The sequence below is a fragment of the Sceloporus undulatus genome, chromosome 1 (assembly GCF_019175285.1).
Source record: "Sceloporus undulatus isolate JIND9_A2432 ecotype Alabama chromosome 1, SceUnd_v1.1, whole genome shotgun sequence".
NCBI classification, from domain to species: Eukaryota; Metazoa; Chordata; class Lepidosauria; order Squamata; family Phrynosomatidae; genus Sceloporus; species Sceloporus undulatus.
The window spans coordinates 257,378,760-257,450,550 of record NC_056522.1 but is presented as its reverse complement, the minus strand read 5'-3'; the positions used below and the strand labels follow the sequence as shown (position 1 = coordinate 257,450,550).

At 43.2% G+C, this 71,791-nt stretch overlaps 3 protein-coding genes across 5 annotated transcripts in view; 1 reads left to right on the top strand and 2 right to left on the bottom strand.

The window, feature by feature from the left end:
• TMEM132A (transmembrane protein 132A) overlaps positions 1-5,128 on the bottom strand; it is a 20,003-nt gene extending 14,875 nt beyond the window's left edge. Inside the window, exon 1 of the mRNA XM_042459158.1 lies at positions 4,992-5,128. Coding sequence (XP_042315092.1) covers positions 4,992-5,082 — 91 coding nt within the window. The 5' untranslated portion in view covers positions 5,083-5,128. The remainder of the gene's footprint in view (positions 1-4,991) is intronic.
• A 28,561-nt stretch (positions 5,129-33,689) lies between these two features.
• TMEM109 (transmembrane protein 109) lies at positions 33,690-43,830 on the bottom strand. Of its 3 annotated transcripts, none has more exons than XM_042445997.1 (4): positions 43,700-43,830; positions 42,500-42,738; positions 38,226-38,328; positions 33,690-35,071 (listed from the first exon to the last, which is right to left on the bottom strand). In XM_042445997.1, the coding sequence occupies exons 2-4, from the start codon at positions 42,704-42,706 to the stop codon at positions 34,689-34,691; spliced, it is 693 nt and encodes a 230-aa protein (XP_042301931.1). In that variant the 5' UTR covers positions 42,707-42,738; positions 43,700-43,830; the 3' UTR covers positions 33,690-34,688. The 3 variants fall into 3 exon arrangements, with proteins under 3 accessions (XP_042301931.1, XP_042301930.1, XP_042301932.1); XM_042445996.1 differs by having other exon boundaries at positions 43,676-43,808; XM_042445998.1 differs by having other exon boundaries at positions 43,718-43,775.
• A 2,081-nt stretch (positions 43,831-45,911) lies between these two features.
• On the top strand, positions 45,912-60,668 carry PRPF19 (pre-mRNA processing factor 19). The gene is made up of 16 exons (XM_042446245.1): positions 45,912-46,055; positions 51,497-51,646; positions 52,482-52,558; positions 53,253-53,394; positions 53,494-53,567; positions 53,650-53,712; positions 53,932-53,973; positions 54,384-54,458; positions 55,913-55,988; positions 57,149-57,258; positions 57,715-57,870; positions 58,238-58,307; positions 58,466-58,551; positions 59,226-59,396; positions 59,939-60,044; positions 60,192-60,668. Exons 1-16 carry the CDS (start codon positions 46,037-46,039, stop codon positions 60,287-60,289), a joined length of 1,515 nt encoding a protein of 504 aa, XP_042302179.1. The 5' UTR covers positions 45,912-46,036; the 3' UTR covers positions 60,290-60,668.
• Positions 60,669-71,791: the final 11,123 nt, after the last annotated feature.

The following is a 71,791-nucleotide window of genomic DNA, read 5'->3' as shown; positions in this document are numbered from 1 at the left end:
TATCATGGGGTTTTCTTGGCAGGTTTCTTCAGAGGGGGTTTGCCATTGCCATCTGTTGAAGCTAAGAGGGTGTGATTTGCCCAAGATCATCCAGTGGCTTTAAATGGTCAAGTCAGGATTTGAACCCTGGTCTTCAGAGTCATAGTCTAACACAGAGATGCTCAAACCACTATACCATGCTGTTTAAAATGCCAAGTCTATAGGTGAGAGATGGTCAGTGATTTTTGGACTAACCTCTATGATTATGCATGTGACATTCCAGTGCTGGGAACTAGGAAGTGCCTTACCAAGATATTATTACTCACAAAAGGATAAGTAAACACAGGCAAACATGTGCATGCACACACAGAAATATCATCCTATATACACACACACACACACACACACACACAGAGGTCCAGAAAACAAAATGATGAAAACCAGGTTCAGGTAAAAAAAAATCTGGAGAGAAGGAAGATTTGCAAAACAAAGTAATTTATTCAATTTCCTTGGATGTTCTGAAAAATGCTTATTATTTTAGTATATTTTGTATTCCTCCTCCTCCTCAACCCGAGTTTTGACAAAACCCAGAGATCTGGTGTCAAAGTGGAGGGCTTAAGGGATCAGGAGAGGAACTAAAAATTGACAAATTGTATTTTTAGTGTGGTTCATGCAGAGTGAGGGGAGGTTGTTAGACAACTCCCTGAAATCTCAACTCAGAGAGAGAGAGAGAGTGAGTGAGACAGACAGACAGACAGACAAACAGACAGACTTTACTATAGCTCCCAGGATCCTCCAGCCACTGACCAGATCCTCCAAATGGTAGTCTAAAAAAACAAATAAAGTTTTCTAATCTATAGGATAATACACCAATTTTAGAGAGTACAAACATGGCTGGGGCGGGGGGGGGGGTTGCTCTCTCCAACAGTGTACATGGGGAGAGACAGAGAGAGAAGAGGGAGGGTGCAGTGAATCTAAGGCTGTAATGCAGCCTCCATAAAGAGGAGTTTCCTTGCATCCTAACCTGCACCTCTGTATGATATACAGACAAAGCATCAAATACCCAACCACCTCTACCCCTCTGAACAATGGGTCTCTGAAATGATGCTGAACCCTGTGGAGATCTCTTATCATTCCTCCCCAGGCTCTGGGTAGCAGGAGCTCCCCCTGAAGAAGGAGCAGATGGCTGAGAGATACCATGACATCACACCCTTCCATGTCAGGAGAGGGGGGAGAAACAAGTGGTCTCTTTACAAATTTGGCTCCTTCCTCCCCTTGGGTCTGACCTCTGTCACCCCTGCTCCCTTCTCCGCTAATTACAATTTCTGCCATCAATTCTTCTCTCCTCAGCTTGACAACCTGATTCAGATACAACCTCCCTTCTTCATTCTATGTGGATCTAGCTCCTGCCAAAGTGGCCTAGCTGGAGGATGGTGTGGGGTGGCACCACCCCCACCACAAGTCCTACTAGATCCCCCTGTATTTCTCTCTCACACACACTCTCTTGTCCACAAAAACCCCTTCCTATCTTGTATAGCCCAGTTTAACCGTTCGTTGCAACATCCAACAGGTCTGCAATCACATCCAAAGTGGGCACGACAAATTATAAATACAAGACACGCAAATGCACACCCAATCCATGCAAAATCTGGGACAGGAACAGAATGCCCTGGCCACTGCACAACTCCCTCCTCTTTATGAAGGGGCAAGATTTGTTCAATATGAGCCAGCTCGATGGCAAACAGCAGCAAATTCCCTGTAAAAAGAACCCAGCAACATTGAGCTCAGAAGCATCCTTAAACTCAAACCAGCCCAGGGCTTAATCTACTTTATTTTAATGGAATAAGGATCCATTCTCAGAGAGGGGGAACACCGAAATTCTTTTCTGGCCAAACCCCAAACCAAGAGATACACTGGTAAGGACACTTGTGAATGTACTACCAAATACCACTAGTAGCATTTCTTCTTCAAGAGGTAGCTCTTAAACACTCAAGCACACAGTGTGGGATTCCAGCTAGTGGGAACTGAGGGACATGTTGTGTATCCACTGCCTTACATGGCTTTATACCACAAGAGGGATTACTGGGGGGCAACTGTTTGCACCAGCCTCTCCCAGTGCAGTGCCCTCCAGATGTGTTGGGCAACAACTCCTATGATCCCCAGCTAGAGATGATGGGGGGTTTTGCCCAATACACCTGGAGGGTAGTGTTTGGGGATGGGTGCTGTCACACATATGTTTAGTTATTGTCTTAATAGTGATGGTCTCTTAGGCACATTCGATTGAGGACCCACGCCCAAGGAAGGTCCTTCAAAGTGCCACCAATAAGCTCTATATGATCCTCTATAATATGATCTCTCTATATCATATATAAGTATATACAGAGAAAGATATAATATACAGGGATATATATATATATATATATATAGAGAGAGAGAGAGAGAGAGAGAGAGAGAGAGAGATTATATAGAGCTCATATATAGATATGATCATAAATTATCATATAGAGAGATGATCTCTCTATATGACTCTATATGATCTCTCTATATGAAAGATTCTCTCTCTCTCTCTCTCTCTCTCTCACACACACACACACACACACACACACCCAAAATGTTTAATAAAACCCCAACACCCCACAATCCTAGCAACACCTTCTGCTTGCAAACCTTTCTGTGCAATGATTCCTCCTCCCCACAAAACACCCTAACCTTGCCTCCATGAAAAGAGACAAAAACATCCCTGGGGCAGAGAGTGAATGGAAATAAATTCCCACAGGTGCCTAGAAGAGAAGAGCCTTTTTCAAAAGGTGGGGTGACAAGGAGAAGGGACAGAATTGAGCAGGATATTTTAGGGGTGAAATGCTGGTGGGGGTGGGAGTGGAGAAATTAGGGATGGAGCTGGCGTACTTTCTCTTCCAGATTCAGTTGTATTGGCTTGGGCTTACCAAGGGAAGGGGTGTCAGTGATAGGGCTGGAACTCTTTGGTTTGCCCATCTTCATGTTGGAGGGAAAGATGCCCTGCGGAGATTTATCTTGCCCTGCTGGAAGATGGAAGGGTCTGCCACCAAAAGCTTAATTGAATTACAGCAGGAGTGGCCCCAGGGGGAGGCATTTGCATGACAAGGGAAAGCCCTGGGGGGGGGGAATGACCTTCTTCCCTCCCCCAGCCCCACTCCAAGGCTCCTCCAGCAGCAGGTTGCCTTCACACTAAAGCAGTAGTTCCCAGCCCTTTTCTATGCCTCACACGCCTAGGAAAGGTTGGAGCAATATATAAATATACAATCATATGTGTAATACACACACACACACACACACACACACACACAGAGTGTGTGTGTGTGTGTGTATAAGATATAAATACATATATTTAATATATAATTTAATAAATAATTATATACATATAAGACATATCTATATATCTATATCTAATATTTAATAAATAATTATATATAAAATACATATAAACATGCGTTAATTATTTAATTCAATAAATAATTATATACAATGCATATATCTATCTATATATTTAATATATAATTTAATAACTAATTATATATATATGACATATCAAAATATATATTTAATATATAACTTAATGACTAATTATATATAAAATACACACACACATATATATATTTAATATATAACTTAATTAATAATTATATATAAAATACATAGAAATATAATTTAATAAATAATTATATATGACACACATATCAAAGCTGCTCTGAGAGCCTTTGGGCTGAAGGGTGGGGTATAAATACAGTAAATAATAAATAATAATAATAAATAAGATAAATAAGATAGATTTAATATATGATTTAATAATTATATTTAAATTCATACAAATACATACATTTACTATCTCATCACACCAAGGTGGGTTTTTTTTAATGGAGTGTGTGTGTTTTAGTGCTGCCTTCCAACTTTTGTAGATGTTGATCTAATTTTACACTGTCTAGAGATGGTTTTGGACTGTTTTAAATGTCATTGCCATTTTTGTTGTTGTTTTTAATGTTTTTATCTGCAGGCTGACTACTTGGGTGGCTTCTGAATCTGGGAGAAAGAAAGTCAAGCTACAAATGAAATGAAATAAATATATCAAACCAAGGCTGGCAGCTCCCATCCCTACGTTTGGAGAGAGAGAGAGAGAGAGAGGAGTCCCATTTCCAAGCGTTGCTCCACTGGGGAGGCACCGCTGAGGGCGAGCAGGCGGGGCCGAAGGAGAACCCCACCGGCTTTGACTCTCAGAGCATCCGAGGCAAAGCTCAGGCGAGCCATCCAGCCTCCGTTCATTCAGGGAAGAAAGAGGACTGGGCGGAGGAGGACTGGAGGGGGGTACGCCAAGCCTCCTCCAGGCCCTCTTTCTCCTGCCCCCTCAAAATGTTCACCTTTCCTGAGGGCGGGGGTTCCTCCTGTCTTCCCCTTTTCTTGCTGGAGTCCCCTGCCCCCCTTTTCTTTGGGGGGGGTTCCCCCCTATTTCCCCCTTTCTTGAGTACATCCCCCGCCCCCTTTCGTGGAAACAGCCCCCTGTACCCCTTTCTTATAGGGAAGGGGGTCCACCTGCTATTTCTTTCTTGGGGGGGGGGTCCCCCTTTCTTGTTTATATCCCTTACTCTCCCTTTCTTGGGGTGGTCCCTTGCCTCCTTTTTCTTGTAGGAGTTACCTGCTCCCCTGTTCTTGGGGGTGGGTTCCCCTTTTCGAGGGGTTCCCCCTTTCTTGGGGGTGGTCCCCTGTCTCCCCCTTCCTTGGTTAAATCCCCTGCTCCCCCTGTTGTGGAGACCTTTTCTTGGGTAAGTCCTCGGTCTTCTCCTTTCTGGGGGGGTCTCTTGCTCCCCCTTTCCTGAGGGGGGAGTCCCCTCTCTGCCTCTTCCTTGGAGAGGTCCCTTTTCTTTGGGGGTGTCCCCCGCCAACAAGTGCCTGGGGGGAGGGAGGGGGAGGGCATAGGTGACCCTGCCCCAAGGTGGGGCTCGACCCCCGCCCCAAGAGCCCCAGAAGCCCCCGAGACTGACCTGGGGGGCCGGCGGAGGAGGAGGAGGCCAGGGCCGCCAGGGCCAGCAGGAGCCAGCGGGAGCCCATGCTGCCTCCGAGAGCCACCGGCATCCCTGCCGCCCAGCCCTCCGCCAGAGGAAGAAGAGCAGCAGCAGCCACGGCCAGCGCCGCTCAGACAAAAGGAGCAGGAGGGGAGGGAGGGAAGAGGGAGGGCGAGGGACCGGCGCCCACCGCTGGGTCCTAGAGGCCCTCCGCTCCTGCCCCCTCCAGCCCCATGGGCCCCGCCCCTCCTCCTCCTCCTTCTCCAAGGAGGACCTTCCATCCAGAGGAGGAAAGGGAGGGCACGACCAAGACCCAGCTCAAGACCCTCCTAGAAATGGAAAGGCATCCTTCGAATGGGCTCCTCAATTCAAAAAGGACATTGAGAAACTGGAGCAGGTCCAAAGGAAGGCGACTAAAGTGGTGAAGGGTCTGGAAACCATGAAGCCCTATGAGGAACGCCCCTCTAGGGAGCTGGGGATGTTTAGCCTGGAGAAGAGAAGGTTAAGAGGTGATATGATAGTCCTGTTTAAATTATTTGAAAGGATGTCATATTGAGGAGGGAGCAAGCTTGTTTTTGCTGCCAGAGAATAGGACCGGACAATGGATGCAAGCTACAGGAAAAGAGATTCCACCTCAACATTAGGAAGAACTTCTGAGAGTAAGGGTGTTCAACAGTGGAACACACTCCCTCGGAGTGTAGTGGAGTCTCCCTCTTTGGAGGTCTTTAAGCAGATGCTGGATGGCCATCTGTCAATGGGGATGCTTTGATTGAGAGTTCCTGCATGGCAGAATGGGGTTGGACTGGATGGCCCTTGCAGTCTCTTCCAACTCTATGATTCTATGATTCTATGTCCTGCACCCAACGGAGGGCTTGGTAGAACTCCTCCTGGAAATGGAGGGCATTCATGAAAAAAAAAAGGAATCAAAGCTCGAGACCCTTCTGGAAATGGAAAGGGAGGCTTCTGAATCAGGCTCCCGATGGAAGACACTGGGGAATTTCTTCATGGAGAGAAGGGTGAAATGGAGGACATGCCCTGGGCAAGGAGGACGCCTGCTCACCCTGGGCTGGATGTCCTAACCACAAAGGAGGACAAGGCCCCACAAAATGGAGGACCTCCCCAAGAAATGGAAGGCACAACCAAATCAAAGCTGAGAACACTCATGGAAATGTCTTGCTTCTTAGTCATGCTCCAAATGGAGGGCATTGTGAAATTCGTCATGGAAAATGGAGGGCATTCATGACAAATGTGGGACATGACCAAATCAAAGCCCCACACACTCATAATAAGTTTATCACATGAGGGACAGCGGGAGTTTATGCCATGAATATCCCAGAAAAATTGCATAAACCTGCCATTAAAGTGGTCACAAAGAAGCATTAACTCACATCTTTTTGCTTTCGGGATTTCAGCAACAATGCATTTCTGATATTACTATATTTGCACAATTGCATGTGATAATCATTCGCTCAATTACCATTTTTGCTTTAATTGCAGGATGATTTAAATGCACTTTAATCTCTCTTTAATGCTGAAATTAGCCCCAGTGTGATAAACTGGAGAGAAATATTGCATGCTCCTTAGTCATGCACCAAATGGAGGGCAATGTGGAATTCCTCCTGGATAGAAGGATGAAATGGAGGGACATGGCCTGGAATAGGAAGAAAAGTCTGGTCGCCTTGATCTTGGAGCACCCTTGGGGCTACTCTGGGAGAGGGAAGGTGGCGGCAGAGGAGAGGGGCCAGGGATGGGAAGAAAGAAAAGTGAAGGGAGAAGGAATGGAGAAGCAAGGAAGCATCCCAGGGAGAAATACTTCCCTCTGTGCTTTGATTATCTCAGAACTCCTCCTCTTTGTTAGTTCTTTTAAAATCACTTCTTTTAAAATGGTTATCATTCTAATAATCAGTAATGCCAACATGTCCAGTTCAAGTTCCCAGTAAAATGTCCCAGTAGCTAAGGTTTGTTGTTGTGTGCCTTCGAGTTGGTTCCGAATTAAGATGACTCGAAGGCAAATCTATCATGGGGTTTTCTTGGCAAAATTTGTTCAGAGGAGGTTTGCTGAGGTTGAGGCAATGTGATCTGCCCAAGGTCACACAGTGGTTTTCATGGACAAGTGAGGAATCAAACCCTGCTCTCCAGAGTTGTAGTCCAATGTTCAAACCACTATGCCATGCTGGCTGTCTAGTCGATAAGGCAAATTTGTTTAGATATGCAGATGACACAATACTACTAGCAGAAAACAACCAAGACCTGGAACAATTACAAGTCAAAGGAGAAAGTGCAAGGGTAAGCTTAATGCTCAGCACTAAGAAAACAAACAAACAAAAATGTCCATGGAAGATCTACAAGAATTCATCCTAGATAACATGAAAATTGATATAGTCAAAGAGTTCTCATACCTTGGATCAAATATTGATGAGAAGGGAGATTGCAGTCAAGAAATCAGAAGAAGACTAGGATTGGGAAAGGCAGCTATGAAAGAACTGCACAAGATCCTAAAGTGCAAACAGTAAATTTAGGATTATCTAAGACATCATATTCCCCATCACCATGTATAGATGAGAGAGCTAGACAGTGAAAAAACTCAATAGGAAGAAAATAAATTCCTTCAAGATGTGATGCTGGAAAACAGTGCTGAGGATACTATGGACAGCCAAAAAGACAAACAAATGGGTCTTGAACTGATCAAGCCAGAAATCTTGGAAGTCAAACTGAGGCTAGATGATCAAACTGAGGCTGTCAGTTTTTGGCCACATCATGAGAAGGCATGATACGATGGAAAATACAATAATGCTAAGAAAGATAGAGGGCAGTAGAAGGAGAGGAAGACTGAACACCAGATGGATAGGCTCAGTCAGAGAGGTCATGAGTCTCAGCCTTCAGGACCTCAGCAGAACAGTAGAGGGTAATGGGTCTTGGAGATATCTCATCCACAAGGTTGCCATGAGTTGATATCAGCCAAAGGCAGTTAACAACAACATATAAAAATAATGATGATAAGATTTATTTATATTTCCCACCACTCCCTGCGGATCGAGGCAGGATTACAACAGAGATAAAAAATATAAGAAAGCATAAAAACATAATAAAACATATATTAACCCCTAACCCTCCCACCATTACAATTAGTAAAATTCAATAACAGTTAAAAATACATCAATAATATAGCTTCAAATAAACAGGATGAAGTGGGCAGATTGAAGGCAGATGGGGCTATGTTTCTTTCTTCCTTCCTTTCTTTGGGAGGTCCGTCTGGGAAGGCCCACCAGAAGAGATCCATCTTGACAGCCTTTTTAATGACAGCCTTCTAAGGTGGTGATAAGATGGATATCTTAATTTGTTGCTGTTAACTGCTGTTAATTCAACTTCAACTTAGATGGCAACCCTATGATTAAAAACCTCCAAGATCCCCCCCCCCCCCCGGTCATCAATTGGTCTGCTCAGGTCTTACAAAGTGTCCTGGCTTCCTGGATGGATCATCTGTCCTAAAAGAATGCCCAACAATAATTCAATATAATCTTAAAAGAGGGCAGATTCTGCTCATAAGAATTTATAGGGGACACGGACATTATCTGGACTGATTGCAGTCCCATATGCAGTCTGCCCAAATGTTTAGTTGGTGCAGGAGTGGATTACAAGCTTTCTTCTTTTGAGCAATGCATGTATGTGGTTCCCTGCCTCTTTTCTTTTGCCAGTAATGTAACTGGGGATTTAGAGAAATGGTTTGGCCGGCCAGGTTCATTTCACCTCTTATGGTGCCTGTACATCCTGAAGATGTTTCAGTGAAGCCTTCATTACTTGTTTTGATCAAGCATACATTTACAGCTTTAGACATTGCACCAAACAGCAAACAACTTGATTTGATTTGATTTATAGCATGCCTTTCTTCCCAGATGGGACCCAAGGCGGCTGCCCATTGTAGTTCATTTGAGTTCATTTGTATATTTGTGGATTATCTGATCTTCAACAGATGGCTGAGCACACTGAAGTCGGGTATAGTTTTTCCCAATCAATCAACTTCCTCCCTGCTGCCAGCCAGCATAGCATGAGTGTTAGATTGGCACACCAGGGTTTGAATCCCTGCTCAGCTGTGGAAACTCACCAGGTGACTCTGAGCAAGTCATGTTCTCTAAGCCTTAGAGGAAGCCACCGGCAAACCTTCTCTAAAGAAACCTTGCCAAGAAAACCCTAAGAGGATTCTACTCAAAAATACATAACAAGGACTGGCTAAAAACCAGAATGGGTCAGAATGAGTCATTGTTGAGTGAGATTGATACCAAAAGTATGGACATATTTGGGGGATGCTTGCAAACAACACTTTAGAACTGAAGCATGTCAAAAATCATGCTTTTATTGACCATTTAAGTCCCCAAAGCCATTTAGAACAGATTGGAATGGGCTAGTACTGCAGCCACAACATTGTGAGCTCAATCCCAGAAGTTGACTCAGCCTTCCATCCTTTTGTTCGCGGGTAAAATGAGTACCCAGCTTGTTGGGGACAATTGGCTTACAGATTGTAAACTACTTAGAGAGTGCTTAGTTCACTATAAAGCAGTATAGAAATGTAAATGCTATTGCTAAAACACCAGCTTCCAACTAGGCCATTCCCACCAAATTCACCAGCCATGCAAGAAAAATGATTGTCTAGGACCCATTCTAGGTGCAGCATCTGTATCCTGCAAAACAGACTGGAAAGAACATCAGTTCACAAATATCAACCCTCACCAAATTTCAGTCACTTACCCAGGCCCTACATAACAACTCTAACTGAAACAGAAGTTCCCTTTTTTTCTACCTCCCTGCTCTCATAAGTCCCTTGTTTCTCTCCCTCCCTGCTCCCAGAAGTCCCCCATTTCTCCCTTCTTCCCAGGCCTTTCCCCCCCTCCTCCACCCCCAACTTGGGGGCTTCCCCCCTCTCCCTCCCTCCAGTCCTGCCATCAAAAGACTGACACCCGGAGCACAAATGGGAACAAGAATCATGCCAAAAAACCTCATGCTTACTCTGGAGTAAGGTAAATTTTGTTTGAAATGGGGACGAGGGACCTTTTGGGATCGATTTCTAACATGCAGCCAAGTCAGATCAGAAATCCAGTCATTCCTCCAATGGGAATGAGCCCTTTTACTTGCAGTTTTCATCTTTCACCCCACCACATACTGGTTAGCATTTTATAGGTGCAGGGTTCACCAATCAGGTGAGCCTAATAAGTACCAAACCTACAAAAAACAATTAACAAAAGGAACTAGATAACAAAATTAGGGTGCCATGCTGAAAAAGCACAAGTGAACTTTTCTCTGTGCTAAATAAAAAGCCCATATTTAATACTTGATTACATTCACCGCAGTGTGATTTTTTTAAAAAAAACTTTTTTTCCTAGGAAAAGTGTTATTCACGAGATAAGAAAGCAACGTTTCTTGGTCTTAGCCTAAAAATATGTACAGGTAAGTCAGCAGAACTGTGATCCTGTGCATATTTATTAGGATGTGTGCCTTGTTAGTTTTGCTTACCAAACTTGAGGCTATCATACATATCATTAGATTACATGACACATTGGAAAAATGCTGGAAAAAGTAGAAAGGGTTAGGAAAAGAGGAAAACCGCATTACAGTTGGATAGACTCAATCAAGGAAGCCAAGGCCCTAAGTTTCCAAGACCTCCGCAGAGCTGGTAATAACAAGGTGTCTCGGAGGTCTCTCATTCATAGGAACATCATAAGTCAAAACCATCTTGACAGCATGTAAAACATTAACAAATAGTCAATTGAAATAAGTTACACTTGCTTCTTAGTAAATATACTTAGGACTGTGCATCCACCCCTTTTGTTTTTGCAGAAGAGGAAGTGAGACTGACAATCGCTGCTGAATTTGTGTTCAGTACCATGGCAGACATAACAGTAACGAAGAAGATACCTCTAAGCATGATTCTTCTCATTAACAAATAAAATAAATAAAATATATTTTTTATTTCTATCCTGCTTTTTGCCAGGCAATCAAAGCGGCATACAACAAGCTAAAATATATACATATATACATAGTACCCCCCTTAAAACAAGATTAAACAATATAAGATTAAAACTAACATGCTAAAATCCAATTAATCCAAATAATAACCATGGGCAGAGTTCGCTAGATAGGAAGTCTTATTTGTGGCTGAGTATTTTATTCCAGGAAGGCCTGCCAGAAGAGATCTGTCTTAATGGCTTTTTTGAAGCTCTCTAGATTGCTAACTTGATGGATTTCGTCCAGCAGGTCATTCCATAAATTGGGAGCTGCTGCAGAAAATGTCCTCTGTGAGGTTGCCGTTAATCTGGTCTTTAAGGGCTGTAGTAAATTCCTCCCAGAAGACCTGAGTGTACGGAGCGGATTGTATGGAAGCAGGCGATCCCTTAGATAGGTTGAGCCCAAGCCATGTAGGGCTTTAAAGGTGATAACCAACATCTTGTACTGTGCCTGGAAACTAATAGGCAGCCTGTGGAGTGACTTCAATATTGGTGTTATATGGTCACTCCTTGCTATTCCTGTGACCAACCTGGCTGCCATATTCTGTACCAACTGGAGTTTCCGGACTAGGCACAAGGGTAGCCCCATGTAGAGTGCATTGCAAAAATCAAGTCTTGTGGTTACCAGCACATGTACTACGGTTTCGAGGTCACCCTGTTCCAGGAAAGGGCGCAGTTGGCATATCAGCTGAAGCTGATAACAGGCGCTCTTGACCGTCGCATTCACCTGATTCCTCATCTGAAGTGATGGGTCAAGTAGCACCCCCAGACTGCGAACACAGTCCTTCGAGGAGAGCGTGAGCCCCTCTAGGATTCGAGGTTGCAGCCCAATACCTTGTTTGGGGGCCCCTGTCATAAGTACCTCTGTTTGGATTCAACTTGAGTTTGTTTTCCCTCATCCATTCCATTACTGCCTGAAGACACTGGTTGAGGGGAAAGATGCCATCTGTCGTCGTTGCTGATGACCGGGACGTGGAGAAATATATTTGGGTGTCATCAGCATACTGATAACACCCAGCCCCATATCCATGGATGATTTCTCCCAGCAGCTTCATATAAATGTTAAATAGCATTGGGGAAAGGATGGCACCTTGAGAGACACCACAATTAAGCTCTGTTCTTGAAGAGCAACTGTCCCCGAGCATCACCCTCTGGAACCTGCCTGAGAGGAAGGAACAGAACCACTGCAAAGCAGTGCCTCCAATTCCTAACTCTCTCAGGTCTTCCAGGAGGATGTCAGATCTGTTGTATCAAATGCTGCTGAGAGGTCTAGCAGCACCAACAGGGTCACGCTCCCTCTGTCAATGTCTAGACGAAGGTCATCAGTTAGAGCGACCATGGCAGTCTCCACCCCATATCCAGTCCTGAAGCCCATTTGAAATGGATCAAGAAAATCGGCTTCATCCAAGGCCATTTGCAGCTGAAGAGCAACTGCCCTCTCGATCAACTTGCTCAAAAATGGTAGATGAGAAACAGGCCTATAATTTCTCATGTCAAGGGAGGGTTTTTTTCAAGAGCGGTCTAACAAAGAGGATGGTATATGACCCTCCCCTAGGGAAGCACTGATGATACGTCTAAGAAGTGCCATCATAGAATCATAGAATCATAGAGTTGGAAGAGACCACAAGGGCCATCCTGTCCAACCCCCTGCCATGCAGGAAATCTCAATCAAAGCATACCTGACAGATGGCCATCCAGCCTCTGCTTAAAGACCTCCAAAGAAGGAGACTCCACTACACTCCGAGGAAGGAGTGTGTTCCACTGTCGAACAGCCCTTACTGTCAGGAAATTCCTCCTAATGTTGAGACATCATGGGCAGGGATCAAGAGGGCATGTTGTCTTTTTTATCTTTCCAAGGATCTTGTCATCAGTACTTACTAGCTCAAACTGATCCAGTTTAATCTCATAAATTGATTTACTGGATACCTCATTAGTCGGTTTTGCTTCCACATTGGCATCCAAATGGGCTCTTATTTGAGAGATTTTGGTGCTTTCTGCACCGCCATTTGGGACGTCCTCCGGACGTCCCATTTTAAAAAAGGGGCATCTCTTACAGACGCCCCTGGGCCTAGTACGGACTCCGTCCGTACAAGATGGCGCCGGCCCTTCTACATGGCCGGCGCCATCTTTGCGTATCGGACGCTGAGCGTCTGTACGCGTCGCGCCGCTTGTGACGTAGCGAGCGCGCCCCTGGCGCCTCGCTACGTCGCAAACGCGATGGAAAAAGAAGCTCCATTTTGGAGCTTCTTTTTCGGTCCGCGCGGGAGTCGGGCCGTCTGAAGGCTCCGGCTCCCCCGCGGACCTACTGGCGGTGGCGGCAGACCGCCGCAAAGCGGCGGTATGTACCCCGCCTTTGTCTGCAAAATAGTTGTTGAAAGCATCGCAGTAGGCCGTTGTTGGGTTAAGTAGAGGGTTCTGGGTAGATGGCCTCACCATCAGTTCCCTCATCACCATTACTGAGTGACCTCTGACATTTAAGATTAAGGAGTTTAGGATTTAGGATTAAAGAGTAGGATTCCTAGCTGAGATGGCTCCCAGCCATGAAGAACTGACCACCGTGGAATTTATCACACTCCTTACCTTCCGCTCTGCTCCTGTCGCGTAAATGTCACCAATCTGCGATGGGAGCCTCCTGGTGGGATCACGGATAGCGCAACGCTTCCGTTTTCGTCATGGAAGTGTTATCGTGTTTTTAAAAGGGCGCTTTTTAAAATAACGATTTAATTCACCAGGAGGCTCCCATTGCAGATCAGTGACGTTTACGCAATGGGAACAGAGCGGAAGGTAAGGAATGTGATAAACTCCCATGTCATTTATTATTATAATAAAACAAAACATTGAAGGTCAAGGCTACCCAGTGGATCTGTGTCACATAACCTAAGATCTGAACCTAGGTTTTTCTCAAATTGGGATGTGAAATAAAATGTTGGACAGTGGAGTACTTCACTTAAGAGTGCATGCCAGCCATTCAACTAACCCTCTTTCAGGCTTCTCCATTTCATTTCCTCTCAGCACCTATTTTCCATTTATCCTCAAAACTGTCAGTCAGCATCCTAGAGCTTTTGAACCTACCCATTTGTCTTTGGCTTGATTTGTTTTTCTTCCCACTCCTAAACCCATTTCTTTCAGTTATTTTGTGTCTTCTCCCCCTGCCCCCCCCCCACTGCTGATAAACCTTGAAGTTTCCCTAAACCTGCTACTAACTAATTTGCACAAATGGTGCTGTAAATTAGTTTGCAACTCTCCTGGACTCAACTCTGAGCCTGGATGTCCTGGTTTCAGCAATAGTCAGGAATGCATTTGCACAGCTAAAAGTTGTGCCAGCTGCACCCGTTCCTTGAGACATATCTGGCTACAGTGACACATGCCTTGATTGCATCCTGTGTAGACTACTGTAACACTCTATGTGGGTCTGCCCTTGAACACTATTTGGAAACTCTAGTAGATTCAAAATGCAGTGGCAAAATGCTGACTGGAGCCAGTTATAGGGAGCATATAACTCTCTTTATGAAACAGCTTCACTGGCTACCAGTTTGTTTCCAAGCACAGTTAAGAAGTGCTGGTCATGACTTATAAAGCCCTATACAGCTTAGGTCCAGACTATCTGAAAGACCCTATCTCCCCATATCGATATGCAAAGGTCTTAAGATCTTTCACCAGCAGACACATACAATTTTATTCAAACAGCTTTTAATATGTATCCATGTCAGGGAGGCTTGTATATGCGGTGTGTGCTGTAGTTATGTTTTTAAACTTTTGTATGTTTTATGTCATTTTATACTGCTTTTAGCTAGATTATTTTAATTGTTTTAAATTTTTTATTGTAAATTTCTTTAAACAATTTCATCTGTGAGCCACCTGGGAGATTAAAAGTTGCATAGAAATGAAATAAATAAATATTATATAGGAGATTTGAATTACCCAGGGTGATATTGTTTCTTGTTCCTCTATTAGTAATAATAATAAAAAATTAAATCTCTTTGTTTAGAGGCAGTGGTCTCTATGAGATTTCTGAATGGTAGTTGCTGGAGACAAACCAGGGGCCAAATGGATCTCTCTGCAAGGATGCTTTGCTTGTAAGTTTCCAAATATTTAGTCAAGACTGACCTCTGCTTTGCTTGGGCGAGGCAGTGCTCTTATGTTACAACCTCAAGTGTCATCTGCTCTCTAAAATTCAGCTGGTATTGCTGGTGGGGATGTGCTAACACAAACACACAGTAGGGAGAAGAATTGGTTAGCTGACTAACTTAAACCCAGTGTTAGAACGAAGCCCTATATGTTTTTTTTTTAAAAAAGCAAAGAAACACAATTAAGATTATGCTAGAAAAAGCATAGAAAGCAAAGGCAAAGTAAAACAGAGGTTTGCAGTGCGTAGCTGAGAAGGGAACAAAGCTTTCTCTGATGTGAGATGCTGTCCAGAAAAATGTGTTGGTTATTCATTTGTTAACTGAAGTGTACCTGGCACTGCAGGGATCTGTGTTTGATACTCTAAATAGTCCATAGGGCCCCCCATTTCCCCACTCTCTCATGTTGTTTATTCTAGGAATCCTATCTGAGCAGTACTTCACATTCCTCTTTCTGATCTCCTATCATTTTTAAAACCTCAGCAGTAGTGCCTTAAAGAGCCCTCTTTTATTTTCTAGCCCTTTAAAGATATTTCCTGATGAGTGATAGCAGGCCAACTGTTTTGCTTCTAGGAAGCCCCCCCCCCCTTGCTGAATTTCAGCTTCAGACTCGGCACTGCTGCAATTTGGATTACAACCAAAAACACTATCAAATTTTGAGCCATCTAGTTATGGCAGTCACAGAGAGATGTTCCAGCATCTCTTTTGTTACTATGTAGAGATATCTTGTAGCACCTTTGAGACTAAGTGAAAGAAAGAAATTGGCAGCATGCACTTTCATAGACTTCAGTCTACTTCCTCAGATGCATCTTCCTCCAAATGCATCTGAAAAAATAGACTGAAGTCTACAAAAGCTCATGCTGCCAATTTCTTTCTCTAAGTTAGTCTCAAAGGTACTACAAGATCTCTCTATGTGCTGATTCTACAGACTAACACAGCTATATCTTTGAATTCCATCTCTTTTGTTGTTGGGATTAGGTTTGATGCATTCAATTTATACATTGCTTTTCTTGAACGAAGGAACCTGGCTTGGAAAATTTTACACTAAAGTCTAGAATTTACTTTGAAAGGGTTAAACAGTTAGACAGCAATACTATTAAATAGTTAAACAATTTAAAATAATTTAAAAACATAATTGAAAACAAACAGGATAAAAACACATCACAGCACTATCAACACTATTCTGCCACATAATTTGAGAATCAGTCAAACACCTACCTAAACAAGGTCTTATCTTGCTAGCAGAAAGAGAACAGGGAAAGAGTTAATCCTGTGGAAGGGAATTCAAGAGTCTGGGAGCAGCCACTAAGCAGCCTGACCAAATGAGTGTGTGATGGTGGTGGGAATGAGAGAAAGCCCTCCCTCAAAGATTTTATAGCCTGGGCCAACTCAATACATTTATATGTTTATATTTTGCTTATTGAGGGCCAACTTGGTGTAGTCGTTGAGTGTTGGACTACAACTCTGGAGACTAGGGTTCAAATCCCTTTCAAGCATAAAAACCCACTGGGTGTCCTCGGGAAAGTCACACTCTCTCAGCCTCAGAGAATGATAATGGCAACCCCCCTTTAAAAAACTTGCCAAGAAAACCCTATGATATGTTCACCTTAGGGTCACTGTGAGTCCGAAATTATTTGGAGGCACACAAAAACAAAAAAATTCTTGTTTCTTTCCCCTGAGCAAAAAATGGTATGCATATATGGCTCTTCCTCTCCACTTTATCCTCACAACAACCCTCTGAGAGAGATGGAGTTGAAAGTGATTGGCCCTCCCAAACCTACTTGAGTGCTCCAAACAGCATTGGCTTTCATGTAAATATTATCTGTGCTTTTCTCTTAACTTTAAAGGGTCAATCCAAGATGCTGAACCTATTGTGGGAAGAGTGTTCATCCCCTTGGATGGCTCCTTTAAAATGTAGATTAAATCCTAGTATGGATTCACTGCCCCACTGCCATCAGAGCCAACACTCTCTCCATCCATTATACTATCCTAGAAAGTATTCATTTCATGTCTATCTACCAGAACAGGGAGGCTAAAATCAGGGGAGGCATGAAGATATCAGATTTGCATGAAAAGATGAACTTCTGCCAGATGCAACTGCTATTAATCACAATGCACATTCTTAGCAATAAAAACCGCTCCTGATTTCCCCCTCAACGTTATGAGACAACGTGTGTAACAAAAGAGAATTTCTGCACCTTTAAGTGTTCATTTAGAAAAAACATTGGATCACGCTTTATACATTTTCCTATCACGCATTCCCTTTCACAGGATGATGGTGACAAAGACCGTGTTTTCTTTCTTTTCTTCTTTTCTTTTTTTTTTTTTTAAAAAGATACTCTGTACACACTTAGCAATATTGGCCCCATACAGACAGGCCAAAATAAAGCTGCTTCGGGTCACTTTGGAGGTACGCTGTTTAAATGATGCATGCGTCCTAACAGTCCAGAAGCCGCACCAAAGCCATGATCCAGTCCTAAGGATCGGAGCACAGCTTTGGTGCAACTTCCGGACTCTTAGGACCCATGCATCATTTAAACAGCATACCTCCAAAGTGACCCGAAGCAGCTTTATTTTGGCCTGTCTGTATGGGACCATTGTGTCTTTTTTGGTGAGAACCAAGTTTCTGTCCCAAGGCAAAGAGAAGCAGAAGAGGTCCTCAGACATATGCTCTCTAAATTTCCATATAGATAGATAGATAGACAGATGGCAGTTCCAATGAGATAAATAAGATTGGCGACTGTCAACAAAAAGCTACCGAGAAGCTTTTTATGACTTCTAACACTTGGAGACATGAGGAAGGTGATTTTTGTTGTTGTTGTTAAAATGCGAAAAGGAGCTCTGTTGCAGCCTGCCAGGCACCCTATGGCATCCTCTCACCTGCTTCTGGAATCCCCATCCCTTCAGGCCTTTTCACGCCCAAAGGGCAGGTTTCAGCTTGCTTTCTTCCTGGGAAGTGAGCCAATGTCTATCAGGACCTGAAAGAAGAACTCCCAGCATAACTGCACTGCCTCAGGGAAGATAGATGGGAGAAGGGCCTCCTGTGTCATCTTTTAGAAGTGGGTGGTCTCCTGGCCCTTTTTCAAAAATCTGTAGTGAAAACAGGAGTCAAATTGCTATCACAATGCTGCTGCTTTTGAGGGGCGGAGGAGGGGATGACAAATGTGTTGGGCATTGGCCACTGGGGAGGTCTCAGGCGAGTGGTGTTCACTTTGTTTGTGGAATTAGTATAGGGGGACCCACCCAGTACACACTGAGCCTGTGATGCTTGGGCTGAGATGTGCATTATGCTAAAATGCATAATTGCAGCTGTGCTCCAGAGTGTATGGATGTACGATAACGGTTCCATCTGCAATGCATAAATAATCTGGTTTGAGCCCACTTTAACTGCCATGGCTCAATGCCATGCAGTTCTGGGAGCTGTAGTTTGTTCTGCCATGGCAGTTGAGGTAGGGTCAAACTGAGTTATTTCTGCAGTTTGGATGCAGCCTAGGATAAGATCAAAGCAGCTTTCCTCCTATGGTAACTAGCAGATGGGCAGGAGCATGGCATCTTCTCCCCCTCTTTGCCCTCTCTCCTGCTCTTTGCATAAAATACAATTGGCTTTCCATATCTACGGATTTTTTATCCATGGATTCAACCATCAACAGATTTAAAAGATTTAAAACTTTGATTTTGCCATTTTATATAAGGAATACCATTTCAAAAACATACATACACATAAATAGGTACCACTTTGGTGGGAAGATAACAGCATTCAGTGCAGTCATGCTGGCCACATGACTACTGGAGTTGACTTTGGACAATGCTGGCTCTTCTGCTTAGTAACAGAGATGCGAACCATCCCCTACAGTCGGTTACGACTAGACATTCATGTCAAGGGGAATGCTTTAAGCTAAATTTGTTGTTAGCTGTCTTGAGTCCCTCTATTGGGGTAAAGGCAGACTATACATAAATAACAATGGGGCAGTACAGATGGGCAGTTGGAAGCCCTGGGTTGGTGCTGCAACAGCCGCACGCTGCAACACCAACCCGCTTCCTAAAAGAAGCTGCTCTGTGCAGCTTCATGGAAGGGGCGTCATAGGGGCTCTCACACACTATGATGACATCCCTCTTGGCAATGCCATTTAGGTGCTGCACACCACGGATGTCATCATGACGTGCGCTGTGTGGATGGGCATGCGCCATGATGGCAGTGGCACAGCACAGTAAAGGTTTCCAGCGTGTGAACGCTGAATCCTAGTCCGCATCCAGGCCAGCATAAAGTGCTGGTCTGTACGGCCACATTAGCAGCAATAACAACAACAACAAAGCTACAAATGGACCCTGGTCCATCAGAGGAGCACAGGTACTTCCAAAGCAAGTTAAATTGTACTCATCTGGGATAATGAACCATCCCTAATTGCAATGCTGTTTTACTTGGACTAATCTTCAGCTTGTTATCCTTGATCCAGTCCATTACCACGGTCAACTGGACACATCCATAGGTATACCAGGTTCCAAAGAGATGGAGAAACAAAATTATTGGCCATCCGTGCACTGATTACAACATACAGTACTTTAAATCCCTAAATGAACTTGGACATCCCCCCCCCCCCCCAGTTAGTTTCAAAAATGCTAAAGGATTCATAGTTTTGGTTACCAGTCCTGAAAAACACCAAAATTAACACCCAGCAAAATGCAAATGAAAACCACCTAGGGTCTGGGTTTTCCCAGCAGGCAATGGACCGCTAATTAAGCAGACACAAATCCTCCTTGCATATCCTCCCACCCTGAGGCCTTGCCATTCAACAACAGAACAATACACAGATTAACTGGAAATCACTCCTCCCAACCTAGAGTCACACACTGTGTGCGTGTGTGTGTGTGTGTGTGTGTATGCCATTCACTTCCATGCCAGCATTCTCTGAAGATGCCAGCCACAGATGCTGGTGAAACATCAGGAATAAACTCTTCTAGTACATGGTCACATAGCCTGAAAACCCCACAAAAAACTATGGATGCTGGCTATGAAAGCCTTCAACTTCACGCTAAAGGATTCCTTTACATTTTTTTATGTGAATGGTAATGTTATCAAAAGGATTGCTGATACAAGTTGAACCTTTGACAATTTGCTACATGGATAGTGCTTAGCAGTATTATTTTTGAGCACAGAATTTCTAGAAAGGTTTCCACTGAAAATTCTTATCTAGAATATGTGTTAGAGTCTCCAAGTGATGAAAATATTAAAATGGTTTGCAAGAAACAGCTTTTTCAGTCACTTGTATATAAAACCATAGGAGTGAAGACGGGAATGTTATGAGGCTGTTGCTCAGTGGGACCTGTTCTCTTATTCTCTCATGGCTATTGCACTGGAAGGTTATTCCATCTTATTTAATTAACAGCGCTGGCATATCACAGCCTCAAACACCCAGGCAGCCTCATTTACATAGAATGTGATTTATTTATGAATTTCAAAATTATGGATGTGAACAGCATACTCTCTAAATTAGCATACTTCATTTACAATGTTTCCAACAGATGGTTTCTCTCTGTTACAGCTGTAGATAAGAATGAGTAAAGAAACACACTGCAGAAAATCTTATCTGTCCATTTTTCAGTGTCAGAGGAGATGAAAGTTGCAGACTAGCCCTTCCTTCCACCCTTCTTTTAGAGCACAGCAATGCCAATCTGCTGAAAGATTGTCTCTTTTGCTCTGCTAGTGTTGTTGTTATTTGCCCTCAAGATGTCTTCACCTTATTGTGACCCTAAAGGCACCAGATCCCATCCTATCTTGAAAGACTGAGCAGGGTCAGCTCTGATTACTACTTGGATGGGAGACCATTAACAAATACAGTACCAGGTGCAACTTGGTCACCCTTCTCTGTACACATTCCAGCTTATCAATATCCCTCTTGAACTGTGATGCCCAGGATCAGACTCAATATTCCAGATAACATCTGACCAAAGCAGAATAAAGTAGCACTAATACTTCCCTTGAACACTGTACTCCTGTTAATGCAGCCCAAATTGCATTGTTGTTGGTTTTTGTTTTGTTTTGCTGTTTCATCACACTTTTGTCTCATGTTTGCTTTGTCATCTGCTCGAGGGCCAGTGTGGTGTAGTGCTTTGAGTGTTGTATTACAGCCCTAGAGACCAGGGTTCGAATCACTGTGTGACCATAAAAACCCATTGGGTGACCTTGGGCAAGTCAGGCTCCCTCAGCCTCAGATAAAGGCAAAGGCTCTGAACAAATCTTGCCAAGAAAACCCCATGATGGATACATCTTATAGTCATGACAAGTTGGAAATGACTTGAAGTCACACAACAACAACAACAACAACAGAGACTTCCTAGATCCTTTTTGCATGTACTACTGCTTTTGTCACCCAACCTGGTGTCACCCAACCTATATTTGTGCATTTCATTTTTTTCTGCCCAGATGTAGTACCTTACATTTATCCTAGGGATTAATTTTGTTTGTTTTGACACAGTACTCCAGTCTGTCGAGGCCATTTTGAATTTTGTTCCTGTCCATTGTGGTATTAGCACACACACCCCAATTTCATATCATTTGCAAATTTGATAAGCATGATTTCTAATCCATGTACACCATTTATAAAAATGTTAAACACCAAGTATTATTTTATTATTATTTTATTTTCTTAAAGCTTACCTTTCTCCCAATATAGGGACTCAAGGTGGTGGTACAGGATGGAACCCTGAGGCACCCTACTAGACATTCCTCTCCATATGAAAAGCAACCATTGGCAATTACCTTGCCAAAAGCCATACTGAAATCACAATATACTGCATTCACAGCACTCCGTTGCTCTACTAAATCTGAATTCATTTAGAGTACCTGGGTATTCATTTACTACCTCTTTATCTATTCTTGGCTGTAGCTCTCTTACTTCATGGTTCATTCTGTTTTCACCAGTTAGGGCACCGTTCTCCATTTGGGAGAAGACTGAGGCAAATAATCTTTTCCAGTAAGTCATGTCATCCAGTAAATCATGTCATCTCGTCGAAAGTACAATAGCATCTGCATAGGTATATTGGCTTCTAATGAGAGTTAAGACATGATTAGCTCTAGGACCTTCTCCTAGCTTTTTGCACTTTTGGGTGGTCCATGGTATCTGTAGAACTCTTTTCCAGCACATTTCAAATGAATTGATGTTCTTCCTGTTCACTTACTTTACAGTCCAACTTTCACAACCATATATGGAGACTGGAATTTAGTACTAGTGAACATGTAATTGGTACTCCATCAGAAGGAAGGTAGACATTCACAGCTAAAATTAAAAGAGATCAGGCAGATGGATACATGGGGTCTGTATGTCCATCCCCAAACCTTTTGGTGCCTGAAATGCAAGACAAGATGCCATTAGTCTATGTACAAAGGTCAACTTTATTTTTGCTTCAGTGCTGATGTTAAGACAGCATCCTCCACCACACCTGAGAGCAACAAGCAAGCATAGAGGTTTCAGGGCATACCATCTGGAAAATACAGACCTTCCTCCCAACATTTCACTATTCCAACCCTCCCTGCTCCCCAGCATATGCTGCCTAAGGATACCATGTCACTCATTATATGAATTGTCCTGCTGATTTAATGCTGATTTAAGGTTTGCCTAAGCGCACTAACTTCTGTATGTTTTTGTGGGAAGATGCCAGCCACAGATGCTGGCAAAATGTCAGGAATAAACTCTTCCAGAACATGGCCACATAGCCTGAAAACCCCACAAAAACATGCAGAAATTAGTGCACTTAGGCATTAAATCAGCATGGCAATTTATATAATGAGTGAGATGGTATCCTTAGGCAGCATATGCTGGAGACAGGGAGGGGTGGAATAGTGAAATGTTGGAAAGAAAGGACTGTATTTGCCAGATGGTATGCCCTGAACCCCACAAAATACTATGGATTCTAGTCGTGAAAGCCTTCAATGTCACAATTTCTGTATGGCTAATTCTGCTGAAATATTACCATAGTGTTAAATGCAGACTAGAGTAAGTGCTGATCTGTATGTATCCAAGAGAGCTTAAATAGAAAGTGACTAGGAAATGGATAATGAATGAGTAAAAAAAATCAAAAACTTAGAAGTAGAATCAAGGAGATGGGAAATCTCTTCCAATGCAACCATGAAGGAACATGCAAACAAATAAAGATAGAGAAGGCAATCTGTTCTGTGGCATCATAGAAAATTACACTCTCAGTCAACCCAATGACTGTATAACATCTAGATCCAGTGTAACTGCTAGCATATATTTTTGTCCCACCCTAGAAGAGTGTGAGAGCCAGCACTGTGTACTGGTTTGAGCATTGGACTGTGAGCCCATTCAGACTCGCCTTTTTGTGCTGGAAGGAATTGGGAAGATTCGGTTTCCACCCCCCATGTCCCTGAATCCCTCCGGAAGCAAGTGCTGACCACCTTATCAGGGTATTTTAACCCTGAATGCCCTCTCAGAGAAATTGGGTTAAGGTGAAGGTGCCTTGCTGTCAATCAAATTTAGTTCTGTGCTCGTCATAGGTGACGGTTCCTGCACTCACTGGCCATTGGAAGTGTGCTTCCCACCCTCCTTTAAAAAAAAAAACAGGCACAAGTATGCACATATTTTGCTAAACCTAAAAACCTCCTGTTTGTGTTGTGGGGGTTTGGGTCACTGCAGGTTATGGATCTTTCCTTGGCCCCGTTTGCCCCAAAATGCAAGCTAATGCCATCTCTGCATCCTGCATTCTCCCTCCTTGCCACCCCAGAAAGCCTCATACACATGTAATAATAATAATAATAATAATAATAATAATAATAATAATAATAAATTCCTCACCTCAGAATGCCAAAAATGCCATGCATCTATTGCTTTCCCTGCCCAGGCTACCCCTGAATTCCTTAGAAACAGTAGCAAAAGCATGTATCAATTTGCCAAATTCAAAAGAGAAACGTTTGTAACATTTGCATTGTAGCATTTGCATAGGAAAAAAGCCTCTTGCAAAGTGCATGCTGGAAGCGAGGAAATCAAAGGGAAAGTGAACAGGCGGGCGGCCACATTCTATCTTTCTATCTATCTATCTATCTATCTATCTATCTATCTATCTCTACCTAAGCAAAAACCATGCACATTTTTTTGTCAAAAATAATTTTAAAAATTTTTTTAAAAAGGGAAAGCTGCCTGTTGCGAGAGGGAGGCTTGCTCAATCCTGTGCCATCCCTTTAATAATAATAATAAATAATAAAGTTTTTATTTTTATCCCGCACCTTCCCAAGATCAGGGCAGCTCACAACATATATTAAAACAAAGTGGATACAGTACAATAAAAACAGTCAAACAACTAAATACAATAAAATAACAAGGTAAAAGCCCCATTAGCCCAACCTCTTGGCCACGGAAGAGGAGGGAGGCCCACAGGATTTTACTCGGGGAATGCTTGTTGGAACAGAAAGGTTTTTAAATCCTTTCTGAATTGGGCCAGGGAGGTTGACGAGCGGAGCTCAGTGGGCAGCGTATTCCAAAGGGCCGGGGCGGCGATGGAGAATGTCCTCTTCATGGTGGAGGAAAGCCTAGCCCCAGGCACCTTCAGTAGTTGCTGCCCAGATGTTCTGAGGGTGCGGGACGGAATATACGGGGAGAGGCGGTCCTTCAGGAATCCTGGGCCCAAGCCATTTAGGGCTTTATAGGTGATCACCAACGCCTTATATTGAGCCCGGAAGCGGATGGGCAGCCAATGGAGATCTTTCAGCACAGGTGTTATATGGCTGGCCCTGGAGACACCAGTGACCAGCCTGGCTGCCATGTTCTGCACCATTTGAAGCTTCCGGGTTTGGTATAAGGGTTGCCCCATGTAGAGTACGTTGCAGAAATCCAGTCTCGGGGTTACCAGAGCATGTACAACAGTTTCTAGGTCCCTCTGGGCCAGGTATGGACGCAGCTGGCGAATAAGCCGAAGCTGATAACAGGTGCTCTTGACCGTCGCATTCACCTGAGCAGTCAGGTGAAGCGACGAGTCAAGAAGCACCCCCAGACTGCGTACGGAGTCCTTCACAGGGAGCGTGACCCCGTTCAGGACAGGTGGAACCACCACCATTCCTGGACCAGGGGAACCTATCACAAGTACCTCCGTTTTCTCTGGATTCAGCTTGAGTCGGTTTTTCTTCATCCAGCCCATTACTGACTCTAGACAGGCCTCGAGAGGAGAGACGCCATCCTCAGTCACTGCATCAGTCGGAGACATAGAGAAAATAATTTGGGTGTCATCAGCGTACTGATAACCCCGCGCCCCATGTCTCCGGATGATCTCTCCCAGCGGTTTCATGTAAATGTTAAATAGCATGGGAGATAGAATGGCTCCTTGAGGGACCCCGGTTTTAAGGGGCCTCTCGTCGGAGCACACGTCTCCCAGCTGCACCATCTGGGACCTCCCAGAGAGGTAGGACCGGAACCACTGGAGCGCAGACACCTTTGACCTGCCCTGAATTGACACTTCGTCCTGCTCTTTCCTTCTCCTCCTCCTGCTCCGTTATAGAATGCTCTCCATGGCCCCCTTCTTCCCCCCGGCTCCTTCATCCTCCTCCTCCTCCTCTGTCACTTTCTCCAGTTCCCCTCTCTGCCCTCCTTCTGACTGCCCTTTGCAGCCCCCGTCAGTCACCCCGATTGCCCTTTTTTGCAGCCTGTCACCCTGATTTCCCTTTTCCATCCTTCCTCCCGCTCCATCATCTTCCTCCTCTTCTTCCTCCTCCTCCTTCGCCCCAATAAAAGCGAGGGAATGCTCTGCCCATTGCCCTCCCTCTGACCTAAATCTCTCCCCTGAACTTGCCCCGATCATGATCGGGGTCGAGTTCATATTCGCCGAACCTGGTTTTTTTCAAAAGAGACGGCTTTTACCCCGATTCTAAATGACCCACGCTAAGGGGCATTTGCCCCTGAATGGGTGTGCATGCCTCAAATTCGATTCAGGGCCAATATGAACTTCACATGCAAGATTCGATTCCTGATCCGGGGTAAAAGGTAGTCTGAACGGCCCCTGTGTCTCTAGAGACTAGGGTTGGAATCCCTGCTTAGCCACAGAAACCCACTGTGTGACCTTGGGCAAGTCTCTCAGCCTCAGAGGAAAGGCAAGGCAAACCACTTCTCAAAAAAACTTGCCAAGAAAACACCATGATAGGTTTGCTTAAGGGTCACCATAAATCAGGAACAATATGAAGGCACACAGCAGCAACAATAGAAGAGTGTACACCTTAGTGAATGTGTGTGAGAGAGTTTGATGCTAGAGACAAGTACTGTAATAGCGTTTTCAGAGACCTGAGAGCTATGGAATGAATGAATACATGCCATTTTTGCCATTTCATTTTCATCTCTGTTCAATGTAGTGCTTTAAATCTTTTCAATATCGTTTGATCAGAAACAGTCCATATTCTGTGCTGAAGCCATGTCACTCAGAAAATGTTCTGGGGCACACTTCTCTTTATGACACAGATGTCAACTGAGCCCTGGCATTCACATCTAAGAATGGGGAGGTATGGCTTCACCTTTTCCCACCTTGGAATCTGGAAGGATTTAAATTAAAATATGATTAAAACCAAACTGAACTGAAATTGTCAACCATCCCTGTGTGATGAGCAAATCTGTTCATTTTTATTTCATCTATCTTTAGGTTTTAAAAAACACACACACCAAAAAACAAAACAATAACAACAACAACAACAACAACAAAAACCCTAGCAGATTGTGATAGAAAATGAACTGAAATAAAATCGTCATCCATGCTGATTGATTGATTATCTCAGTCTGGAACCCAAGACAGCTTACAACAGAAGTTAAAACTAAACATAGCAAAAATACTATATAATACAAAAAGTTTTAACCATGAAACAAGTATCCTATGAAAACATTCATTGAAAACTGTTAAAACACATTTAAAGCATAATTTGATAATAATAATAATAATAATAATAGAGTAAGCACCACAAAAAATCTTTTTGTCCCAACCAGTTCAACATGGATGACCTGTTTAAATTAAAAGGTCTTTGCCTGCCAACGAAAAGAGCAGAAAGGGGCCAACAGACGCTTACTTGGGAGAGAATTCCATCACTTTGGAACAGGTCAGCATGACTGACACCATAAGGCAAAGGTGAGAATTGTGTGGCCCTCCAGTCACATATCCTCCAACTGTGCCTATTTGGGAAGAACAATCTCAATTAATTCTCTCTGTTGCCCCACTTTTTCATCTGCTTCTAAAATGCCCCAGTTTCACTCTCTGTTTCCCACATTTCCCCTAGGGTTACTTCAATTGCTGTAAATGGACTTCAAAGTGCAAAAGTAGCATGCATTCAATTAACTCAGTAGAAGAGACAGGAAGGGGCAACGTCTTGCCTTACCTAGTAGACTCAGGCAAAAGCAAATTACTGCAGCCTTTCCTACTTGGTGTGTTCTTCCTCACTGATAATTTTTGCCATTTTGACAACACTCTGATGTTGCTTGACCACATGCATTCCAGTTTTCATCTGTGACATGTTGGCATGCAGCCTTTGTTAGATTGCAACTCCTATGTCCCTCACTATCATGTCTGCTTGGTGTTGCAGTCTAGCAATATCTAGAGGTACACATGATTCCCACCCTTGCACTAAGGAATGGTTGCAAAGTGTGAGGTGGTCTTATAGGTTGCCAGGATTGCACTGAATGACCTCTTGGCCTGGCCAGGTCCTCTTACACACAAACACAGTAGGGGTCCCTTCAACTTTATATCAGGTATGTAACAACCTCATTATAGTCAAGAAGTGTGAAAGTGCTACAGGAGGAGGAGAAGAAAGAAGAGTCAAGAAGCATACATACTAGAAGACAAACAGAACACCAGGGGATAGTGACCCCCAACACACTAAAGTTATTAAAGGGAAATCTAAATAAGAGACTGCAAGACTGAGCACAGAGAAGATGAGAACACAAGCATCTTTTTAAGATCAGAACATCCTAACAACTGCCTTTCCAAAGACTGTCTCCAGGCATCAGGATGGCCCATATGAGCGATTGCAGGCTGTAGAGGATATGAAGCTTTTCATTTGTGGGATGCTGGTTTAAATCCAACTAGGACAAATCAATATTTGAAGTCATTTGTATAGTCAGCACATTGCTGTTGGGGATTTTGTTGTTGTTGTTCTTGCCTCAGATTGCATTTGAAACCCATTTGAAAATGAAATTCACAAATAGAGCTGTGACCTTTCATCTTCAGCCAGATGTTTCCCAATAATTGTTTATCTGAGGCTGACTAATGAGCCAGTTTCAAATTATGGGACTGGCTAAACATCATCACATGGCATATTCTTTCATTTGATACAAGGGGTAAACCAAAAGGAATGATTTATTATATTCTGTTACATGAGGCTTCAATGATTTGAATTTAAGTATCTGATAAATCAAACAATAGCAATAGCAATAGCAAGTACATTTCTGTACCGCTTATCAGTGAACTTAAGTACTCCCTAAGCAGTTTACAATGTGTATGCTAATTGCCCCCAACAAGGTGGGTACTCATTTTAGCAACCTTGGAAGGATGCTAGCCTGAGTCGAGCTTGAGCCCTAGGCTGGTATTGAACTCACAACCTTGCGGTTTGTGAGTGAGTGGCTGCAGTACAGGCATTTAACCACTGTGCCACCAGGGTTCCTCATTGTGCCACACCAGGCCTCTTCCAATCAAACAGTTGGTTTCATGCATTAATCAATCAATTTATTAATTAAACAATCAACAGAACTTCTGATTTTTAAAATTTTTAGGAAACATAAAGGAACAGGTAACACACAAACTAGTAGATTTGTTAGTGGAGATGACTCTTCTTCAGAATTCAAAGAACAAATGAGAATGAGGTGTTAATTAAAAGCTGCCAAGTGAACAAGTCAGTTTCCATCTGGTAAATGCCCCCATTGCCATTCCCAGGCCCGTCATTAGAAGCTACACTATTGATATAACAGTGCCGTCACAGGATTACACTAGAATAAAGGGTGAGGAACATGTGGTCCTCCAAATTTTGTTGGGCTACAACTCCCATCAGCCCTTTCCAACAAGGCCAGTAGTGAGGAATGATGGGAGTTGAAATACTAGGGGAGGGTCATGAGTCTCCTACCTCTGAACTATAAAGGCTCTGGATCTGGAATAATCATCTAAATGCTGCCTACTTGTACTAGAACACGAGTACAAATGCTTGCCCCTTTTCATTGCAGGCAGACTTGTTATATATTTCCGGATAAAAGGACTAAGGGTCCTTTCACATTACACAATTAAGCACATCTAATTTTGCTTTAACTGCCATGGCAACATCCTATGAAATCCTGGGATTTGCAGGTGGTTGTTGCTGTTGTTTACTTCCAAGTCAACAAGTCTCCCTTTGTGATCATGTCTGTCCTTGCATGTACAAAGCTCAAAGTCCTGGTAATGACAGAGTGCAAGGAATAAACATTTGAAGGACTGGCTGTGGAAATACTTTAGAGAAGAGTTGGACATCATGCTTCTTGGTATTGTTTGATGTTAAGTCAACTTTGACTTATGGCAACCCTATGAATGAGAGACCTCCAAGATCCCTTGTCATCAGCTGCCCTGCCCAGGCCTTGCAAATTCAAGGCAGTGGATTCCTTAATTGAATCAACCCACCTGTAATATGTTCTTGTTGGCTGCCTTCCACTTTGCAAAGTATTATTGTCTTTTCCAATGAGCCATGTAATTTCATATGTCCAAGGCAGGCCAGCCTCAGTTTAGACATCTGAGCTTCTTGAGATAGTTCAGGTTTGATTTGCTCTAATGCCCATTTATTTGTCTCTTTTTCATGATATATATAGAACACTTTATCCAGCACCATATTTCAAATGAGATGATTTTCTTCATGTCAGCTTTCTTCACTATCCACATCCATACATGAAGATTGGATGTACGAGGGCCAGAAATGTCACTAGTGGGGTGCGGGAGAGGCAAAATGCACCGGGTGACATGCTAGATGGAGGTGTTACCTGGTGGGGCAGTACACTCAAAGGGACTACAACAGCTACTGGTCCCCACATTGGCTCCTACAGATGCTTTGGGCTTCAACTTCCAGAAGACCCAGGCAGCACAGCCAATGATAAAGGATTATGGGAGTTTTAGTGCAAAACAACTGGAAGGCCAAAAATTCCCCACCCTTGCAGTAGAGTTAACAAACAGGACAAGGGGAAATAAATGATTTACCAAATAGTGGAGGGTGAAAGTCCCCTTTTCATCTCTTTCCAGATGGGCATACAGACAAATGTAGAAGCAGACTTCCACCAAAAGCTAAATTGGTTGGGTCCAGTAGATCAAGAAGGAAATGGTGAAGCAGCTTCTGTTTCTTCTCACTGAATTTATTACCACTTAGGCTTGTGGGACAAGTTAAGCTTTAAAGGACTCAACAAATTATTTACTAGTGCAGCCACGTAAACAAGATAGGATTTGCAGGTAGGGCTGTGTGGGTGTGTTCATGTGTGCCTTCAAGTTACCTGTCAATTTATGGCATCCCCATGAGGTTAAATAGGAACTGAACTTATGATGGTGGGCAGAAAAGCAGATTGCTAAATTCTATTTAGTGAACACAGTGATGGTACCTGAGCCGCCACAGTACACATTTCTGTTTGCATTGCAAGAGCTAAAAACAACCATGTAGAACTGGCGCTAAGCCAAAATAATATCTATGAAACGCCAACAGGCATGGATAAGAAGTTCTTATGTAACAGTGAGAAGAGCTGGCATGAAAATTGAAAATATTTAGAAGCTTTAGCATCTTTAGCTTACCCAAGGAGAACTGTGAATTGCTAGAATTAATCCCTCATTAGCAATGTGAAATATAAGAGGAAAGAGCTCCATTTCTAGGCCAGGAGGTTTGACTGACTGATACTGTTATCAAATTCACTGGGGCTTTCCATGGATGTGAAACAGGAATTCACTTCACTGAGTATTTCCTCTTGAGAATGGCAGGAGCTGCCAATTACACATGCTTTCAGTGAAACCCTTTTCTTTCATCCAAAAAACCACACTGCCTCCTGTCTTGGATCACAGAAACACTGCAATTGGAGCTTTTTGTATTGCACAAGGAGCCCTCATACAAGAAACCCAGCATTCAATTAAACAGAAAACTATAACATATAGTACATTGCAGAAGTATTCCCCACCTCACAAACAAAAATTGACATTTTGTTGGGTTACAACTGGAACAGAAACTGATTTAACTGACAAGGTCACCACTTCAGTGCTGTGAAGGTGCAAAATATTTTTGTTGTGGCATTAAAGACAATAAAAACAAATTACAACTTGCAGAATTCCCCAGCTGTCATGGCCAATGGGAGTGGTAGTCCAAAACATCAAATAAACATCCATATGAAAGTGTGTGTGTAAGTGATTGTGTGTGAGGCTTAACACGCATCCTTCTTTTTACGTTACTTAGAAGTAAGTCTCGCTATTTTGCTGGAAATCTGTATCTAGGGAAAGAAACATCCGTCAACAGATTCCATAATCTGTATTGGTGGTAAAGGATTCAAATAAAATCAGAAATCTGGGCCCTTCTCAGCAACATACATTATAAAGCAATGTTATGTATTTGAACTTCAGGATTAACAAGCTACAGGCCAATTCTATCCATGTTTACTCTAGTACCATTATTTGATAGGGACTTCCTTTCACTCATGCTCATACAGCATTGCAGCATAAACGGGCTAATCTGACCTCAGCAGTTTCTCTCAGCTTCAGTACATTCCATTGGTTGAGCTTTCTACAAAATACTTGGGGGGCCCTTTTTCCTCCTCTCAGCAGGGGTAGCAGTCAGCCATTGGGCAGCAAGAGCTCCATTTCACTGCACAGCAAATGTGCCACAGCTGGTAGGTGCTCCAGACATTTCCCACTCCACTTTCAACTGGACAGAAGCAAAAGACAATTAAATGCCAATATGGTCATCTTCCCTCCACAATCCACAGCTGTTTCATGAATGAGTGTGCCTAACAGCCCCAGTCCCCAGGAAGGTATTTGTGCAGAAATCCTGCTGAAATCAACAGGGCAAGCCAGTTGCAAGTAAACCTGCTCCACTGGTTTGAGGAATCAGAGCCTTAAAAAAACACCCCATTCACTCACACACCTCTTTTGTTCCCATTATGTTGCTAGTTCTGTATCAGAGCACATGCTAATATTTAGGGCTAGTCCCAGATTGTTTTGCTGCCTGAAGGAAAGTTTGAATATACATATCAAGAAACTGGATTAGCATCTGAATCTTGCTTCCTCAGCAGTGTTAGATCAGCTTTCTAAACTGCACCCAAGAGCAGCAAGGTGGCCGAGGCTGTGCCAATAAAAGGCAAGTCTGGAGAGCTACTGCTTTCCCTTACCCAGCATCTGTTGCCTAAGGCATCTATATTCTGTTAAACAGTAAAATTACCAATGCTGCTCTTGCACAAATATAAACTTTTGCTTGTAATGGGCAGAATGGAGCAACATTTCCATATGCCTTCCTCTTGCTCACAGCCAATGAACATGATTCCCCAAACCCTGGAGGGCAGACTGTGCGTTAAATGACCATGTGGCAAAGAAGTCATGCTATTATTCCACCACACTTATACCTCAAGACAAGCAAGCAATCATTTTACTGTTTTACATTCAAGGTTGTCATAGTCAGATGACAGGATCATAGAAAACACAGGCTTGGATACCCAGTAAAGTGGTTCTAAGATTCTTTCTCCACTGACAGCCCTTATATTTTCAATTCAAACAAAAATCCACCAAACAATGATACATTTATTGGCCAGCCAAAATGCACATACTTGTTGCAAACTTTTGAAGCTCCAGGCAAGGTGTTACATACCACAGAGGAGAAAAATTGGAAATGTTAGTAAGATACATGCATTTTGTAGTTTCTGTCCTTAAGATGATATGGGGAGGGTATATTTAGCAGGCTGGCCTCTCCTCCTCTGGCCATATGGCATTGGGAGATTTTCAAAGTCCAGGAAAATTAAAGTCTATTTGCATATCAACAAGGACATCTTGCCTGATGAAGAAGCCAGGGGAGCTTGGAAAGCTTGCAACATGTATATTATGCATTTTGGTTGGCCAATAAAGGTATCACTGTTTGGTGGATTTTGTTTGAATTTACTGAATGGCCAACACAGCTATCCTACATATTTTCAATTTATGTTATGCTGTGGTATGAATTCTTTTAATAAAAAGGTACATGTGCCTTATTTAGAAATGGGTTCCTGAACTCAGTGAACATGCGTGAGAGCAGATTGTAAGACTTCCAGCACATGTATGTAGAAAACACTGCCAAAGTGACAGATCAAATCAGACAACTTCTACTCCCATCCTTTGAAAAGAATTGGGAAACCTCCAGATGTAACTCCAATTGAAATCACCCCTTGCCAGCTTAATCAATGGGAAGGTATAATGGGAGCAACCGTGTAACAGATATGGTGAATTGAAGCATCTTCTTTCCTGCCTTGGAGATGGCTGCTAGACACTGGCTAAGCACACACACTCCTTGTGTCAGACATGCTGCGTGTACATCCTCTCTGTTCAGAAAAGGTTGAAATAAAAGAAACCACCAAAGCTAAGAATTGATTAAACAGCCTTTATTTGGAAGGATATAACAAAAATACTCCATTTGTTTAAAACTGGCAGCTTAAAAAATATATATTTGGCAACAGACATGAAGTTCACACCACAGAGTATGTTATGCCTCCTTCCCCAAACAGGAACAAAAGATGATCTAGTCTGGAGGTTTTGTTACATTTGCTAATGGCACAAATCCCATCTGGAGGGAAGAGATGTGGTACATTCACTTTGTCAACCACCTAATTTATTTTATTATTTTATTTTATTTCAGTACAGGCATGTGAACACTATCTGTTAAGGCACTATTTAGATACTCCTCTTCCCAAACTGTTTATACAGTATGCATTTGTGGGAAATGCTGAGGTCTTTATTTTAATGGGCATCTTTGGCTTGTAGGAAGGCGGGACACATGTAATCCCGATTTGCTGTGCTGCCACAAGCACAGCCATCTTATTTACTTTCAGAGAGGCACTTGGCTTTACTATCACCCGATATGCAGCACTACAGAAAAAGGTACTCAGTTTTTAAAAACAAATTCAGCACCTACAGTTCCATCAGCAGTTCTATCATCCTTAAAAAAAAAGTAGACTACCATGAGCCCTCTGGGAAATAAGAGTGGGAAGTTGGTAGGTCTAGACTCTAGTACAAAGATGGGAAACACAATCAATGGGGTGGAACCAAGACACCAGACCTGCTGAAATTGCCCACTCCTCCTCTGGAAGAAGGGTGACTGGAAAAAACAACAACAGAAAAGAGACAAAGATGAAGTCTTTTGAATAGTGTACTAGAACATGAATTGGGAAGTTAAACAATCTCCAACATTTTCATTTGCCTTACAGAAGTTTGCTTTAGGGCTTACTTGTTCCAGCACAGTTGTGGATGAAGAGCAACCTGAGAGCATCTACAGTCTAGAAAGCAGTCATATAGTACAAGAGGAAAGGAAGAGAGTGGTTGCCTTTTAGGAAAGATACATGGACATCACAGACTCCTCTTTGAGCTCATTCCTCATCCAGGTGCCTGGCAGACCGCCTGTGCCTGCGCTGCAGCTCCTCCACTTGGCGCTCCAAGCTGCGCACTTTGGCTTCCAGCCGTGCCCCTGAATGGTGGGACCCACTCAGCCAACCCAGGAGGACAAACAGTGTGAGCAGAGCCAACAGAAGCAGTGACTGCACAGAGTGGTCAGGCACAGAAGAGACAATAAACATAAAGCAGGCCCCAAAGAGCACTACCTTGAGTCCCCACATGATGCGGCTCAAGAGGGCAAGCAATAGACTCAACACCAGTGAGAGCACCCAGTAGCCAACGAGAGCAGCCAAGCCCCAGAGCAGCAGCGTTTGAACTGCGTCAGGGCTCAGTTTCAGGAACTGAGTAAAATCGTCCCCTGGAAGACAAAAGGAGAAAGGCAAGGGATAATGTGGACTTAGTTTAGGTGACACTATGGCATTTCATCACAATGGAAGGTTGTGACAAAGCATCACCAACAGCCAGAGGGATAGCTATTGGTGATGCTTTGTTACCAACAAAGCATCACCTATAATGGATTTCCTTCTCCCATCTCAGCACTATTATTGGCAGACAGTGGAGGCCCACATCATTCTTTCAAAGGAAGATGGTATGGTCACTTACACTGCCAGACTTTTCTGTCAGACTATCAAACATAGGTGAGAAAAGTTACTTTACTGGACTATAGCTCCCAGAAACTGAGGACCATGGTGGCTGTGGGACTCTGGGAGTTAAGTAACTTTTCCAAGCTGGACATAAAACGTCTTTGCCTGTGCAAATTTTGTTCTTGGTGCATGGCCCAATATACACAGACCTGGGCTCATTCATGCTACACAAATATAGTGCTATATTCCACTTTAACTGTCATGGCAGCTTCCTATGAAATCCCAGGGCTTGAAGTTTCGTGTGCACTAGCATTGTATGGCTTAGAATTCTAAATACTGCTCCCTAAACTACAAATCCCAGCATTCTATGGCATACTGCCACACACTTGGAAAATGTTGGTATAATTGTGTAGTGTGCATGGGCCCCAAGTGCCGTTTCATATATTTTACAGTAGCAAACCTGAGCATAGGATTGAAACTATACATTTAAATTCCAGATCCCTTATTTACTTGTGAAAAACATTCATTGAATAATCACTATTCAGGCATATATTAGAAAACATGCATATCTTGTTTATATGCATAAAGAAACAGGAATAAGGGAAACAGCCCAAAGACTGAAATCAGCCCCAATAGAGGAAATCCCCTCTAGCATTGAACCGCAAATTGGAGGGCAAGACACATATTTCTATTGAAGAAAGAAAAACACCAAGATATTCAATTTTCTTTGCCACATTAATTCTCACAAAAATACTACAACTACACAAAGCAACCAATGTTGAAATAATATGTGGTCCAAAATGGGCTAAATTCAATGCTGTATTCAAAATGGAACCTTCTTCCCCTAGTATGGCAGTGCTTGGTGCCTCCTGAAAACCAGCTCCAGAGAACTGCCCAGCCCTCCATAGCTGATTTGGGGGTATGTGAGAGGCTGCCGTGTTGAAGGGGAATGCCTCCCCTTTGTGCTTTTACCATTCTTTCAGCAGCTCAACATTGCCCATTAATTGCTCTTGAGCTATCTAAACAACTTGCTCATTATGCTGCAGTCTGGTTTTTGTGTTATCCCCCACTGTTTATGTGTGTGTGTGTGTGTGTGTGTGTGTGTACAATTAAACAATAAATTTAAAAAAAAAAACACTAACCCCACTACCTCTGAAAATCTCCACACACACAGGGGCTGGCTTAAAAGAGACACTTAAGGCATCCTTTAGGGAAGAAGTATATGCCTAACTGAAATCTGGACCTCACAAGACCTTAGAAGGCCACCCGCCTTCACTCTTTATCCCCAATATTTGGGGGAAAGAGGGAAATTAAAGAAAGCTTACTCCCACAAGGTGTCCCCCACATGAAAGGCAATTTTACCATGCTCCTATCCCTTATATTCTTTTAGGTTCAGGAGAAGGCCTTCTCTTTCTCTCGTTTTTGCTTTGTTGCATAAGCCAGGAAGTGAACCAGAAGTTACTTCCAGTTTTAAAAAGAGACCACCCCATTCCCAAGATGGGCTCAGACACACATGCCCCACACTCCTGAGAGGAAGATGGGCACTGGAGTACAAAATTGGGGGGGGGGGGGGCTTGAAGATCACAAAAATAGGCTTGGGGGGCTGCATATGACTCACACTGTCCCCATCCCTGCTTCAGGACTTGCTTATGCTTAGTGGGATTTAGCAGCGTTATCTACCACTATCACAAATAGCATTTAGAAAATCCCTTCAGTCGTGAAAGGAGGTTCTGCTATGCAACAGGGTACTGTTGTTTGAGAATCATAAATACAAAATCCTCTTGAGCAAAATTCAGTAACACATGATGTTTTCCTAAGCCAAGAACATTATTACAAGGAATCCATGGGTAATGATCACAAAGGACATGTACTAACATTGAAATATAGGGAGAATGTCTCTATCAACATCTGAGGAACACTTGCTGGGATGCATACAATTGTGTATGGTGTTGAGGGATAGGAAATGCTGTCCTCTTACCTTGTTGTCCAATGAATCTGAGTGTACATACAGTCACTCTCCACTTTTGCAGACTTGGAATCTGTGTCCCTCGACTGTTCACGGGTGGCAAACGGAGGGAGACAAAATGGTGTGCGCACCATTATTCAAGCCAATGCAATAGGGCTTGAATATTGGCCATTTTTTATTTTCGCACATGCAGGGGGGGGGGGGGGGGGAGAGTCCAGACCAGATTCCCTGCGAAAATGGAGGGGCGACTGTAGTTACACTGTGGAGTTCTCTGCTTCAACATGTAGTAATTGCTATTAACCCTGTCAGTCTTACAGTGGGAGAAATTTTACACAAGGTACTGTAAAGCATCAAAGACTTCTAGATAGGATGGCTGAATATCATCTCTAGTGCTGGAGGCACTGTGCTTCTTCTTATTGATATCTGAGTGGCCAGGGTGACACAGGTGCTGGACTACACAGGATTTTGTCTGATCCAACATAGCTTTTCCTATAACCCTCAAATGTTTATTCAAACACTCTGTGTGAAGCCAGCACAGATATTACTCTAAGCTACTTCCAAGACACTTTTCACTGAATTCAACAGGACAGTTAGTATGCATAGGTTTGTGGTCTATGTTAGGTTTGCACTGCAGCTAAACAAGTGAGTAGAATGCATTGTATCTCCCAGTAGCCTCACTGGGGAAGTGCAGGGGTGCGGACCACACCGGGTGACACCCCAGAAGGAGGGGTGACATCTGGTTAGCTCCCTGCCCCCATGGTCACTGTTCCGCTCTCCATAGTCACTCTTCAGGCTGGCACGGGTGCTCCTTGGGACTGTGCCAGTGCCCCTCCAGCCTACACAAGTACTCCTGTGCACCCTGGAAACCCCATAAGAAGTTCTAGTCCCGCATGTAGGTGTCACCTGGTGTGGGAACACCACTGGTCTCTCCTTTCTTCTATGTCCACATCTTGGTCACTTACCTGCCATGCCAAAGGAAGTTAAGAATTGCCCTACAATTCGAGCCACAACAAACAAAGCTGAAGAGATCCCAGAGGACACTATCCAGAGGAGGGAAGATAGATTCTGCAAGGAGACAGACACAGACATGGAAGTTGTCCTTTAGTTTGTCCTGTTACCAGCTCTTTGAATTCACAGGGGCTTTACATACAATAATCTTCTCCAGCAGCAATCAGTTAAGAGAGTCTAGCTACTGAAAGTGTGGAAATTAAGTTAATAAGTCAATGTGCAGATCTAACAGGTCAACGTATCATGGTCCTATAGAGTGAACTTTAATGAGGTTAATGTTGTTCCCCAATTTATAAAAAGAGGAGATGGGAACTTAAGGTAGGTAGGTTCAACTGAGGGGTTTCTGGCTAGTGCTGTGAAATTTAGAAAATAATTATGCAGTTGCCAAAAAGATCTGTCAATCTATCAGTCAAAAAGAATATAAAACACCTGAGAGTCTTCTATCCCTAACAGTCTATACTGATTTAAACAAGCCAATGGCACCTTAAAAGATTAACAAGCTTTATATGCCATCTTTTACAGATTATTCAAAGGTGTCAGCCAGTCAGTGGAATGTCCTCCACAGATAAGATTTCCTGGCATTTACAGTGTTTGTGTGTTTTTTAAAATTCTCCTTGGCAATTCAAGACTGTTTTTATGTCAAAGCACTCTTCTGCTTTGCTTCTGGTTTTACTTGGGGTTTATATTCTGCAACTTTTTTATATTTGCTATTGGTTTTATTATATGAAATTAATTATTGCTAAGGGCTTGTGTTTTAAGGGTCTGTATATATACTCATCTCCCCATATTTGCGGCTTTGATTATTCATGGATTTGATTAATATCTTCTCTCTAGGAATCTCTAGGTCCTCCAGTGCAACTCTATGGTCAACTTTAACTAAAAGTTGCACTGAAAGACCTAGATTCCTACAAAGAATACTCTATTAGACATTGGTAGCTCCTCCAGTGCAGTTCTATGATCAGTGTCTGTTGGATGTTGACCACAAAGTTCCACTGGAGGACCTAGAGATTCCTAGAGAGGCGTCCTTTCAGGTAAAAACATGGTGTTTTTGTTATTTGCGGTTTTTCCATATTCACTGGGGTCTTGTGCCCCTAACCCTAGTGAATATGGAGGGACAAACGTAGTTTTATTTTTATTGTCTTAATGTGTTTTAGCATTTGATTGTTTTAACAGATACTGTTTTTAAGTGCTTTAAGTGTTTTCAATTGTATTTTTTCTTTTAATGAGTGATACATTTTAATACTGTTCTACTTAATTCTACTTTAATGCTCACTTTTGTACATTTTAATTGTATTGTTCTTTTTAATTGTATTGTTCTTTTAATTTGTAAGCTCATTTGTGTCCCAATCTGGTGAAAAAGTGGAATATAAATTTAAAAAATTGTCATGCTTTGCGCAGTGACCAGAGACCTTGTGTTACTGGGAAGTTTAAAAGCACAATAAATAAGTACAGTCATACTTCAGTTTAAAAAGCCTCTGACAAGGAAGCTCCTTTTTCAAAGTCCTTTTGTCTGCCCAGCGCCCTTCCCTCCTTGTCCTCTGTCTAACCTGAGTTTGTTCTAGCAGCACTGATACAGGGAAGGAGGGCTGAAAATACACAGACTTCTGGTGTCAGGTTGTAGCAACATGTTTTCAGGAAACAATGCAATAACCTGCTGGAAAATAATGGAAAGTCTAGCAGGTTCCACTGTATGTATGCCAGCTTAAACAGGCAAGGTAAACAGCAACTGCTGCCAGAATCCCTTACTGAAAACATACATAAACAGCAAAACAGAGAGGAAAATAGATAAAGCTGCATCATGAGCTACCCTGATCATAGTAATAATAATAATTTCTCCCTAAATGCTATCTTCTCCCTAAATTTTGGAAGAAGCTATCAAATAGCCTAAAAGGTTCAAGATATTTTAATCTATTTATGCAAGGCTTACCCAACCGGAAAGCTTCATTCCACATGTGCATATTATTATGTGTGTGTTTGTGCTTTTTAGTCACTTGTTGACTATGACAACCCCATGAATTTTATAGGGTTTTCTTAGGCAAGGAATACTCTGAAGTAGTCTTGCAAATTCCTTCTTCTGAAATCTAGACTACAGCACCTGATATTTCTTGGTGGTATCCCATCTAAGCAGTAACTAGGCCACTAATTACATAGCTTCCATGACCAGATGGAGATTTAGTGCCTTTAGAGCATCTAGGCCATTGTCCATTGCTAACTTCTGATTAAAAGTCTGCTGAAACATGCTCTTTTCCCCCCTGTAATGTAGGAACTTATACCTATTATTTCTTCCTCTGGTATCACATTTTCTGTTAAAGCAGTAATGCCCAGGAACACTTCTGCTTTGTTAATTAAAGCATTTTAGTCTTTAAAGCATTATAAGACTATGTTGGTTTTGCTGCAACAAACCAACATGTTTTATTCCTGGAAACTATCCTGACCAGAGTGACCTGGAAAATTCTAACCATAAAAGTCCTTTCTTTGTGCAATAAAATGCATGAAGGAAACTTCATGAGATGAGGTGGACTCACGTCAATGGACTATAGGCCCACACCTCTGTTTAGTCATCAGCATCAGTACACTGAGGAACAATATCTTCAAGAGAGATGTTCACAGTCAAGATGGGGCTCACAGTCCTATAGACCTTTGAGAGCAGGGCCATAGAAGGTATGCAACCCTGGGGCTGGGGAAAGTGATGCTGTCCCCTGACCACATGGAGATTGCTTCATACAAATCATCTGTGAAGCAGGCCAGTCTGATCTTAAACCTGAGATTTGGAAGAGTACACAATGAATGGAAGAGATATATATTCTAAGGTTCCAAAATTACGCTAAGAACATGTTCTTGAAAAATGGAAATTTTAGATTTGACCGCCTCCTCCCATACAATCCTCCCCGCGCTCTCTGGTCCTCTGGGAGGAACTTACTGCAGCCTTTAAAATCTAGGCTTGCGGCGACCTCCCAGAGGGCATTCTCTGCTGTCGCCCCCAAACTCTGGAACGACCTGCCGGATGAGATCCGTCAGTTGACATCATTAGACAGCTTTAAAAAAGCGGTCAAGACGGATCTCTTCCGGCAGGCCTTTCCAGATTAACCATCCCGGCCCAGGTTCCTGATTCCCTCATTCCTCCCGTGGCCCCATCTTAGTGATGGTCGAGGATCAACAGAGGGATATCAGGGTTTTTAGTTTCTAATTGTTGTTTTTATGCTTTGATATTGTGTTTTTAATATGTCATACTGTTTAATACTGTCTTAAGGGGGGGGAAGGGATAAAGTGTTTTTAATTGTTATATTTTATATTTTACTGTTGTCAACCGCCCGGATTGGTTTCCCATAGGGCGGTATACAAATAATAATAATAATATAATAATAATAATAATAATAATTATTATTATTATTCTAAAGACTTTTTATCATTTGGTATTATACAGTATTCTGAAGGTGGCAGTTCTGAAAAATAGAACACTTTATCCATTGATAAGCTAGGAATAGCCTATAGGGAAATATCTGATTAACACTTTCCACTGATGGAATACCTTCCTTCTTCAGAAAAAGGGAAGATTCTTCCCTCTCTTTTCCTGGGTACCCTCAAAATCTTATTAGAGCACCATCTGGAGCAATTCTGAGCAGAAGGATGTGGGGTGGGACTACAGAGGGAAGAGATGAAGAGTAAGTCTGCTCATATGATGCTGGAATTTGCCCTTACACTGTAGATAAGCAAATCTAAATATGTTCTACAGCTTTTATTAAATGAAGTGGACTTTTGTAGCAAAACCTTAGCTAATTGGCTTTGCATATTATTGCTTCAGCAGTTGACACTGGATCCCATTTAAAAATAATGTACAAGAGTCATGAAATTTTACCTCCTAAGACTGGCTTTGAAAAACCAGATTTGATCGGTAATAAAAGGTTAATCAAGTGAGTTTAATATATTATTGATTCTGAAAATGAGGCTTATGATGTTGAAGCAGACCCCTATATCATGACACCCTCACACAGAAAACCAGCAAGCATGGGTTAAGGTCTAGCCTATTACCCTGACATGCTAACTTTGTTTGGAATTTGTTTTGTACAGAAGAGCATTCAATCATGCTGTTTTCATCAACATCTTGAAGGATCCAATCTAGGTTTGATGCATCATCTGTCCTTTCCCCCTAAATATGTAATTCTACTCCTGCCTGTGCTACTGATACCTATTGGACAGATACATGAACACAGGTTAATATGGATCTTACCTCACTGAGCATCCGGAAGTTGTTTCTTCCAATCAAATCCTCCATGGTCTTCCTTATAGTACGAGACATTTGGGCTAGAAAGTCTGGTTCTGCATGCTTCTCACTCCGGTGGTGCTGGACACCGGTGACAGCCGTTAGTGTGAGAAGAAGCACCATTGCAAAGGCCAAGGCTGGACGCAGCAGGGGCTTGAGGCTGTATCTAGTCATCCCTTCAACTGTGGCCTTCACACCCAGGTAATCTGCAGACATAATTCAAAACAGTGAAAAATCCCAAAAGGTAAATTTATCTGATATTACTACAAACAGGTTTATGATATTCTAGCAACACAAAATAGTGGGTGTGACATTGCTAGATCAACTATTTTACAGAAATAAGTTTGAAAAATGAAATGCCAACACAAACGTGGAGAAATGCAGAATGATAGCTTTATTAAAGCTATTATGGTCCAAAACACACTGCAGAAATCACCCGTTTTTAGTACCCGCCTAAACGTAACTGCCCTGGCCTCAAGGCTAGAGAATCCTGGGAACTGTAGTTTATTTTTCTGAGACACGTGAGCCTTCCTCTGTCAGAGAGCTCTGGGGCCAAAATAAACTACAGTTCCTAGAATTCCCTAGCATTGAGACAGGGCAGTTAAAGCAGTCTGAAACTGGATTATTTCTGCAGTGTGTTTTGGACCTACATGTTTTGGATTTTATCTGCAAGAGAATTTTATTTTGCACATATCTAGGACACTTTCACTATTGGGTACATTAACATCCAGGCCCCCCGCCCTCCATTAGATCAATGGTTCCTTAGCTTTGGTCCTCCAGATGTTTTGGACTTCAGGTCCCAGAATTCCTGGCTGCTGGCCAAGCTGGCTAGGGATGCTGGGAGCTGAAATCCAAAACACCTGGAGGTCCAAAGGTTGGAAACCACTGAATTAGATCAAGATACCATAGATAGTTTTGTGGGACATTTAAACCTTCCCTGTCAGAGAGTGCTCTGATGCCACAATAAACCACAATTTCCAGCATTCCCTAGGCCTGAGCCTAACTGTTTTCTGGTTCAAGGCTATGGAATTCTGGGAGCTGGAGTTTGTTGTGGGCCCACAATAAACTCAAATTCCCAGAATTCCATAGCCTTGAGCCAGAAAACAGTTAAAGCGGTGAAAAAAGCCCATCATCCCCAGCCACCTGCAAAAGCAACGAGAGAAGAACCCGGCTCCAACCGCTGACCAAAGGAACCTCGAGCCCTCCTTCCTTCCGCCTTATTAGGCCCCTCCGCCAGATGAGATTAAGAGGCGCCAAAGTGGGACTAAGGCGGGGCTCGAGCGAGGCCGCGATTGGCCGGCGGCGGGGAAAGGGGCGGGGTTATGGGCGGGGCCTACGGAGGACTCCTCCCCTCCATCCCTCCTTCCTCTAGGCTGGGATTCAAATTTAGCTCCAAGCGCCCGGGTGCATTTTGGGAAATGGAGTCCAGAGTCAAGTCCCTCAGGTTTTAGCTAGGAGGATGCTGGGAACTGTAGTTCTTCACACACACACACACATTATTATTATTATAATTTTTAATTGAAAAAGAAAACATTTTTGTAGGAAACAATAAAGAACATACAGTGGGCCCTTGGTATCCACGGGGGTTTGGTTCCACCAGGACCCCCTGTGGATACCAAAATCTGTGGATGCTCTCAAGTCCCATTAAGTAAAATGGCGTCCCTTAAGTTCTATAAGATGACAAAAATCAAACTTTGCTTTTGGGAATTTATATCTTATGGGAATAGTTTCAAGCCGTGGCTGCTTGAATCCACATAGATAATGAGTTTGTGGATATGGGAGGCCAACTCTAATATAAAAACGTAATTGTGATGTACACTCATCCCTCCACATTCGCTGGGGTTAGGGGCACAGGACCCCCCTGAATGTGGAAAAACTGCAAATAAGAAAAACACTGAGGCCTGTTACAGACTTCCAAAATAAAGCTGCATCGGGTCTCTTTGGAGGTCTGCTATTTAAATGATGCATGGGTCCTAAGAGTCCGGAGGTCGCGCCAAAGCCACACTCCATTCCTAAGCACTGGAGTGCAGCTTTGGTGCAGCTTCCAGATTCCTAGGATGCATGCATCATTTAAACAGCATACCTCCAAAGAGACCCGAAGCAGCTTTATTTTGGCAGTCTGTAACAGGCCTATGTTTTTATCTGAGAGGACGCCTCTGGGAGTGTGTCAGTGTCCTATCAAATTGGTAGACTTAGGTCCAAAACACACTGCAGAAATAATCCAATTCGAGACCATTTTAACTGCCCTGGCTCAGTGCTAGGGAATCCTGGGAACTGTGGTTTATTGTGGCACTAGAGCTCTCTGATAGAGAAGGCTTAAATGTCTCAAAAAACCCAGTTCCCCAAATTCCCTAGCTTTGATCCAGGGCAGTTGAAGGGGTCTCAAACTGGATTGTTTCTGCAGTGTGCTTAGGACCTAAGGCTGCATCCACACTGCAGTATCAATCCACTTTGACACTGCTTTAGCTTCCATGGCTCAGTGCTACGGAATCCTGGGAGCTGTGGAATGAGGAACAAGAGATACAACTATGGGTTGCTCCTACCTGACAAGGACAGACTGCTCAGTACAGTTTATTATTATACTGTAGTTTGTGTTGAATGGGCTTATATCCTTGTATCTCCAAAGCATTATCCCTGGGGAATCCATCATAAGGCCACGCTGCAGAATTAATGCAGTTTTATGCCTCTTTAACTGCCATGGCTCCATGCTACGGAATCCTGGGATCTGTAGTTTTGTGAGATATATATCCTTGTCTGTCAGAGCCCATAGACTCAAGTCTATGGAGTTTATCACACAAAGGAGATTGGGAGTTTATGCCATGAATATCCTGGGGGGAAACGTGTAATTACAATGATTTCACACGATGTCGCACAAAACCCACCATGAAAGCGGTCACAGAGAAGCATTAACACGCATCTTTTTATTTTCAGGATGTTAGTGACAATGCATTTCCGATATCACTTTATTTGTACAACTGCGTGCAATAATCATTGGCGCAGTTACTCTCCATTTTCGTATTTATTTGCAGGATGCTTCAAATGGGCTTTACTCTCTCTCTCTTTAATGCCGAAATCAGCCTCAGTGTGACAAACTCCTATTGAGAGCTCATGCTGCCAACTTCTTTCTTTTAAGTTAGTCTCAAAGGTACTACAAGATCCCTTGGCTCACAAATCGCTACAGAGATTACTTGGCTGGCTCGCTCGCGCTCTCTATATATGTGCCCAGGTGCATGCTGGGGCTTGTAGTTGAGCAGGCATCCAAATACGGAAGTGGCCGTTTTCCTGTGGACCGTTAGGCCTAGCGGCGGCAACGTCTCTATACTCTGGAAGCGCGCGAGACAAAAAAGGGGGCGGGGCTTGGGTCCCATTTCCGGCCAGCGGTGCTGCCTTCTCCCGCGCGCTGCCCTCCTCTGAGTCTGGGGACCGGAAATAGAACCCTGCGCTCGGGTCTCGTGGCCCGGAAGTAGCCGCCAAAGGGGGAGTTACAGCGAGGAGGCGCCCGCCATGTCCCTCATATGCTCCAGTGAGTGACCCGCTTTCCTCCGACTCCCTTCTCCCTCCGTTCTCCCCTCAGAGAGGGACTGCAGGGGCTCCGGGAGGGGGCCGGGGTGGGCTCCTTTTGTCCCCTGAGGGCACTGCGGTAGGGCTTCCGGGCTGCTTCAGGTTCGTAGCCCTTCCTAGGCATTACTCTGTTCCAATCCATACAACAGCCCTGCAAGGTAGGCCTTGTATAAGGCACAGAGGGCGGCTTCTCTTAGGATAGAGGTCCAGAACACACTGCAGGGATAATCCAGTTATTAGAGACGCCTTTAACTGCCCTGGCTCGATGTTAGGGGTTTCTGGGAGCTGTAGTTTTGTCAGACGTTTAGCCTCCTCTGGTGCCACCACAAACTACAGCTCCCAGGATCCCCCTTGCACTGAGCCAGGGCAGTTAAAGCGGTCTCAAACTGGCTTACTTCTGCAGTGTGTTTGGGACCAGAGAGAAAGGCTGAAGTGGGGTTTCCTTGGCTAGGCTCTAAGCTGCTGTGCTGAGCCTGAACTCCAGCTCTCTTGAGGAGCTTTCCCAGCAAGTGTTGTGCTTAATAATAATAATAATAATTATAATCTTGTAATTTATTACAAGCCACCCTCTTCCCCATTTCCACTGGTGTGGAAGTGAGAGCTGGGCAGTGAAGAAAGCGGATAAGAAGAAAGTCAACTTATTTGGGATGTGGTGCTGAGGACACAGTGGACAGCCACAAAGACAAACAAATGGGTCCTAATGCAGGTCAAGTGTGAAATACCCCTAGAAGCCAAGATGGTCCAATTGAGGCTGGTGTACTTTGGACACATCATGAGAAGGAATGATTCACTGGAAAAGACAATAATGCTAGGAAAAGCAGAGGGAGGTAGAAAGAGGAAGGCTGCATGCTAGATGGATGGACTCTATTGAGGAGGTCATTGGTAGAAAGCAGAAAGAGAGGAAGACCTCACATCAGATGGCTAGACTATATTAAGCAGGTCACCAATATGAAGTTGCAGGACCTAAGTAGAGGTCCTTGCAGGTGGTGGGTCTTGGAGATGTCTCATCCACAAAGTAGCCATGAATTGAGGTGGTTAACAACAATAGCAGCAACAAATTGTGATGTAGTGGTTTGAGTGTTGGACTACAACTCTCGAGGTCAGAGTTCCCAGCTTGGGCATGAAACCCACAGAAGCAAACCTCCTCTGAATAAATCTTGCCAAGAAAACCCCATGATAGGGTTGCCATACATCAGAAATGACTTGAAGACACACAACAACGTTGGATAAAAGGCAGATGGTTGTACAAACCTGTGCCTAAAGTGCCACTGTGTGTGTGTGTGATTGAGTGTGTGTGTATAAATGTGTGTGTGTGTGTATCTAGATCAGTGGTTCCCAACCTGTGGGTCGGGACCCCTTTGGGGGTCGAATGACCCTTTCATGGGGGTCTCCTAAGACCATTGGAAAACACCTATTTAATTACAGTTATGAAGTAGCAATGAAAATAATTTCATGGTTTTGGGTCACCACAACATGAGGAACTGTATTAAAGGGTCGCGGCATCAGGAAGGTTGGGAACCACTGATCTAGATAGACAGACAGACAGACAGACACAGGCTTCTGTCTTGAGTGAGCTGTAATTGTTTAGGCTGTAAATCTAAGCACTCTTACTGGCCCTGTTGAAGCTGTGGAGCTGTCACACAGCAGAAGATGGACATTTGTTTTCTGCTGCGTCCAGGATAGGTGCTCCACTAGTGCTCATAAGTTCCAAGAGGAAGGGCATTGGATGAACTCTTGGCAAGACTCAGTAGTTTGAAAACAAGTACTTAGACTTCTGGGATGGTGGGCTTAGCTGGGACTACATCTGCATTGCAGAAATAAGACACTTTGACTTCACTTTAACTGCCTTGGCTTACTGCTGTGGAATTCTGGGAATTATAATTTTGTGAGACATTTAGCCTTCTCTGGCAGAAAGCTCTAGTGCCACAACAAACTACAAATCTCAGTATTCCATAGCATTGAGCCATGGCAGTTAAAGTGGTGACAAACTGGATTATCTCTACAGTGTAGCTGCAGCCTATGTTAGTCTATGTTGCAGCAAAAACAACAAGGAGTGTTGGAGTAACACATTTTAATTGGAATAAGTTGTAGTGGACGACAACCTGCACACATCTGATGAAGGTGACCACACTTTATGGCAGCTGAATAATCCTGTACTATTTAGTTTATAACATACACAAGACTTTGCAATTACCCATTGTGGTGGTGGCCTTTTCCATGCTGCGAATCTTCACAAAGAGACTGGATGGGTGTCCCTTGGGGTGCTTTAGCTCCAGAATTCTGACACTGAGTGGGCAAACTAGCCAACCTATACGGCCAGTATAATCTTATAAACAAGAGAAGGTGCTTAGGGCTCAAGTGTTAAAAAATACTCTCTGGTGGAAGAGACCAGCCTAGAGCTTTGAATTTATGCATGGATTCACTTGTATGCACACATGAACCTGATGCATGCATGCAAATCTTGGATATAATAATAATAATAATAATAATAAAGAAGAAGAATAATATTTATATACTGGCGCACTGGTGGCGAGCAATCGGGCGGTTTACAACATTAAAATAACATACAGCATAAAACAATATATTTCCCTCCCCGCTCAAAAAGTTATTAAACTGCTATCTAATAAAACCACAATAACTAGTTAAACAACAATAAATTAAACAAAATAGTACCAACCGATAACAACTGCAACTTCGTCAGTTCTAAAGAAAAAAAAGGGGGCTTTGGAGACATTAACTGAGAGGGGGGAGATCCTGAGGCCGGGATATTTAGTCTGGGAAGGCCTGCCTGAAGAGATCCGTCTTGACAGCCTTTTGAAGCTGTCCAAAGATGTTAATTGACGGATCTCGTCCGCAGGTCGTTCCCAGAGCCTAGGGGCGACAACAGAGAAAGCCCCTCCGGGAGGGCCGCACAACCTCGATTTTTGAGGCTGCAACAAGTTCCTCCCAGAGGACCAGAGGGGGAGACTGGGCGCCTGACTCTTGAAACTATCCGTTGTATCTTTGTTATTGATCTTAATTGTCTGGAAGACTATTAAGCTATCAAATAGATGCTTAAATAGCTTGCTTATTAGCTTGCAATTATTGTCGTTCTTGCCTTTCACTTCAACAAAATGCAATGTTTTATGCTGATCTGTAAACTTAGAGATGTGATAGGGCTTGATGGCTTTCTTTGTCAAACCCCCCCCCTTTTTTTGGGGGGGGGGAAGATAGACAGTCTTTTACTTAAATCATTTTGCTGCTGGGTAGTCTTTTTAACTTGTTTAGGTCTTTAGTGCAAATATTAAGAAATTATTACATTCTAAATTTAAGTAGCATTATGGCTGTGCCACGGTTTTAATAGTATATAGTAACAATGCCTGAACAGCTATTGCAAGCATGATTTCTTTCATAAGGCGAGTGAGTGACTTGCCCCAAACTGCCAGATCAGTGCATTGCTGTGTTAAGACTGTTGAATGAGCACTTGAAGGGGGGGGATTGTATAGGCTAGTTTCATTCACAATTGTCCCCATATACTGCTCTTGCTGAACACATTGGTTTCCAGTGCCGTTCAGGGATATGTGGCAGTGATGCATAGTGATTGTGGTGTGCAAAGCTAGCCTGTGTCACCCCCACATTCAGGGTGTGCAACAGAGTAACTTCCTTCATTTCAAACTGGGTTCATATTTATCTAAACAACTACTAGAACACATTTGATTTACATTAGTTACATGTTCATCTTACTTAATTTTAAGCATGCAATAAATCAAGTAGCCCAAAATTACATAGGTGATGTTCTCATTTTTCCACATGCACCTGCTTTTGATTCACCTTCTTAACTCACTCAACAGCTTTTACTACTATTTCATTGCTATAATTAGAGTACCTTTATCACATCTCTTTATAATAATGCAGTATAAAAAAATAATGCCTCCATGAATGCATCAAGAATCCCTTTTATGGTACAGTTTTCCCCCCAGTGATTCTATGCTCGCTTTTGATTCTAGATTCTGTTTAAATTTATAACTTTACCTCCTGATCATGAAAGCCTTAGTACAATTTATCAACTTGTTTGTAGTACCATAAAAGTTCGTAGACAGAATGCAAGCCTTAAGATTTCTCCACTTTATATCTTTATGCATTTCTTTACGTTAATTAGATTCTTTACAGACCATTTTGACAATCTAGTGATTATCTTTACTTATTACTAAATAAGGAATAAAAGCAGTTACAAAGCTGTGGAATTCTGTAGAATTAACAAGTATGGTGGAGTGGCACAGATGTTATGTTAGCATCTATATCTTCTCTTCCAGCTGGGTGGATCTAGAAAATGAGCTTTCTGAGTTGAAAAAAAAATATTGCAATTACAGGCTAGGCCATCTTAAATGCATCTATAATTGGATAAATGTTCCATTGTGTGGGTGTGCTTCAATTCTGCATCTTGAGGCTTTAAGAATAGTTTGTGGGTGTGATTTACAAACATGGCATGCACATCTTAAGACTGCAGCCTTTCTAAATCATCTTTGATCAGACACAGTGACTCTTACTCATTCTCCTTGGTGATTATGAAAATCTGAGCTGAATGTTAACTAATTGCAACCTTGTACTGTACAGATGGCAGATACTAAATATTGAAAACAGTTGTTCAATTGTAGTAAAAGTTGGAGAATGATCTATCTCTTGTTTTTGATTATTTCTATATATGCAACTCCTTGTGTGTGTTCCTTCAAGTCGCCAGTAGACCATGAATTTCATAGGTTTGCTGATGCTACAATGCACAGAATGGGAATGTGGTTTTCTCAGTGCCAGAATCTGGTGTGGTCCTGTTCCAAATTGAAAGGTTGACCATTTGAGTCCGTTGTGCTGGGAGTCATGTCTGCTTTTGCAGGGATGAATAAATAATATGCAACTACCCTCATGGAAGACATCCTTTTTCAGGGTTTGTACTGTTCATTCCAGAATGCCAAAACCAATAGTTATGCAACAATATTAGTTCTGTGGTCAAGACTTACTGCTTTTATTTTTATACAAGTGTAGTGTAGTTTGAGTGTTGGGCTATGGAAACAAGGGTTCAATTCCCTGCTCAGCTGTGAAATGCACAGGTCACATGCTCTCAGCCTCAGGGGAGAGCAATGGCAAACCTCCAGTGAACAAATTTTGCCAAGAAAATCCCATGATTTTGCCTTAAGGTCACCATAAGGCAAAAATGACTTGAAGGCACACACCATTGGTAATGAGGTATGATGTGCTGCACAGAAAGGTTATCAGACATTAGTGTGTTCATTCTAAATTTCTGAGAGTTGGGATAATAAATTTTCTTTGGAACTAATATATTTTCACTCTCCTTCCTGACTGCTATGAGAGATGTGGCCCTTTACATGTCCTGCCTGTTTTTAGCTGTACAGTACTTTCTTTTTCTTACAGTTTCAAATGAGGTGCCTGAGCATCCCTGTGTATCCCCAGTCTCAAACCATGTCTACGAGCGAAGACTGATTGAAAAGTATATTGCAGAGAATGGAACTGATCCAGTAAACAACCAGCCATTGTCTGAAGAACAGCTCATAGATATCAAAGGTGAAGAGGAACAGAACAGCTAGAACCGAATTTGCCATGTGCTTGATATGTTGAGAGTGGAGTTATTAATCTTTATCTTATTCCTCTTAGATTTGGGGTTGATTTTTTAAAACTTGGTTGTTGGCTAGGGTAAGGATGCTATACTTGAATAGAAAGGATAATTAGGCCTGTTACAGACTGCCAAAATAAAGCTGCTTTGGGTCTCTTTGGAGGTATGCTGTTTAAATGATGCATGCATCCTAAGAATCCGGAAGCTGCACCAAAAGCTGCACTCCGGTGCTTAGGAATGGAGTGTGGCTTTGGCGCGACCTCCGGACTCTTAGGACCCATGCATTATTTAAACAGCATACTGTACCTCCAAAGAGACCCGAAGCAGCTTTATTTTGGCAGTCTGTAACAGGCCCTAGATAAAACTATTTAAACCAGAATGTTACATCTGTTCATATCTGGATAAAAATAAATATAAATGGTAGTATCTTAAAAGCTGGGCTAGCATATAACAGAACCAGGAAAGTCCCTCCCCCCCTCACACACACACCTTTTATCCTCATTGTGCATGCTGCTTTTTCATTTGGTTCATAGTCCCCCCCCTTCCAACTGCATTTTGTCCTTCTCCCCCAGTTTTTCATCCTGCATGATTGGTATGAAAGGAGTGGATAAGGGCCAGTGTGTAATTATTAAACTGTAACTGTAGGTGGTGCCAAATGGATGTGCTTACAATGGATGTGTAAGGCACACTTACTCCTAACAGTTTGGTAGCACTGGCAAGCTTATGAGACAATAAGCTTGATGTGGGAAGTTCTTTCTAACATTTCTATGTGCTTGTCATTTTTAGTTGCCCACCCAATTCGGCCAAAGCCACCTTCTGCAACTAGTATTCCAGCCATTCTTAAAGCACTTCAGGATGAATGGGTAAGTATATATTCCCCCTCCCTTCAGTATTATGTAGCAGAACCTTCTCTTTTGTTCACAAAAATGAAATAACTGAAGTGTTCTATGTGCCTTAAGTCACTCCTCCCTGGCTTCAGTTGTGTCAAGCTTTTTTCTTTGCTTAGAGTGGCAGAAATTAAAAACTTATTAGGAAACTTGAGTAGGGTTGGAAAACTTGAGAAGGAAGGAAGCTTCTGAACTAGGAGTAGCTTTGCTTCTTCAGTAAAATTGATAGACTTGCTATGCTGGTCACTTTTCCACTTTTGGCAAAATATAATTTACATGTAATTTGGCCACATTTATACATAGTAATCCAGGGTCCTTGGCTTATCCTGGCTTGCTATAACATGAGCAACATGATGGTGCATGCAGCCCATTTATTTCTGCTTTGGTTTTTCCTGTCACATGAGCAGGATAGTCAACAAGCCAGGATCTGTCATGAAAAAAAAAATCAGTATTTGTGGTCACCTTAGGAATCTTGGCTTATGTAGAAACAACAATCCCACATTCAGATATTACATGAAGTTTTCTGTTCCTTTTGTGCAAACATGAAGACAAAAAATAAATGTGCTTCATAAACCAGCATACTGCTGGTTTATGAAGCCTTGTTTATTTTTACATATGGACCTGGTCAATGTGCTGTAGATACAACAGTATACTAATATGCCTTGTGCAGGATGCTGTTATGCTGCATAGTTTCACACTGCGCCAGCAGCTGCAGACTACACGCCAAGAACTGTCTCACGCCCTCTACCAACATGATGCTGCCTGCCGTGTCATTGCCCGTCTCACCAAAGAAGTCACTGCTGCAAGAGAAGGTAAAAATTCAGTGGATTATGTGCTCTTGGGTAATTTCCAGAAGAAGAGTCAGTTGTGCCAGCTGTCTAACCTTCCAAATCATGTGTGTCTCTTCACAGCTTTGGCAACTCTGAAACCCCAGGCCGGTCTCATCGTTCCCCAGGCTGTGCCTTCTGCACAGCCGAATGCAGTGGTAAGTTACACCTGTGTATCTGTTGATTTTCTCCTTCATTTTCTCTCTTTCTCTGAACTAACAGGTTTCTTTCCATTTTCAGGGTGCTGGTGAACCAATGGATCTTGGAGAGCTGGCAGGAATGACTCCAGAAATTATCCAGAAGGTACAAAACACCCTGACTCAGGCTTTTCTGTCCACTCCTTGTTCCATATATTAACTTTTAGATCTGGCTATGTTTATAAAAAGACTTATGTCATTTCCACACCATTTTGCCTTTCTTCTTGCACAACAGCTGCAGTACCTGACATTATAACCTGTCAATCTGTGTTCTAAAATGCCAATTTTTGAACCTGGCTTCTAATAATGCTGTTCTGTTTTGCAGCTTCAAGACAAAGCCACAGTTCTGACCACGGAGCGTAAAAAGGTAAGTCCTTCTCTAAAAAGCTTACTGTTCAGAAGGAGAGTGTCAGGTAATTCTGGTGTGCGCATTTATTTATAAATATTTCATTAAAATGAAAACTGCAGAGGTGCAGCCCATTGTGTTGGATTGATGAGATCCATCTGGCTGAATTTTATCAAGATGAAATAGGGTAGGGAGGGGGTATTACTTAAAGGTTGTATACAGGTTAGAGCAAAAATCATTGTTGAATAATCATGATGTATTGAAAGATACTATATGTGGAGTTATAAATATGATTACTTTGGAACAATTTGTAAGGCTGATAGATGTTATCATGTAACTGGAAAGTATAACTGGAAATGTATAGTTGTAAGAGAATACATAAATAAAGCTCACCTGAATAAAAAAAGAATTTTATCTGGTCATTCTGGTAGAGAGGGAAGACTGTACCGGAGGAGCTGGTAAAGCCAGAAGAATTAAGCAGGTACCGGCAGGTGGCTTCACATGTGGTGAGTATATGCTGATCAGGATCAGGAAGTCTATTTTGTTATTTGCTGTTGTGATGGAACCTCTATCCAGAGTGCCTCACACTTTCAACACTTGAGCTCCTGTCACTCGTCATGCCCTTTTGTCCCAAGATTCCTTCCTGGATCTGGTACTCAGACCTCAAAGTGACTACTGTTCCAGACAAGTGGCTGTATTGATTAGTGGGTTCAGTGTGACAAAGTGTAAGCACTTGTCCTAATCAGCTTTTAAATAAAAATAGGTACAGTTGTAGAAAATAAAACCACTAAAGATATATTCTATAACAAATAAGATAAACATGAACTTCCTGAATTCTTTCCATATTCCTCAAATCCTGTTCAGATTTTAGCAATTTCCTTCTTCCAAACTGGTCTTCCCTCTGCCTGTGACTGCCCTCACGAGCATCTTAAGTCATAATCCCTCTCCACAATAGCCCCCTACCCTCACAGTAATCCATGAGATGTGATTGGCTGGTTCTTGCCCAGATTCTCACATGCAGTTGTCAGATGTTTTGATTTACAGCAAACGTATGAGTAAGAGACTTCCAAGTCATCAATTTACATGCTTAAGACATGGAAAAAACAGAGCTTTGTTGACTGTGAAATAGTCTGCTTCTAGTGCGGTCATCCTCTTTTTCTATAGGCTTCCACTTTACCAAGGATTATTGTCTTCTTCAATGAATCATGTTGTCTTGTGATGTGTCCAGAGTATAAGACCCTCAGTTTAGCTTCTATGTTTTGGCTTCTGGGGAGAGTTCATGCTTGATTTTCACTAACATGCCCATTTTGTTTTTGTAGCAGTCCATGGTATATGTAGAACTCTCCTCCAGCATCACATTTCAAATAAGTCACTTTTCTTCCTGGCTTAGGTCTATACCTTCTAGAATCATATGTTCCATCTAAATAACTCTTGTTATTGCCTGACAATTACCCCTCAGTCATGCTTCACATTAATCTGACCAGGATTGAAAAGGCGCTTAGCTTTTGTCACCTTTTGCAATAAATGTTACTGTGACAACATGCCGCCATCAATCATTAGTACTTGGCTGTTTCTGCATCCAAGGCCAAACTAGTATGATGTTACAGGTTGAGGATTTTCTCTCATTGTCCTCATTTCTGAAGTAAATTCATGCTTGCTTATTCTACTTCATTATAGGAGGGAAATAACTTGGCCTTGCTGTTGAGATTAGGATTCCTGGGGGTGGGGTGCATGAGGCTGCAGGCTTGGAGCTGGGTATGCAGTGATACATCTGCCATAGGTTCTTGTCAAAAGGAGGAACTGCTTGTTCTCTCAGGGACACCAACACAGAAAAACCTGAGATAGAGCTAGCTGTCTAAAGACATCCCTTTTTGGAAGAGTTTCCCTTCCCCCATGTTGCCTGGCTTTTTTCCTCCTTGAATTGGTTAGTGTTAATGCCAGCATTATTGCTTTTGAACAGGGATTGCACAGTGCCAGTATACCTGGCATTCTGGCTCTCGATCTGTGTCCTTCCGACACCAACAAGATCCTCACAGGTATGTGAAAGCTTTTGGGTCAGAGGCTTTCCAGAATATCGCAGTATTAGGCTAGTGTCAGCCATGGTGGACTTTGCCTCTCTGTCAAAAGCACGTGTTCTGTTTACTCCATGTTTAGATTGGGAAGTCTTGGGCAGTGGCCTTTCCCCCTCTGATATTTTAGAGCTAGGTTCCTTTGTTAGAACCAACTGAAATAGGTCTGGTCAATCAATGGGATTTCCAAAAGTGTTCAGTTATCAAGTTCACATTGATTTAGTATGCCCATCTTGCCTTGGACTAAAGGTTAAATTTTACCCAAGGGTGGGTTGATAACCTGAGGTCTAGGAACTAGAATTGCCCCTTGTCAAAAGAATTCAGAATGACCGTTTTCCCCATTGCATTTTACTGCTAAATTTTATAAAGTGTAAGCATCAAAGCACAAATGCCCCCTACACCTTCAAAGTGAGTATATATATGGCTCTCTACCCTGCCACCGCCACCATCGCTGTTTTAGGTTCAGAAGAGGTTTTTTTCTAACCAGGAAGTAAACTGAAAATTGCTTCTCTTTCTGAACAAAGCCCCTCATGCCAAGGCAACTGGGGGGTGGGGGTGGGAAGGACATGGTGAAATTGCCCTCTTTAAAGAGTGCAGGGGTTTTAAGTTTTTTAAAAAGTGAAAGATTTTCAGAATGCTGCATACACCTCCCCAAAATTCACCAGATGAGATGTATGCAGCCTATGGGTAACATTATTATATGGCTATGAAGCCATATTAATAATGGCTTCATAGCCATATAATGGTCAGCACAGGTACACGGGCTTTGGAGGAGGAGATAGCTGCACAATACCACAGTACTGTGGGATAAGGTAACTGCAGGCACTGTGGTGGTTGGGAAGGGGCAGCCTGCAGTTAAAGCTGTGTCAATCATGAGACAAAGCTACCATATTGGGTCCAAAACAGCTTTCTTTTCTGAAAAGAGATAGGGTTTGCAACTGTTCACTCCCTATCCTCTTGTGGTCCAATATTTCAGAAAGGGCTTACCCTGGCATCTGCTGAAGTCACAAACAGTCCTTGGCTGTACTTTGCCAACAGATCCTGAGGGCTGAAAGGGCGTAGGGCATTTTCTTGGTTCTTGAGTGCTGAGCCCTTTTGGCTTCTCAGGTCGTGCTTTTGTTTTCCAGGTGGAGCAGATAAAAATGTTGTTGTTTTTGACAAGAGCTCGGAGCAGATCCTGGCAACTCTAAAAGGTCACACTAAGAAGGTCACCAGCGTAGTGTTCCATCCATCACAGGTAAGGACTATCGTTCATTTTACATTATTTATAACTTTATTTTAATCTGTAAGCATGGTGTCCTTGGCTGCATCTGCACTGCAGAAATAATACAGTTTGACACCACTTGAACTGTCATGGCTCAATGCTATAGAATCCTGGGGATTTTAGTTTTATGAGACATTTCGCCTTTTCTTACAGAGCTGTGGTGCTGCAACAAACTACAGTTCCCACAATTCTATAACCATTGCAGTTAAAGTAGTGACAAACTGGATTATTCCTGCAGTGCAGATGCAGCCCTTGACTGCTTGTCCATTTACCTCTCTCAATTAATTGTGTGATCTTTCCAGATGGAATCAATTCATGTTTTGTAGTCTAAAATGACAATTCAGGATATGGATGCTATTTTCCTTCTGAATTCAAAAGAAAAAAAAATCTAGCTTCAGTCTAATTCTCAGTCTTCCCTTTCCCCTTTAGGAACTAGTGTTCTCAGCTTCTCCAGATGCCACTATCCGGATCTGGTCAGTTCCCAGTGCTTCATGTGTGCAGGTTGTGCGTGCCCATGAGAGTGCTGTGACAGGGCTGAGTCTCCACGCAACAGGAGATTACCTGCTGAGCTCTTCTGATGACCAGGTGAGATCTGAACTAGAGGCTCAGATTGTGTCACTTGTCAATTCTTTGTGCTCAGGGTATTGAAAAAGAGCATCTGCAAAATGAGAGGGGTGTGTTCCATTTTCATATTTTATTTTTATTGTAGCTAGCTATTCTTCTTTTTTAAAAAGAACTTTCCAAGTATCTCTCTCACCTGAGATAGAAGATGGCAATAATATAATCTAAGCCATAGTGAAGAAAACATAGATATCAGTTTTTTAAAAACTCCCAAGAGATCAACACACACAACCCCCCCCCCCCCCCCCAAGAAATAAGTCAAAAATTGCTGGAACAGGTTTTGGCAGAGAAGTTTTCATAAAGCCAAAACTCAGCCTTTCCTCTCTTTCAGTATTGGGCTTTCTCTGACATCCAGACTGGTCGTGTTCTCACCAAGGTCACAGATGAAACTTCTGGCTGTGGTAAGGATTTTGTATTTCATACCTAAATTTAGTACTTCATGAGAGAGATTTGAGAGAATGCAAGGTTTAGTGTGGTTCATGGGGAGAAGCAGGCTGGTTGGAGGCTTAACAGTATCCCTCTCAGTTTTGTGGTGATCCAGTATTGTCTCTCTTTGTAGCTCTCACCTGTGCACAGTTCCATCCTGATGGGCTCATTTTTGGAACTGGAACTATGGACTCTCAGATTAAGATCTGGGACTTAAAGGTAAGAAGATAAACAAGATGTAGGTCCTTAATCTGTTTTCCAAATTTGGTTGTAATGATTACAGACAATGGATGTGAAAGGTGTACAAATTTAAGTGTGACATATACATGCAAAGCACTGTTAATATCCTTGTGGGAAAGTTGCATAGTGACTGGTTTGCACTATTATATTGGCAGAGAATGCACAAAAAGTGCTGCTTCGGTCTGGTCTAGAACCAAACTAAATACAGAATAGTTCAAGAGTCTACTGCCATCCTCTGGATGCTCTATGTCATCTTTCTTTCAGAGCAATATATCTCTTTAAATTTAGTGTTAAATTTCATTGCAAGAATATCTGATACTGTGATTGACACTTACTGTTGACTGCAGCTTTTGGGTCAGTAAATACAACTGTGTTATGTGATGATGGTTAAAGCCATTTTATAGTGATGTTAGGGGGAAGCAAAACATTGCTGGGCATTATCCACTGGGAAAACTGGAAGGACAGCAAGCCCCCCCAGCTCCTCCAGTCACAAAGATAAATCACAGGCAATGTATTAATTAATTGCACTATCCATTGCAACAAGTCTTATCTTCAGGTGTGCTGTTTGCAAATTCTTGTACACCAAAAAAATAGTTCCAAACTATTTGTGGGCTTACTGTATCTAACAGTGGTGACTGATTTGCTTTTCTTAGGAACGGACCAATGTAGCAAACTTCCCTGGACATTCAGGACCTATTACAAGCATTGCCTTCTCTGAGAATGGCTACTACTTGGCCACTGCTGCTGATGACTCCTCTGTCAAACTCTGGGATTTGCGTAAACTGAAGAACTTCAAGACACTGCAGCTGGACAATAACTTTGAGGTTTGTGTGTTCCACTGGCCTGGATTCCTAATCTCTATTTTGCATGTAGCTGCTGGAATCCCCACGTGTACCCGTCTTGAGTCCTTTACCCTGCTTTGAATCCTTGGGAGACCATTGCATACCTTTTCAGTGGCTGGCTAAGCTATTCATAGATATTTACCCTAGCTTGGGGTACCTCACTTTTTTTTATTGGGACACTATTATTGAGATGGTAGGAAAATTTGCTTTGGCTGCAGTTAAGATAAGAGCTACATATCAAAAGCATTAGTTTTAACAGTAAAGAATTTTACTGTTACACTTTTATAATTTTGACAACTTTTTGTTTTATCATTTCTATTTTATATTTGATGCCATATTTTAAAGTTATTCTACCATTTGATTTTTATTTACGTATATGGAATTGCAACAGGTCATAGCTTTTAGCAATGAATAACAGTTCAAAGTAGTATTGCGGCACTCGTGACTGCAACTTTCCAAGACATTTGGCTGGAGCCTGCTTCTGAACCAGAGACATCTGCATCTGTAATATGTCTTCTCTTTAGGTGAAGTCTCTCATATTTGATCAGAGTGGAACATACTTGGCCCTGGGTGGCACTGATGTCCAAGTATACATCTGTAAACAGTGGACAGAGGTTCTCCACTTCACAGGTGAGGGACGAGTGCGCTTTATGGCATTCTTGAGAAGCTCTGTATTATGTCCAGAAAGTTGTGCTGGTGGTTAGTATCAATATTTGTTTTAAGGTTGGGTTTTCTTGAATTGGTGTCTTTTCTAACTGTCTCCTCTTCTTTCTGCAGAGCATAGCGGTCTGACAACAGGAGTAGCCTTTGGGCATCATGCCAAGTTCCTTGCTTCAACAGGCATGGACAGAAGCCTGAAATTTTACAGCCTGTAGCTCCTCTTTCAGAATACAAAGGGAGTGGAGTCTATTTTGCAGTAGTATTAAGATGTCAGGGTAACCATGAAGCATATGGGATGGGGGTGGGGTGAGTGGGAAATAGAGTACATCATAGCTTTTAATCTCAGTTCAGGCTGCCTGTAGAATGGAAAGTTGAGCCCTGTGCTGAATGATTTGTTTTTCCTCTTCCATATTTGTTCTTTTCCAGCTTTGTCTGTGCTGTGATTGTAACTGTATTGAGCCAAACCCATCCAAGTGTTGACCATCTAGTGAAGGGTGGTGTCAGGGATGAGGACAAAGAAAGGGATGGGGAGATGTGCAGTTTTTTTTGTATGCAGCTCTCTAGTTTGATTAAAAAAAAGACTATTCAACTATACATCTTAATGGTGCTGCGTAGTATCTGTTCATCATTTTAAAACATTTCTTGGCTGCTCCTCAGTTTGCTAGAACTTCCATATATCTAGCACATGCATTTTTATATGCCTAAAAGTGTTTGAGGTGTTACTCTAGAAGGAAGTTGTTTTCAGATCAATTAATGGAAAGGGAGATATAAGGTAGGTTCTTTAAAAAAAAAGATCAGCCAGGTTTTGTCTGAAATTGTCAAAAGAGTTTGTCAAAAAGTCACATAAGTGTGGAAGAAGCAAAGGTCTGGCAAAGGCTTTGCTTGCTTTCTGGAGAAAAAGGAAAGACATTTCTTGTCTCTTTTCCTCTGACATCAGTAATTACACCATGATTGCCTCTATAAGAGGGCTTTTCTATATTCGCTTTAGGCCTAGTGCTGTAAGACCCTTCAGAAAGAAACCGGGAGTGGGTGACAGTCTAGCCTCTCTGGGACTGGAGTTCTAGAGTCTCCCTGTAACTTAAGGAATGTGTCACCATAGTCGGATCTGACATCTCAAGGAATAGGCACAGCTGCCACCCAAGATTTAATTGTGCTTATTCACGTCTAGCTACCATTGAAACCTGAGCTTTCAAGCTCAGGCTTACCAAGTGTGCAGACCTGCATCTTCAGAGGAAGTTTAATGCTATCCCGCACAAGTGCAATTCCTTTCTTTGATCTGCCTTTCAACTGACTAGGAGCATCTCTGTCTTTTCTGGATTAAGATTCAATTTGTTTGTTCTTACCCATTCAGTTACTGGTGACAGACATTGGTTTAGGACCATAACAACTTCCTTGGCTTGTGGTGGAATGCAGTAATAGAGATGGGTGTCATCCACATACGGATGACACCAAACCCTAAAACTACAGTCACCCTCTGCCAGCAGTTTCGTGTACTGTATATGTTAAAATAGCATGGGGGACAGAACCAAGCCTTTCTGCAGGCCTGCAGCCAAGGGGTGGGCCAGTCTCCCAGTACCATTGCAGGGTTTGCCCCTGCAGAGTGGAATGAAACCAATAAAACAGTACCCCCAGGTCTCATCTCAGCACAGTGATCCAGAAGGATTCCATGGTTAGTTGTTTTGAAAGCTGCAGAAGATTCAGCAGCACCAGTGGACACACTCCTTATTTAGTTCCTGGCATAGGCCGTCCACCAAAGTGACCAAAGCCATATGTCCCATAATCACGCCTGAAACCAGACTGAAATAGATATCTCAACTAGAAGTCCCTGGAGTTGGGAGACCACCACCCTCTCCAGAACCATGTCTAAAAATTGAATGTTAGAGGCAGGCTGATAATTATCCAGAAGGTTGGATCAAGGGAGGTTTTATGGTGTATAACTACTTCTTCAGGCAAGCTGGAACTCTGTCTTGTTTTAGCTAGCATTAACCACTGTCTACACATAGCCAGTCCCCATTTCAACTTTTTTTTTTAAACGCCAGGAAGGGTGAGGATCTAACATATAGTGGCTCGCATATCTGCAAGAATCCTGCCCACATCCTGGTTTGCACAAATGCCCAAATTGCCACCACCTGGCATCAGTACCAGGAAGTTTTGGAGCAGATCATAAACAGCATATAAGCACTTAGAAGGAATATCCATGTAACTAAGTCAACATAGGTTTCTCAAAAACGGGTTATGCCAAACTAACATCTTTTTTTGATACAGTTACAGACTTGCTAACTTGCTTTCAGTAAGCCTTTGAAAAGGTCCCCCATGATACCCTGCAAAAATGCTAGTAAAATATTGGCTCTAGACAATGCAACTGTTAGTGGGATCTGTAGTTGGTGACTAATACTACAGGGTGTCACCAATGGTTCTCTTTCTTCCTGGAGAAAAATTACTAGCTGGATTCCACAGTTTCTGTCCTGGGCCCAGTGCTGTTCACATCTTACCATTAACTTGGATGATGGAATGGAGGACATGCTTATCAAATTTGCAGATGGACCACCATTAGGATGGGTAACCAATACCTCAGAGACAGCCTCAGATTCAAAATGACCTCAACAAATTGCAGAACTGGCAGAAAAAAATGTAAGGGTACCCACTTAGGCAGAAGAAAATGGAAATGAACAGACCCGGAAGGTAAACCTGGCTTTACAACATACATGTGAAAGGGATCTAGAATCTTAGTAGACCACAGGCTAGACATGAGTCAACAGTGTGATACGGCAGCTAAGAAATTCAGTTTTAGATTGATCATGGGTATAGTGTCTAGATTGAGAGAAGTAATGTGCCACTCTATTCATTGGTCGAATGTCAACTGGAATACTGTGTCCAGTTCTGGGTACCACAGTTAAGAGGATGTTGACGAGGTGGAGCATGTTAGAGAATGGTGGCCAAATGGTGAAAGCTTGGAAACTATGCCCAATGAGGAATGGCCGAGGACGGGTATGTTTAGGAAGAGAAGTTAAGAGGTGACATGATACTATGTTAAATATTTGAAAGAATAATATGGAAAAGGGAGCAAGTTTGTTTTCTGCTGCTCCAGAGATAGGGCATGGAGAAATGGATTCCAATTACAGGAAAAGGTGATTCCCCTAAACCAGGGGTAGGCAGTCTTTTTGAGCTGGGGGCCGGGTTGCTGTTCCTCAGACAACTGGGGGGCCAAAGCAAAAATAAATAATTAAATATTTTTTAAAAAAAGAAATATTAATAAAACCAGGACAAATGTAGGACAAAATTTTCAAATGAAAGCACTTTTTTTAAAAAATGGAGGACACGCGAAAAAATTTGATTTTAAAAAAAATGTTAATGTAAAAGCATGTTTCTGAGGCTTCTATAGACCAATTGCCCCCCCCAAAGGCCCCGGCGGCAATCGTCGGCCGGACCAGGCTGGGTGGTCAAGGCCTCGCCGGGCCGCAGGTGCCTACCCCTGACCTAAACCATCAGAAGAACTTCCTGCCAGTAAGAGTGTTCAACAGTGGAATATGCTGCCTCGGAGTGGTGGAACCCCCACATATGTTAAAATAAATGGAATCGGCCTGCATGAAGAATGGAGGGGGGAGAGAGACACACACCACATGTATGCCAATACAAAAAATGGTGCAGCAACACTGCAAAAATATGTAATTTGACACCATTTTTAACTGCCATTAGCGGCTTTGAATCCCTATGTTGGGAGAAAGGCAGGAAATATCTAAACCCACAACAACTGCTCCATCCTACTGAAACGGGATTGTAGATATGTGAGGCACCAGCATCATTGGCGAGGACGGCTAAAGACCTTATAAAGCTGCATATGCCAGGATTCCATTGGATGGAGTCACAGCACTTAGTGGTGTCAAACTGCCTTTTTTCTACAGTATGATGCATCCTTAGGTTGGTAGTCTGGATTTCAATTAGTTGTTTGCTCATCTGTATTCATTCCCTGGGTGAACACAACAGATAGCATAGTGAGTCTTTGACATTTAACAATCAAAGACTAACTTTCCACTACCAAGTCTTCCTTGACAGGACTTGTACATTTGCCAGATGCTCTTTCCAAGGATCACAACTGGTCAGTGGCGTCCTAGGGTTGGCATCCCTGTTGTGGTAACTCATGGTGTCCCTCCCCCCATTGATCTCCTCCCATACCACACTAACAGAATCCTAGTTTTAAAAAAATTGTACCGATGTACTCAAAAATGTAATTCCCATATATCACTGAGTAATGCCAATAGTAGTGACATAACAAATAGCAAATTAAATGTACCTTTAAATACAATATCATAAGCAGGTCTAAATGTATTTACATGTACATATTCTATGATAAAAAGTTAAAAATTGGTAAACATGTGATGCTTTGAAGAAAAATTAAAAAGAGTACATTTAAAAACAAACAAACCCCGAGGACTCTTCTTTCTCCGCTCACTGAGCCTTGTCACTCAGGCTTTCCTTCTGCGAGCTCAAGGTTTTTAGGGATGCATGAAATCCCGTACTCCATTTCTATCCAAAAGCAACATTTGGGGAGCAGTGGTGTCATCTCCCTCTTAGGGTGTCACCCAGTGTGGTCCAAACTCCCTGCACCTCCTTAGTGACACCCTGCAACTGGTAGTGTTTTGTTCTCCAATGATCCGAGGTAGATATATCAGTCTCCCCACTTCTTCCTTTTTGTCATACTTTCCAAGGAAGCATTTCAAAGCATAGGCCTGTCTTTACTTATACATTCCAATGGATCATCAGAACAAGCCACTATGCAATAATGAGACACAACTTTGGTTAAGCACAATTAGATAACTCACTTTGACTTCACTGTGTGGTGTTTTGTCTATAGGTGTGGCAAACTACCGAAATGTTGATTTAAAAACACCTGACCCAATTTTCTTCCACTTTTCTGCCAATTCTAGCAAAAGCTGTTAATTCCAAATCTGATGGGACTATTAACAAGAAAGTGCTAGAGCATAGGAGCCGAGCTGGATAGGCCAAGATGGGCCGAATCATGAAAATGTATGTATTACTAAATTTTGAGATTTGTGGATTGGGCAAGCTTGCTAGCAAACCATTTACAAAGTTTACCACCAACTATTTGCCAGTACCTATAAGACTCTTACCAAGAAATCCAGCATCATATTGCAGAGGTAAGGACATGTGGCGCTCAGAGAACTTTGCTAGACTCCCATCAGCACTGTTTTGCATAGCTAATAGTGTGGAAAAGGATGGTCATTGTAGTCCAGCTACATCTGGAGGCCTGCCATTTGCCCACTCATTCCACATTGTGTACTAGCCGTGGGGATTAGACATGTGGATCTTTGAAATACAGTCAGTCCTCTTATCCATGGATTTTTTATTCACAGATTCAAGCATCCATGGCTGAAAATACTTTAAAAATATACAAATCCCATAGACAAACTTGTTTTTGCCCTTTTAAGAAGGACACCATTTTACTATGCTGTTATATTAATGGGAATTGAGCATCCGTGGATTTGGTTCCATGGGGGATCCTGGAAGCAAACCCAGTGAATGCCAAGGGCCCACGGTACAAACCTTAGTGTTGGTACCTCATTGCATTTTTCTGCCGCCATGAATATTGTAGAAAATGCACCTTTTAACACAGCCGCAATGGGTGGCCGCGGCGGCAGCAGTGGCGGGCCTCTAGGAGGGCCCGCTGCCGTCCCTGGGCCCCCCCAGGGGGCCCCGAGGGCGGCAGGGGGCCTCTGGGGAGCCTTTGCCATCCCTGGGCCCTCCAGGAGGGCTCCCAGGGCAGCAGGGGGCCTCTGGGGGCCCTTTGCCGTCCCTGGGGCCCTCCAGGAGGGCTCCGAGGGCGGCAGGGGGCCTTGGGGGACCTGCTGCCATCCTGGGGCCCTCCAGGAGGGCTCCAAGGCGGCAGGGAGGCCTCTGGGGGCCTTTGCCGTCCCTGGGGCCCTCCAGGAGGGTCCGAGGGCGGCAGGGGGCCTTGGGGGCCCTTTGCAGTCCCTGGGGCCCTCAGGAGGGCTCCGGGGCAGCAGGGGGCCTCTGGGGGCCCCTTGCTGTCCCTGGGGCCCTCCAGGAGGGCTCCGAGGGCGGAAGGGGGCCTCTGGGGGGCCCTTTGCATGTCCTGGGGCCCTCCAGGAGGGCTCCGAGGGCGGCAGGGGGCCTCTGGGGGCCCTTTGCCGTCCCTGGGGCCCTCCAGGAGGGCTCCGAGGGCGGCAGGTGGCCTCTGGGGCCCTTTGCTGTCCCTGGGGCCTCCAGGAGGCTCCGAGGGCGGCGGAGGCCTCTGGGGGGCCCTTTGCAGTCCATGGGGCCTCCAGGTGGTCCAAGGCAGCAGGGGGCCTCTGGGGGGCCCTTTGCCGTCCTGGGGCCCTCCAAAGGGGCTCCGAGGGCGGCAGGAGGCCTCTGGGGGGCCCTTTGCAGTCCCTGGGGCCCTCCAGGTGGGCTCCGAGGGCAGCAGGGGGCCTCTGGGGACCTGCTGCGTCCCTGGGGCCCTCCAGGAGGGCTCTAAGGGCGGCAGGGGCCTTGGGGGGACCTGCTGCCGTCCCTGGGGGCTCCCGGAGGGCTCCGAGGGCGGCAGGAGGCCTCTGGCGGGGCCTTGCCATCCCTGGGGCCCTTCAGGAGGGCTCCAAGGGCGGCAGGGGGCTCTGGGGGACCTGCTGCGCCTGGGCTCCAGCAGGGTCTCCGCAGGGCAGCAGGGGACCTCTGGGGGGCCTTTGCCGTCGCTGGGGCCCTCCATGAGGGCTCCAACGGTGGCAGGGGGCCTCTGGGGGGGCCCGGTGCCGTCGCTGGGGCCCTCCAGGGGGCCCACCAGCTTTTTTGCCGGTCTCTGACAGGGCCTGGGGCCGTCAGGGGCCAGCAAAGATGGGGAGGCCTGGCCCCCGGAGGGTGGAAGCTCCGCCCCCTGCATGTGGCCCCGCCGTCGCCTGAGGGACAGCAACTCGGCCCCCGGCTCAAAAAGGTTGCCTACCCCTGCCCTAAGGCGACTTTATTTTAGGCGCGTTATAGAGCGTCGAAAAGCGGTGCTCTGCCTGTGCCGTCATTAGGTGCCCCTAGAAGCCCCAGCGGCCAAACCGCGAGGCTTCCCGGCGCAGCTGAAAAGGCGCCAAAATGGTGCTTCTCTATGCGTTGCAGCTATGACGCAGCGAAGTGCCAATGGTGCACTCGCGGCGTCATATCTGCCGCACAACGTAAAGATGGCAGCCCTCATGTGGAACAGACGCCACCATTTTGTACGGACTCGGTCCATACTAGGGTTAGGGGAGTCCGGAAGTGATGCCCCTTTCTAACCCTAGTACGGACTGAGTCTGTACTATTATGCCCGTCTGTAACGGGCCTTAGAGTCTTCTTGGCAAATTTTTTTAGAGGGGTTTGCCATTGCCCTCCTTTGAGACTGAGAGCATGTGACTTGGGTTTCCATGGCTGAGCTAGGATTCAAACCCTGGTCTCCCAGTATCCTAATCCAACCCTCCCAGTGTATCATTTAAATAAACACAGCCATCCCAGCGTATCATTTAAATATGACATACTTACTGCATAAGCCTGCCGGAAACTTACATAAAGGTGTTTGCTTGGGTGATAGTCAACTTGTCTGCTTTGGATGTTAATACCAGAGATTTTGATGGAGTTTGTTCCTAATCATCTAGGACAGATGGGCATGAGAGTTTACATGGACTCTTGCTTCAGCACTGAGAGGCTTTTCGCTGAGTAGCAAGGGCTGTCAAGTAGCCTCACTTGAACCATTCCATCACAGAAGACCAGGAAACACCCAATTTTCCTGAGAGGGTCACATCTTTTTGGCCATAGAAGAGCCTGATCTTGTCAGGAACAGGAGGCAGTCCAACATATATAGCCAGAGGCTGTGACCATGGCAACTGTGAGGCATAAAGAGGCAATTATAGGACAGACCAAACCAAGAGCATGTCAGTCAATATTTCTGACTATATATCTTTACAGTTAATTCTAGGAGACAGCTCATACTATTCCAAAATACTGAATATACTACTCAGAATGGCTTGGAAAGGTCACACTTCTGGACTATAACCCCCAGAATCCTTCAGGCCAGTGAGGGTTCTAGAAACTGCCATCTAAAAATATAACTTTTTGTAGCTGCAATCTAACTACTGTACAATGATACAGTTTCACCCCTCACAATACCAAAGGATAGGAAATACTCTACATACGTGAGATTCACTGAGGTGGTCACACTAATGGCAGGATTTAGGTTTCTGAATTGGACAGCAGGATTTTATCTGTTTTGCGACAGTTAACAGGAGGAATGCAGGTCACATCAGTCCCTAGTTTGGATGCTTGGCCATAGACATTTGCAAAAGGGATTTTTATACTCCAGACTTGGCATTTTTCAGTGCAAGCTGGGAATCTAGGAGACTCAATGACAGTAGTTGATCAAACATCTTTCATTAATGTATTGAGAAAGTCTGCTCAAGAGCAACACACCATTTGATGGACTACAAAATTTTGGACGCTCTGACTTTTACTGTACATCCTCCATTCATTTCATTTCACTTCACATACTTTATTTATATGCTCAGGACCAGCTCTAGGTATTTTGCCACCCTAGGCGAGAAATATTTTAGCACCCCCTGTTGCCACTCATAATTATTTTCACTCCTTGATTTCCGCTGTTTGTTAAAGCTAAACATGACATAAAACCTAGGTTCCACTCTCTCATCGTAGTATTGAGAATTAGTCAAAAAGCCAATTAAAAACCATACCACAGACACGGGGGCACACATTTATGTTTGGTCATTGTACATAGAATCCGTTATATAGTAGCTTGCTTTTACGTTGCTTGCTGTAATGAGTTTTCACTTTAATATTGTTTAATTATGCAAAAAATTATACCAAAAAAAAGCCTCTGTGCCACTTCTAGATTTTGCCGCCCTAGGTGGCTGCCTAGTTCACCTATATGGATGAGCTGGCCCTGTATATCCTAACTTTCTCCCAGGATGGGACCCAAGTCTATTTTATAAGAGCACGTTAGCACTACATCGTCCATAAAACTAAGGTAAGATTTTTGCAACTCTAACTTAAGTGTTTGACATCTGAGAAATGGATACAAAATATAGGTTTGGAAAGTTAATTTAGATAAAAAATTAGCATGCAAATACTGTGAGGCACTGGTTGGACAAGGGCTGCAGCACTGAGTGGCTAGACATTGTTTACTGGTGCCAGGACATGTTGTTGATTAGTTCTGTTGTTGATTAGTTCATCTACAAGAAATCAGAGGAGTCTGCAATTGTTTATAAGCAAAGAGCACCCAAGAAAAGAGATTTATAGTAGAGGAAGAGACATGGTTGTGAAACTGATGAGCAGCATTGCATCTGGAACAGATAGGTCCCTTGAGGGGTTGTGTCCTCCTTTGTTTTTCAATGACTCTCTCTCTCTCTCTCTCTCTCTCTCTTTTCATCCATCTACTTCCTCTAGAATGTCATGAGTACTGAAACATTTTCAAAAGATTCCAAACCCTTACATGCTTTATTTTGTAGTGTCAAACTGGGAGATCATTGTGAAACTCAATAGAAATTGATCCCAAAAGCAGAGAACTGAGCATTTTGTCTTCCCATGGTTAAGTGTGCTTCTGTGTAGGTTCCTTCTTCCCTTTTTTGCACAGAATATGTTTAATCCAGGCAGGAGTCACAGAATTACAACTTCTGTGGCATATTACGATGCCTGTATCCTTTTCCTAACCTTTTTGAGGAAGGGCAGTTGTGCTTTAAGAGGAGGAAATTCAACAGATCAACCTGTTCCCAATTTGATGGAGAAAAACAACATTGCCAGTTATATATATATATATATGTGTGCATGTCTCAAATACTCATTTGTTTATTGTTATCAGTTAACACCTGATATTTAGATGTGATTCCAAATACAAATCCTTGGAATTGTAGTTCCTTTGAGAGATAAAACTGTGTTGTTGAGATCATCCGTTGTGGCCCTTTTAATTCTTTTCAAACTGCAAGTTTCATAACACATCACAATTGGCTAGGGTTTCTGAGAGTTTCACAAGTTCTGAGTTTCACGAGCATTTAGAAGGCTACAGATGTGGTAGAAATACAGCATACTGAGTAATATAGTATGAGTACCTGTTCCTAAAATTAAGCAGAGTGAGTCAGGCAGTAGATGTTGGGGAGCAGCAGCTAGGTGCTAAAGGACTGGGTGTGCTGCATAGTATGCCCCAAACTCCCTTAACCAGGCTACTGACTTCAGGCTGTGGTATACTGTATCCTGGGAGATGTTCTGTTCCCAATACTGAATTAAGAGTCCTTTGCCAGTCTGATCAACCTCTATATGTGGAAGGACATGCATGTGCATGCATATCTTGTCTTAGGCAACAAAATGTTAGGCCAGCCTGAGGGAAGCCATGTCCCATTTCAAATCTGTTCAAACACAAGTGAATTCGCTGGATATTCCCAGCCCTATCTGAATTCAGGATTACGGGGATAGTAATAGTGGCCTATCTTTGAGGACTATTGCAGAAAGGTTTAAGAAGTACTTACTGCTTTACTTGGTACCAATAAGCTTGTATGCATACTGATTCACTCAGTCCAGAGTCGATTTTAAAGCTTCAATACTATGCAAATTTCCCTGGAACAAATTCTGTTGTTCTCAGTTGCTTCCAAGCAGAGGGGTGCATATTTGGACTCCATATATTCAGGGGTGTCACTGGGGGTGCAGTCCACAACAAGTGACACAACTGCTCTCTAAGGTGGAGTCTACCTTTTGGCAGAAATGGGCTGTGCTATTCATTTAATCGCATCCTTTTAAAACATAGCTCAGTGGAAGAAAAAGTGTGGGGCGAGCAAGTGAGGACTCTTTTTTTCTGCCCACTGAGTTTTGAAGGTGTGGAGTGAGGAAGCTCAGTGGGCAGAGAAAGCACAGGCCTTGCTTGTGCACGCGCTTTCATGGCCCTCCTTTTAGATCATGTGTCCTCTATGGGTCATGCATCTTGCTCATTACCTCTGCACATACAGCTGTGAAGGAAGAAGGGAGGAACACCATGAATTACTATGTTAGATTTGCAACTAGCTTTTCAATTATTCAAGTGTTTATTCATTGTATTTTCCTTATCTTCTCATGACATCCTTCAGTAAAAGGATGTTTTTTTGTTTTTCTAATTCTGTTGCCATTTTGAGCTTCACTGCTGTTGTGGGCATAGTTTTCTTCTAATTTGCAGTTATGCTTCCTTGTCCTCAACACCCAACAAGATGTCAGCAGGGACTGGGCTCAAAGCAAATAATCTAGAATTAGATTCAATTCTTAACAGCTTGAATATTTTTCCTACCAAGAATATTAGGCACAGCTCATTTCTGCAATTTTCTCTTCAGATGTAAGGCATAGTGGACAAATTTCCTGGACAGCAAAGTACAGTTCCATGCAATAGCCGTTCTCTCTCCCTCCTGCTTTTGCAACAGGAGGTGAAGGCCTTTTTTATGGAAGTCCTCTTATCGCGTTCAAGGCATACCTAGGGCACTGATATAGAAGACTCAATGAGAAAAATATACATGGTTTAGTTGATAAGATCTGCTAAGGCAGCATCTTCCTAGGCAATTCATCAGACCAACTGAACAACAGAAAAATTGTGTAGCATTTGTACTTGGAATCAAATCTAAATGTATTAGGTCTGTTCTAGGTGTTTGATTTAGCTCCCTTTCATCTCTAGCAATAGAACTTCCTCTGGAAATAAGTTCTGTGCTTAGAGCATCTGCCAT

Coding starts and splice junctions, on each gene's coding strand:
- TMEM109 (XM_042445997.1), bottom strand. CDS start 42,706: ATGACTAGATACAGCCTCAAGCCCCTGCTGCGTCCAGCCTTGGCCTTT. Junction 38,329..42,499: donor ACTTCCGGATGCTCAGTGAG/GTAAGATCCATA, acceptor GTCTCCTTGCAG/AATCTATCTTCCCTCCTCTG. Junction 35,072..38,225: donor AACTTCCTTTGGCATGGCAG/GTAAGTGACCAA, acceptor TTTGTCTTCCAG/GGGACGATTTTACTCAGTTC.
- PRPF19 (XM_042446245.1), top strand. Junction 54,459..55,912: donor GGCAGGTGGCTTCACATGTG/GTGAGTATATGC, acceptor GCTTTTGAACAG/GGATTGCACAGTGCCAGTAT. Junction 57,871..58,237: donor TGAGCTCTTCTGATGACCAG/GTGAGATCTGAA, acceptor CCTCTCTTTCAG/TATTGGGCTTTCTCTGACAT.